General features: G+C 41.6%; 1 protein-coding gene across 1 annotated transcript; it reads left to right on the forward strand.

The window, feature by feature from the left end:
• Positions 1 to 15,797: 15,797 nt before the first annotated feature.
• Positions 15,798 to 60,713, forward strand: LOC139696965 (endoplasmic reticulum aminopeptidase 1-like). Its single transcript, XM_071595876.1, has 18 exons — positions 15,798 to 16,253; positions 18,433 to 18,621; positions 23,212 to 23,394; positions 25,431 to 25,513; positions 27,017 to 27,106; positions 29,672 to 29,799; positions 32,559 to 32,739; positions 36,009 to 36,234; positions 39,121 to 39,275; positions 44,040 to 44,324; positions 46,593 to 46,751; positions 47,109 to 47,418; positions 51,109 to 51,382; positions 52,939 to 53,160; positions 54,415 to 54,557; positions 57,130 to 57,259; positions 57,486 to 57,807; positions 60,506 to 60,713. Exons 1-18 carry the CDS (start codon positions 16,154 to 16,156, stop codon positions 60,674 to 60,676), a joined length of 3,351 nt encoding a protein of 1,116 aa, XP_071451977.1. The 5' UTR covers positions 15,798 to 16,153; the 3' UTR covers positions 60,677 to 60,713.
• Positions 60,714 to 60,948: the final 235 nt, after the last annotated feature.

Consider the following 60,948-nt stretch of genomic DNA (forward strand, 5'->3'; position numbering starts at 1 on the left):
AAGGACTATGCAGCAGGAATACAGAAACTTGTCACACGTTATGACAAATGCCTTAATTTGCTTGGAGATTATGTTGAGACGTAGTTTAAAGTATCCTCTTTCAAATAAAATTTTTTATGTTTGTTAATATTTACTTTTGTGTCTTTATTTCACGAACGGGTACTACTTTCCGGATGACCCTCGTAAAAGAGAATTCGTGTTTCCTTAAACATGCTAAGAAAAAAGACAGAGTCATGAACATCTTCACGACAGCAAATGAGTATCTCAAAGTGAGGAACTTTAATACCAATGAAAATCACTTGAGCTTGTTTCCAACTGCCAATCATTCATTTCCCCGTGGATCCCTTTATCCCATCTCCTAAAACATGGTTGGCTGCAAGTGTATAGGGACTAACGCGATGGATAAATGAATTTTCATGTGGATTATAAATGAATTTCAAAATATTCTGCTCCCGGAGCCTGCAGCCGGGACTTGTCGAGTCGACCAAAGTTATCGGGTGGAGACGCCGGCGCCTCCACTGCGACCGCTGACACTGCGTCCGCGCACACTCCAGCTCGAACCCCGCCCCCACTCTCCACCCGTGCAATTCACAACCCCTCCCTCTCCATTCAAAAAAGACCTCCCTCCCCAAACAAGGACGTCCACTCCCTGCTTCCCACACTCCTCCCTCCCGGCGGCACAAACACACCACGCCCCACATAGTACGACACCGAGGCACCCTTCTACCTCTGCACCAACTTCGTCCCCGGAATGCGTGCAATGGCAATATCGCTCCGAGCCCTTTCCTCGTCCTGCAAGACACCCCTTTCGCCTCCAATCTAGTCTGCAAATGTCCCGCCTTTTCCCTCACCCCCTTCTCAACATGAATCCCACCCATGAAGTTTCCGGAGACACCTACTCCCGTTGTTGGCCGCGATGCAAACACCAATGTGTTTGCATCCTCCCGTAAACACCAGTCCCAGCAGTACCGTTTTCAATTTCATCCGTCGGAAGTGCTTTTCCATAAGCCTCGTGCACTTACCAGAGTGGTAATACTCGGTTTACATGTGTGAAACTTGAAACTTCTACTACCCCCCCCTTTCTCCCTTCGAATTAAGAACCACAGGGCGTCTTCCGTGCGTCCTTCTTTGGTCACTTCTATCGTGTCTTCCCACCATCAATAGACTTATTCATTGCACCGCATGGTCAATCCTTTCCCTGGAAAGCATTGCGTCCCAATATGATCGCGCGGTACCTCCTGCCCTCTCGCACGCTCACTTGGTCGGCCTCCGCGTGCCCATCCATCCGTCGAGCACTCCCAACTGCTGTGCTCACAATGCTCTCCGGTCTGCTTGTGGAAGCGGGAGCGCGCTCATTTTTCAACATGATTTACCAGCAAAATGCTCGTCCAGTATTTTTGACACAACGACCTTTGACCTGGTAGTTTTGTAAATTTTCGAACGCTGTCATATATTTGTCGTTTGCTCACTCCTGGCTACATCTGAGAGTCTCTGGATGTAATTGAAGACGGCGCCTGGATATAGTCTTCATCACCCAACTGAATCGAGTATGAAATTTCACGAAACAGATGTCGCCTCTCTTCATCATTCGATATCTCTTCAAAGACGAATACTGCAGACAAGTACGTTTGTATTGGGAATTTAAGCTGTTCACCAAATAGTCTAAATGTCTTTCAGTGCCTGCCCATATTGCAAAGATATCGTCTACGTAAGGGAACCAACAGTGAATGTTCTTTGTAAAAACTGAGGGACTGCTGAATAGTTTTTATTCAAAGTTGTTCATTTATAGGTCAGCAAGGAGTGGTGATAAAGGAGACCCCCCCCCAGATTTCCACTTGTCTGCAGGATTCATTGCGGAGCAAAATTATTTTCTGTTTACTTGTGAGAAAGAACATCATGGGAAAATCAATTTCCTAGATATCGCAGTGTCGAAAAAGGGACGGGATTATGAATTTGCAATTTTTCATACAAGTACCGCCACAGACCTTATCATCCCCTTAAACTTCCGCCATCTCATATCTCAAAAGTATCAAGTTTTCATTTCCTGCTAAAAATACTGCTAGACATACCTCTCTCTAAAAGTATTTTTGTTCAACAACTAAAGGCGATAAAATATATTGCAGTGAAAAATGGGTACGAAGAAGATTTAATAGAAAAAACACCGCGCAGAAACCGTTTCCTTTAATCTTTCATCTCTCTTGGAAACGCAAAGAGTGGGCAATTCGTTTCGACACGTGGAGAAAAGTTTCGCTTAGGTGATGGGCCGAATTTTCTAAAGGAGCGACTACGTTCGGTTTAAATGATATTTAAGAAAGAAAGCAGAAATTATTTCTAAACGAAATTTGACCAAATGTTTTGCACAAAGTGTCCGTGTTACCTCTCCACGGAAACGAAATCGCCCAACTATTCAACCGTGTGATGGGTATGCGATGTTTTCTTTTGGTGAATCATTACATACATGTATTGTAGTCCATGATGCTGCAGTTCTGCTTTTAAATGACTGGGGATGGTCATGAAACGTCTTGGTGACACACGAACGAAGGCATCAATGAATTGCTCATTCTATATCGGTTCAGGTGTAAACAGAAACGTAATTATTGACATTTCTTCATTAGACTACCAGCCTAAAAATATCTGACTCGCAGCTTACGTAAACGCATTACATCATGATCATGTTAAAAACACTCTGTTTCCAGTGATCCACGGATCTCTTTAGCGATAAAATGAGTAATTGATCAATATTATGACAAAGATAATTGCAAATTACTTCACAAGAATTCAGTCCTGAAGAAACTTCGCACGAGCAATAATGGATCCGTATTGTTGCTCCTTCATGACACTGATAAACCATACAGCGGAAATGATACCATACAGCAGAAACCGTATACCAGAAGTAGGGGTTCAAAATCACGCTCGATGGAGACGCAGAATGCTTGCTGGGGATTGATCGTTGACGTTTTCAACGCGAGTCGCGGCAGAGGAGCCGTTGACATCCGACCTCCTTACTTTGCGAGCTCCCGACACGGAAGATGTCGCCCAAATGAATCCCATCCCTCCGATTAGAATGCTCTTCACTTCACGGCTCGAACACCCCCACGTCTCGTCACCTGTTTATCTTTGAAATTGTCGATTTTTCAAGGTGATTACTTATCCCCGGATTTTATTTTTTTTCTCCCACACCTTCGTCTAGATTGGGCGCATCTTTTTAGGTCTGGTCGAAAGAGGCGAATGGCGAGAGGGTTGCGCTGGAGATCTTCCCGTCTTCAGAGTGAGCTTCATCAAGCAATGCAAGATCTTATGCTCATATGCTTCTGAGAGCATTTCATCATAACAGAGATTTATTACAATTTCCTTCTCAATAAAGATTTATTTCCGATTAGTTCAGATGCACTACATCGTTTAAGTTCATCGATCCTAAACGGAAATAAATCTTAATTAAATGGAAAATTGTAAGTCTTCGTCTCTGTTATTATGGCACAGTTCCAGCACACATCGCACCTGAATCTATGAATGAACATTTCATCTTCTCGAAGTCGCAGATGGATCTCCTTGAAAGAGCGCGCGTGTTTCTTTGCGAAAGGACTCCCATTCCCTCTCTCCCTCGCGCACGCCCCTCCAGAGACCGCCGCTCGTTCAAATCATCTCCGAGGGGTGGAGCGGCGCCCCTCCTTCCCGCACCGCCCACCCACTCCACCCATTTCTGGAGGGAGGAGTGGGTGCACATCTCCGTATCCTTCGCTGAAAAATTCACCACCGGCGAAGATTCGGCGCCTCGCGCGCGGAGGTGCCCGTCGGAGGGGTTGGGAGTGGGTGGGGGTGGAGGGGGGCGGAGGCGTTTGCGTGGGGAGGGGCATGTGGCTCAAGGCGTTGCCCCCCATCGCGATTCGTGGGCATCCCCCGGCTCTCTCTCCCTTTCCCACCTGGCTTCCGCCCCATCGCGGGTCCTCCACAGCCTCCCTCGTGTGCTCCAGCAACCGTCTGCCCACTCCCCTTCCTTCAATTTGCCCTTCCGTTTAATTCACGACGACCTCCTTGCTTTTAACAAAAAGTGAAATCCAATTTCCTCTCATTCGTTTCACGGTATTCAGTAAATTTGCTCTCTTTCGAGCACCTTCATTGCTCGCTTCTTCTGTATTATTCTCTTGACACGAATGCATACCTTCTTAGGTTCTTTCCAAAATTCACTTCTAAAACTGATAAAACAGCAATTTCATGAACAAGTCCTGGAATTTTTTATACATCCATCAATTACCCTCATTCCTGATTTGCTTTGTCGATGCTCATATAAAATAATATAATATCAAAGCGGTGTGAAGATTATGAAGGTTGCATGCTTCCGGGTTCAACCGCGTGTGTTGCTTTCTGATGATGGAATTTACTCCAATGTTACAGCTGGCAACTTCACTTTGATCTGAAGAAGCCAGCCGACACGTTGACGAAAATCTTGTCAGCAGAAATCAGCGTACGAAAATCTGGAAGCATGCAGTATTCACGTCAAACAGCGCTGATGAGCAATGGCAGCCATCTCTTACATATCCAGGTATATTGGCTGACTTGTCCTAACCCCATCAAGGTAATTAGATTTGAGGTCATATATGTATATATGTATATATATATATATATATATATATATATATATATATATATATATATATATATATATATATATATCCCTCCCCGGACTACAACCTTGACGTGGTGGAAGGGCTTGTGCGTTCCGATGACCCCTAGAGCTGTGCTGGCGGGAGTAATAATAATTGCTCCTGGTAGGGTCACCCATGCCAGATAGGTCGAAGGTTAGGAGCCAGACGAAAGGTAGTCCACGCAGCGTCTGTTCCTCATTGAGGCGGCTGCAATGGTGTCTGACCCCAGTGGGGCGGCCAGTAAGCGATAGTGTCACGTTAAAAACACTATTGAGGAAGGCAACGGGAAACCACCTAAATTATCATTCCCAAGATAAATATGATGGACAATTCAGAGATGAAGAGGGACCTGATGTAGAGTAAGAAATAGGATTTGGTGTTTTGCTAGGAGCCACAAAATATTTATTTAGTAGCTGTGTCCATCGAAAAACCTACCTTAACCGTTAGATTACCTAATAATAAATAATAAAAATATTACCTGTATATACACACACGGTAGTGGACGGAATTTCTCTCGCCCTCTCATTAATCGATAGACAATTTGGTAACTTTGGTGACGCAGATTTAATGTATGCGAAACTATCAACTTATAATTAAGTTCACCTGGGTCACTATAATATTAAACATTGTACTTGAAGTTTCTTTGGCGTGCGCTCTGGAGAGCGGCGCCCGAGGGAAACCGAGTATTGCCCGAAGGTCATCGGACAGCGGGAGTCACCGTGGGGCGTGTGTTTCGAGGTGCGGGGATTGGCCCCGTCCGCATGCTCTGACCTCTGCTCCGCGACACACTTCGAAGCGGCCCGCTCTCCCGATTCTAAAGGTCATTCGCGAGTGGAAGAGCGGGATGGAAGGAAGAAAGGTCATGTCGACAAAGCCTAGGGCTACGCTTTCCGGCACGACACACTGGCCGGCCCGAGGTGCCAGCATCAATTTTCCCCTGTATCCTTCCTCATTTATCACGGGAACGATGGAGATTGACGTGGTTTCCCGTTGCCTTCCTCAATAGTGTTCTCAACGTGGCAACATCCCTCAAATGACCGCCCCACTGGGGTCATACGCCTTCGCGGCCGCCTCACTGAGGAACAGACGCTGCGTGGACTACCTATCGTCCACCTCCTAACCTTCGACCTGTGACCCCAACATGAGCTATTATCATTGCTCCCGCCACCACAGTTCTAAGCGGTAAATGGAACGACAAGCCCTTCCACCACTTCAAGGTCGTACTCCTTGGGAAGAAATCTTACATGTCCTTCCAATATTACCGCGGCTCTCCGACGCCCTCGTCTCGCTATCTCTTTACCCCTCCATTTCACTCTCAGATCTCTTCCCCAAACTTATCTCACTCTGGGAATGCGGCCACAATCCCGTCGACTTAAGTACCATACCCTAGTCCAAACGCTGACCTCAACATCACCGCGAACCCTACATAAGCCTCTGTCCTCATGGCGACACAAACATGACCAGGAAACTTTAATTATATCGTGGACGGCAAACTTAATGAGATCGGGAGATCCGGGATCACGGGGACCCATTGAGAGGAAGTAGAATCGGGCGCCAGGAATCTGATGAGGGGTCAGAATGACGCAGTCTGATCGCAGGAGATGGGGGCAAGTATTTTTCCTACTCATTCTAATTAGCTTAGAATGTTGTCATTTACCCATATTGCCTTAGTTACTGTCATTCCTCTTGGTAAGAGCTTCCCTCTTATGCGTGGAGAAGTATACTATATTTCACTTAGATTTCGCTGTGCAAGTACCGGTAATTATCATGATATACATTATTTGAATTATTTTACAGTTAGAAGTTTTATCTAAAAATTAAGAATGATTTAACTTTTAATGATGCATGGCAGGTGTTTAAATGCCTCCCGCCACATCCCCAGCTGTATTTTCGGGTGCTAAGTGGGAGAAATGGAAAGTGGATGTGAAACGGTTGAATAGGCTTCTCCTTTCTTCGCCATCGTATGCGACGGCCGCGATTGCGATCTTAGTCGGGGTCGACCTCCGGGATGCAATCGAGTTGTTTGATTTTTCATCGAGTGCGAGTATTTTTGCTCATTCCGTTTCCTCGGCCAACGCCGAATGTTAATTATGCGCAACAGGCGAGGGCACGTCGGGGGCAAAGAGGGGGGGGGGCATGGTCTGAAGCAAGCACGAGGGGGGTGGGGGGACCCTCCCTCCCGCAAAGGGGGTGGGGGAGACGAGACGTGACTGACTCGCTCGTCTATCGATTAATTCAATGTGCGTGCGTGCACGGGCAGAGGGCGTCTCGGGCGAGTGGCGTCGCTCTCAAAGCGCGGACTCCGCCACGCCACTCCGCGCCCGACGCCTTTCATGCAAACACGCACGCACGTGTGGTGATGGTGATCGTTGGTGCGTCACCAACACGCTTCAGGAAAAAGGATTACTCACTTTTTAAATATTTCGGTATTCCCTGCCAACTTGATCGGTTTGAGAGGAGTTACCGAGGGAAAGCGGTCCGTTCCTATGCTTCTCTCTTCAGGGTTCCCCCTGCTACATACCCTAGCGGTGGCTTGCGGGGCGACATGTAAAATAGAAAACATAGAAATAGGAATAGTAGGGAAGGAGAAGAGAGGAAGTTGGTGGCAGGGAAGGGTTATGCGGAGAGGGGGCGTGAGCAATGGATGAACGGAGGACCACACACAGAGGGCCCGGGTTCGCATCCCGGCGGTGGCAGATATATTTCGGTGGTATCCCGATCCCTATTTGAGGTGCTTTGTGGAGGGCATTTTGAGTGAGCTGCCGTCCGTCGGTTGGGATGTTAAACTGTTTGACCCCTTGGCGCCTTTCATTAAGAATAGGCTAATGCCGACGCCGGGTTTCTTTCCACCCTTCAACCTTTCTTACCCATCCCTTATGGCGCCAATGACCTTAGCTGTCGGTCGCCTCCCCTAAATACTACTACTACCATGAACGGAATACAAGAGGTCAGCCAATGAAAAAGATGTCATCCTGCAGATCGGAAGTATGCCGAAATGTTCATTGACTGCCCGAACGGGCAAGTATAAACCGTCCCGGTGAGTGAAGTCTCGCCTTTTCCGGCCATTGTACATGAGAAACGCATGGCATTGAAAGAAAGAAACATGGCTGAAGTGGAAGTGTGAATTGCGAGAAGAAGAAACTTAAAATTAGGAATAAAATATTGAATCCTAATCTAGCAAGAAAGGAAAGCCGACAGGGAACGGATTTTTACAAACAAGTACGAATAAGAACGTCAGAAAACAGCGCTAACTGCCCACTCTGCCGGCGCACTCTGAACATAGAGCGGTACAGAACGGGGAAACGGAGGCAAGAAGTGCCATTTCCCACAATTACACCTGGGCAAGGGAAAGAGGGTGGTAGCAAGATCGTGAAGTGGATAAAACGATACCAAGATAACATAAGAGGACGGAGGAAGAGATCTGTAGGGCCGTGAAACGGCTTTTTGCTATGAAGAAAATTTAAAATTGAGAGACATAGGAAAGAATCATAGGCGAGCAGCATCTTTAGGTGGTGTATACGTGTGCTTCTCTTCGGGATCGTAATCCCAGATGGTTTGTAGCAGCGGATTTCCAGACGGTGCGAGGTGGGATTGAAATGACGCGGCTTGCGAGGGAATAAACTACGCGACGGACGGGAGTTTATGCGCCGCTCGGACGTCAGCTATTCGACTCGCTTGATGTAGCGCCCGAACAGCCTTATTTTGGATGGTCTTAAGGTGACGCCAGAGCGTTTTCCATATGGATGCAAACACGGGGCAAGCGTACAGAAACTGCGGGCGAATGATTGACCTGTAAAGTCGCATCCTGTCGGCGTGACCCAGGGGAGAAATCACTGAGGAAAGGCAGCCGAGACGGCTCCTTGCGACCAGTGTCTTCTGACGGCAAAAGGCGAGGTGTGGCTGAAAAGTGACCTGGTTGTCTAGAATGACACCAAGAAATCGGTGCGAAGAAGCCCTCGGTATAATGTGTTGGTGGAAGAAAAGGGGTGTGGTGGGGTGTGCGTTTTCGTCTAAGGGTGAAATGAAAATGAGTGTTTTTGTCAGGATTGATTCGTATTTTCCAGATTCGTGCCCATATATAAACAGAAAAACATGTGCTTCACGCAAAGGAAACGCTGACCGTGGCGTGACTCAAAAGCGCTCGTCTCGGCATAAGGCTCTTTGGAGTATACCTACACCCAACGTGATCATCCTCTCCTCTCTCCCTCTTTCGATTGGCCCTCCCCTGCACACCCTCTCTTCCACTGAAGAAGGTGGCCGTGCCAGCAACGTCTTTCAACTGCGCATGCCTGCCCTTCGGCCGTCGTCTTGTGCCATGGCGATTCTGATGGACTAGATTTACTCTCGAGAATCCCAATATATTAGCATTGAAATATGGACTAAATGAGTGTTTTGGCTTGCCGGTGAATACCCTAAATACAACATGTTAACCGACGTGGAAAAAATTTCCATAAACGTGGATATAACGGAGACTTTTAAGACCACTGAAGAGGATACGAATGTTTCTAAAAAACTACTCTTTACTGCTGCAGAGATTTTTAAGCCTTAAAATGTTTCAAGTTTATTTTATTGGTTTGTCAAATTTGAATAGCTCCAGTGTCATCGACAAAACCTTCTTCATTTGCAATGCTACGTAAATCACTTGCGGATGATCAGGAATGAAATACATATATTAGCAGCCACAAAAGGTAAAAGCGCTCTAGTGGCTACTTTTACCTTGTTGACGTTTTATCCTATCTTTGGTTTTGCAACGTGACATGGTATATTAAGCATACTCTCAGCAATGTACTATTATTCGTGCGTGCGGAATATCAGGCGAGGAGAGTTTACTTTGTGTGATACTTCGTATCTAAGCGTGTCGTTCGTGTGGGTCTCTTGGGCGTCGCCCGCGCCTCCCTGTAATCGCTCTCAATCCGTTGCCATACATACAGACATTGGAATCGATCTCAAATTTTGTGTTTTCATGCATTATCGTAAATAACTAGTGGATTTTTTTTGTTAGTTAAGCGGGTCAGTGACATCTATTTGCACGATAAAGTAGCCTTCGTTGAGCCCAGGGAAAGTTTGTTTGTTTAATTTGTAACTTTCATTGTTTTAACCTAGCCCTTTTTATAAATTAGGCATTTTTGATGGAATCAGGATGGCTTCCACTGCTTGGTCTTCTGTCGCGGTGCACGCCTGCGCCGGTGAGTGCGTGGCTCTAAGGGCCCGCGCATCGCTGCGTTGGAAGGTATCGTGGCTGAACTTCTGTCTAAGGTTCACGGGAAGGTTGCTCTTCCACAGGAGGGAGGGCCTGACTCGGTGTGGAGTTGAGAAAACTCATTGCGGCAATGCATGCATGCAGCAAGCGGCGGAGTGATCGAGAGACCGCCCGGAGTCGGATCCTTTGATGAGGGAGATGTGCCGCTCCGGAAACCGGAGGAGGATTGGAAGGTTGTCTCGCGCAGGAGTGGGGGAAACTTACGCTAAGGCGAGGGATGGGATGGGATGCGAATGCAAACCTCATCCCCACTCCCAAGAGGTATCGGGTGCTATCGGAGGATAGCCCAGCGGTATCTGCAGCCCCTTTCTCTGCCCCTGTGAGAGCACAACCCAGAAAGAACTGTCAGAGTGGGAAGGGGGGGATTCTAGTTATAGGCAGCAGTAACGTCAGACGTGAAATGGTCCCATTGCGGAAGAGGGCAGACCATGAGGTCCGTGTGAGCCTGCGACTGGCTGCATGGTGTATTACTCGTACTAGTGACGGCGTTCCCCAGGTGACAAAGGCGGTGCGGGCGCGAAGTGTTCCAGACTGCGAGTCGTGGCTCATGTTGGCGTCAACCGTGGATCTGAAGAGATTCTGAATTCCCTCAGGGAATTGAACCCGGAAGTGAAGCGGGTGGGTGGTGTGGAGGGGGGGGTTGATGTGACGCTCTCGATCGGCAGCCCTGTCCCCTTGAGGACTGATTGATGGTGGACCCCTGGTTTGAAGTCGAGTGGAAGGCATCAATCATAGGTTGCGTGCTTTCTGCAGGGATAGTGGGGCGTCCTTTGTCGACCTTCAACCGGAGATCCGATCAAGTAGGAACCCCCTGAACCGTTCTGGTGTTCACTGCACGTCTGAGGCCGCCGGGTGTGTAGCGGGTATGATATTCGAGCTCTCCAGGGCTTTTTTAGATTAAAGTGTAAGTCAGCCTGCAGGTAAATTAATGGTCCCTAAAGTCTTCTTCGCCAAATTATGTAGCTTTAAAGGAAGTGAGGTTTAGTAGTTCATTTAACAGCAATCAGAGAGCATCGGACGGAACACTTTATAAGGGATTCAATATAAAAGAAGACGATCCTCATTTAAAATTCAAAAAACTGTAATTTTAAGAGCATCATCTGTATTGGTAATAATTTGCCGAAGAAAAAAACAAAGTCGCAGAATATCATCACTTTTTTCAAAGCACAGGCGCAGATATGGTTATTGGGACAGAAAGCTGGTCATCCACTGATATTGCCGATGGTGAAATGTTCCCAAAATCCTTTTTCATTTCAGAAATGACCGAGCAAATAGAATCGGGGTTGGTGTCTTTATTGCAGTTAAAAATTCCTGCGTCAGCGGGGCTGAGGTAATGGTTTGGAAAGCGCTTGGTGCTCATTTAAAAGTCCTCAACCCAAAAGAATGTATGTATGCGAATTTTGCAGACCGCCAGACGACAAAGATATTTCGATACTAGAATTAGATCAGCAAATGAAAGGATTTTTATCCCAAGACAGTGATCGCGACGTTATAATCGGTAGAGATTTCAATGTCCCGTCTATTGACTGGAGCACATACAGTTTTAAATCGGGCGGTAAAAATGTCTGCGAATCGCTATTTAATTCTTTTACGTTGAACTCATGGCATCAACTTGTCACTTCACCATCTAGGGGAGAAAATATTCTTGATTTGTTAGCAGCGAAAAAGTCTTAACTATTGAAACTGTAGAAGGAATTAGTGTCAACAGGGCAGTAAATGTTGTTTCCGATAAATAGGGTCCGAAATAAGAAGCCTAAAAGAAAATTTACTTGTTTGATAATAGCCTAAAGTGCGTGCTACAGAATATTTGCTAGTATTAAGAAAGATAGTAATCACCGAAATACTGAGGATATGTGTAATCACTTCCTTGAGGCCCGAGATAGATTTGTAAAACGTAGTTATGGTAAACTTAGCATCGCATCCAAAATATTAGAGCAGCTGCTTGCATAATTTGGAAGGAGGTCTCTTTAGCGGTGAAGTTGACAATGTATCATTACTACCACCGTACTACGGCAGGAGAGATCATGCTAATAAAATTAGAGAGATTAAGTGTAGAACAGATACATTTGAGATGCCGTTTTTTCCACGAACGATAGGGGACCATAATAACATTGTCCGACCGCGGTAGGGTCATGTTCGGGTGAAAATTATTCTGGTGTGTATTCAACCCCTGCCACACACCCTAGCGGTGGCTTGCAGTGGGTGAACATAAATAAACAAATAAATATTCAAAAGATCCCACTGCCAAATAGCGGAGAATACTCTATCTCGGGAATTTTTAGTAAATGTGCCTTTTACAGTGGTTTATGCCTTACGAACCTGATCTCTCCAGACTAAAGACAAAGTTCCCAAAGGCGAGATGAATGGAGTGTATGAATTAAAGTGCTCGGAATGTAACACAAAGTATATAGGGCAAACAGCACGGAAATTTAAAGAAAGGACAAAAGAACACCAAGCATATGTGAAAAATAAGAACATAACATCTCTCTTTGCGAAGAACCTCATCGAGATTGACCACAAAAGTGATTTTTTGACTAAAATTCTTCATTTTGAAAATTAAAGTCAAATGCTAGACACTTTGGAGCAATTGGAAAATTTGGAATGCGTCCGTTGCAATGATGAACTTGCCAACGAAATTTTATATCCCTCCCACTCCTAGACCTACCACTCTTCCAAATCAACGATTGACACCGAAAGATGTAATTCTCATTTCCTCCCGGCTACATTGTAACCTTTTTACCCCTCCACCCTCACTCCCTCTCTGACCAACCCCCCGATCAGAAGGTATATATACACGAGGACCACCTGATGATAACGTTCAACGTCGAAACCTGGGTCGTGTTTTTAAATAAAGTGTGGCATTACACGGTAAATAATTTCATTTCAACCACTTTCCACACCGTGAATCATTCGTGATCCACTAGAAATTTCTTTTCTTTCCCATCGTTATTCATTTTTCAAATTCCATAGGTTTTCTATGTCTTTAATTTTAAAAAAACCATAAACACAGTAATCAACCCGAAGGTCGGTTTGGTAAATGATGGTAGAGTATACCCAGTACTAAGCCCTATACGGCGTGTGAAATTCACACATCAGGGTAGGGGGGCCAGTTCCTTTCCCTGTGCCGGTTATGGTTTCCCAGGAAGACCTAGTACCCGAAAAATCACATAGCTTGGGTGGAGCTGCAGGTGCCCATATATATATATGCTTTCGTAGGCGTAACACGGAAGTGCCGAATAGTACAATACACAGTAACACACAATATAGAAACACAAAAAAAAGAAGAACACTCACACGTTATTTCTTGATATTTTGACGGAAACAATCCGTCTTCATCTGAAGATATAGAAGTAATCATTACTTCTATATCTTCAGATGAAGACGGATTGTTTCCGTAGAAATATCAAGAAATAACGTGAGTGTTCTTCTTTTTTTGTGTTTCTATATTGTGTGTACTGTGTATCGTACTATAAATATATATATATATATATATATATATATATATATATATATATATATAAACATATATATATATACATATATATATATATATATACATATATATATATACATATATATATATATATAATAAAAATAAATAAATAAGCAAGGGACTAAATTGGCCTGGATTCGAATCCAGAGACGTTTGATTATACTTGTATTCCCCGTAAGAGGACACGGGTTAAGACAATTAATTTCCACACACCATATTTCATTTCATTTTGAAACATTGGAATGAGTTCAGACTTTAGATATTTTAAAATGAATCGAAAACATTGGTGTATTTAATTCTCACCGCCGTGTATCGTTTTACTGTCGAAAATCAAGAAACCGCGTACTTTTTGGCAAAATTGTCTTTTGATTGAAAAATTAGGATTTATTAGTCGAGTACTGGATGAATGTGATGAAAAGGTCAAATCGAGTCACATCTTTTGCTCTGGCTGCATTGAAATAACGTTAGAATTAGCCTGCGTATTTTTAAACGCAGCGAGTATATTCTAAATGAACGTGAAATCGACCGTCGAACGCAGATTCGATTGCCATCGACATTCCTCGACCAGAAGCGCCGGAGCAAAGCCACTTCACCTTCGCCGGGAGGATGTTAGCGGATCAGACTCGGGATTCGCAACCGCGGGGATTTGCACTGCTTAGAGATATTCGATGGGAGATGCCCTGAAATATGAACCTGCCCCTGAAAGGTTTGATCCGTGATTTCCGCTTGGATGGAAGCACTCGGTTCGAGGAGCACGAGGCCAATACGACGCGAACGTATTCAAGGCGACCTCCGAATGTTTGCTGCATTCGGCGCTAATACGTATTGCCTCGGGACGAGGGAAGTAGTGTTTGACCAACCGTGGATGTGCACATATGAACGGAACATGAGTGACTCACCATCTCTTTTTTTTTAAAGTTGCGTCGTGGGAGAGCTGATCCCGCCGTAAACACTCTTTCGTGCGCCCCCATTCCCATCGTGATCATTTTATATATTTAGTGAATTCTTCCAGTCGTAGCTCTCATTTTAAATCCGCCGTTCGCGATCGAGAACAAGCCTTCATCACCAATGGCATCAGTATCGTGGGTGATAACTGCGGATCAGAACATTGTAAAAGGACGCTCTTCTTATCGTCGGCACGGCTTCATTGCCCGCGAATTCTTAAATAAACGGTGTGTGATCGGACTGACGCCTTTGACGCGCACTTAAGCCCTCCGGCGCCGTCGCGCACCTTTAATATATTATATACATATATGTGTGTGTGTGTGAATGTAAATATACATATATGCTTTCGAGTCGAAGAGAGAGTAGTGAAGCTAGTTCAGGTGTTGGCCGCCAGATGGTGGGTCTGCGCCACGTACCGACGAAGTCGCTAAGAAAGGGAGTGGGGGGAAAGGGGATTGGGGAATGAGAGGAGAGTAGGGGTTCGTTAGGGGAGGGGTGGGAGTTTAAGGGTTTTTCGTTTTGTCGACTCTCCCTCCGCCGCTATGATACCAGTCGCTCGGGATCAACTGTTGCACCCGCAAGGGCCTGGCAGGAAGGCGGAACGTCTCCGAGCGATGAGGGCTATCCTTGAAGTGGGTGAACGCTAACGGCGGCCAGTCCTTTCGAAAAGTGGGATGGAGTGTGTTTGCCGCCGCATAATGTGATCCTCAACAATTGCATCCCTCTCGACATTGTTCATCATTTCTTCTCGTCGAAGACAGAACGGAGCGCTCGCTGAACCCCCCCTTGTGGTGTCCCCTCTTCTAGGATTGCAGAGATAAGTGAGAACCTGAGGAGAGGAGTGGGCATGAGGGATGCCGTGGACCATCTAAGGCCATGTAAACAAATCATAGCGATACGTTGGCATCTCTCACTTTGTGACCTTTTTCTTCTATTCTCTTCACTCCCACACCAGGCAAGGAACTTGATTTCTTTGGAGCGAAGGAAATTGTGTTGTCGGTCGGAGATGTTGGGGCTAGTGTGCGAGGAACGGAAGCGGTGCGTGGTGTCTTAAACTCTAAAAGCGCTCCTGTGCACTTTGAATAGTTTCTATATTCTGTCTTCATACATACCTCTCTCTTAGACTATGTGTAGCGCAAAAACGAGGCACTTCTAGCTGTTGTCACGTTAGAATATGATCCGAGAATGCGTTCCTTGAGCCCTTATCACCCCTTATGTAATGCCTGAGTTTCGAATTATTAGCTTTATGTCACTTGTTTATTTATAAACATAGTGTAGTGTAAGTAGACGTAGTGAATTTAGTGTACGCGTAGTTTGAATTAGAGAACTGCCTACCATGTTGCAAGAAATAATCGATGAAGCAATTTCGGGCATGCATTACTTAGATGAAAGTCCCGGACTTTATTGGACTTAACACTGCTGCTGACCTTTGTCACCATGGAGATGGGTTTGTACTGTCAACAAACGTGAGCCAGTGCATCTGGCAGTTCTTGCGATCGCATCCTTGGCTTGAGAATATTGTTTACCTCGCAATGATGACAAGCTTCAATCTGCACATTTGCCTTTCCTCAAAATCCCAAGCTTTCGTGAAGATGAAGCGATGTCATGAATCACTTTATCTACATTGTGCAATTTAAGCACGGCGGGATATAATTCCGAAGGGCGTATACATTTCAAGTTGAAGCCTAGTGTTTCACTTAAAATATCTACCTTCGGAACGAGTGGATACTGTGCAGCAATAACTATCCAAGAAGAGAGTCCAACGGCTGCCTCCGCCGGAAATCTTCTGGCAGCAGCCGCAGTAAGCCGACAATGCCACAAGGGGCACGACACGGGCAGGGTGCCGGTGATGCCATACGCTTGGAGCCGCTTGGAAAGTACGCACAGAATGGAATGTCTTCAGCTGGGGCAGGTACGTCCAGAAATTATCCCCATTCTTTCGCTATTAATTAATCTTCTGACGCTGTTATGCTAACCAGAGGTGACTCAAGGCCATCGAAGTGTACGTTGGTGCTCTTGACTAGTGGTTTCACAGAAGATTGGGCACGGACCACAAAGGATTGCAAATATTCTTCGACTAGTGCTTTACGAGGTCTATTAAACGTGCCAGTGGGTGGAAGACGTGCGTTAAGAGATAATTAGTCTCACCTCGCCAGAGAAGTTGCGGGAGTGATTTGATTGTATGATTATTGTGTACTGGATTTCGTTATTGTCCTTGCATATATATTTCCGTAAGATAATAACAATGTTCTACCTTTGATTCCAAGTACTCAATGCCTAATGATTCAGACATGTCAACAGTCATCATAAGCAAAACTTTTGTGTTAAAATCATTAGCACGTCCGACCTCAGCAATGTTGTAAGTCACTATGAAATTTCAGAAAAATACTCACATATCATACCAATGTGAAACAGTTGCCACTGTCCATCTAATTTGGAAATGTTGGTTTCCGAATTAAAGGACAATTCACAATCCGAAATTGTGTTAGCGGTGTTTGCCCTATGATTCTGTGCTGTTTTTAACTCTCACTCTCTGCCGTTCGTTGGCGTTGTAATCGCATATACAAAGATTGTTTCGTCTGTCAGAACGGCTGTGCATTATGAATTAAGGCTCACTTAAACCAGTTTACTACCGTTATTTTTGTAACTATATGATCTAATCCAATTTTAAGAGATTTATTGTATATCAGTACCAATTTTCAAGTTGTAAATTCCATTGCGTCCTCTATTCATCTCTGTCCTACACGAAATTCGTCCGTACCATTATCGAAGAAACTTTTCGTTAATGTAGTCTCATTCTCCTAATTATTGTTCAAGTACAAACTCTCGAAGTGTCGGCAAGTATTAGTTTCCTAGTTCCGTTATTGGCGAACTCTCAAATTAAGTCAGTCCATAGTGCTGCGCATCGTCAGCTCTCCGTCTGGAGTTGACATTAGGCGGGAGATAGTGTGGCGTACGAACGTTGTGCGAGAGACCCCCTGGTCAAGGTGTCCGTTGTGTCCAGCGCACACGACGTCGAGGCCGTTGTCTACAGGCGGCGTGAAGTGATGAGTGACCAGGAAGTGGACGATGTTGCCTTCTTGACAGGTATCCCACACTTGTGTATCTAGCGCGTCCCCCGTCTCTCTTATTTCCCTCCAGATGTCAATGGCTCCTTATGTTTTATTTGTTTTTGCTCCAGGAAAAGTTCACCTGTCCTGTTTTAGACTAGTGAAAATGTGGGAGTTGTCCTTGCTAATTTTAAATGAATGCATTGTGATTTATTTCTTTTATTGTTATGTACTTTATAAGAAGTTTTGCAAACATTACTTGACATATTGTTTTTGTATTTATTTTGTTCTTTTTATTCGTATGATTTTTTTCAACTATACTGGTAATATAGTGTTGATGTGACATTATAATTTCAGACTAAGAGGTCTCGAAGCTGTTACTGCGAAACTTGTTCGTGTTTGCTTTCATCAAAAATCTTTTTTCCGAGGAAGCATGACAGGGGGTCTCCATATAGTTGTGTATGTTATTTTTTATTATTTTTTATGGGCAAGTGTTAGCTATTTTGTATTATTATAAGAAGAAATAGCCCACAAGTAATGTAAATGCATGTCTAAAGCAATGCCTTGATATAATATAGCAGTGTGCATGACATGAATTTCGGACTGGCTGTGAAACTAGAATTATGATGCTTAGGTAATGGGATATAATAGCTAATATAATTTATTGAGATGGCAGGCAGGGATTGGGTAGTTCTGATGTGCTTAATTATAGTAAATTCATTGTTACTGATTCATTTTAAGCCAGCTCATTTCAGATTTTCTGATTGCTTTTGGCTCTTTAGATTTTGTGAAAGATATTATTTCTGTGGTTAGAATTTGAAATTTTATTTGCATGCAACTAATAACCATTCGAAGGAACCTTGATGGGCCAAGTCAAGCACTCACCTTAGCTATTTCTATTCTAATTTTGAGAAACTTAGAAATGTCTTTTTTTTAGTTTTGCCTATATGTTAGCCTAAAATTCAGAGATTCTGTGGTTAGCCATGAATTGCTTGGGTCTGTGATGATCATTTGTTTCTGTGTGTGTTGCGGGTACAAAAGGCGAGAGTCAGTCGGGTGGCCTCCACAACAAGCGTGGCCTCTATGGCCATGGAGGGGAGGGGGCCAGCGTTGGCATTGTCGGCAGTGTGGCCGTCTGCTCGCAGAAGAGAGCCCTGGCCATCGCAGCCATCGTGTTTGCTTCGCTCTTCACCATCTCACTCATCATTGCATACGCAGGGCCCCAGAATGGTAAGTTTTCCCCATATCTTTTTCATGCTTGTGAAAACTATTGGACTTTTTGTAAATATATGATCAAATATGTTTCTGTGGTGTTCATGCATCCGTTTGCAGTACATGCTGTAAAGGATAGTGATGTTCGAAACCTGCAGGCAGATATTTTTATGAGGACGTTTCGCTCAGCTGTAGTAGCTAGATGCTTTAGGCAAGCTGTTAATGTGTGATCTAAATTAGTTTGCTTCTGTTCATCGTTCACATTTCTGTAACTGTGGTTTCCTAGACCTTTTCCGTACTTGTCTGGTTCAGTGACATCACTTAGTATTTGTTTTTGAGCGAACTTTGGACAGACTCCTCCCCACTGTCATGAATGCCATAAGATGCCCTAGGTCTAACATTTAGCATGATGCCATCAAAACCTGATGTCTTGACTCGAGTGTCATGTCCTGCTGGGTTTGTCTTTAACCTGCACCCTTTCACAATTTCATTGATATGTGCTAACCTCTAAAGATAGCCATTCTGCTGAGTATATTATCCCATTTCTCAAAAGTTATTAAAATTACCTTATGTGTTTCAATTCTTAATTAAGAAAAGTACTCACGTGAATTAGGTATTCTCATGGCATTCGTAGCAAGAGGCGTAGAAGTTTTGACTCTAGTGAAAGCATGACCAGAGTTCCTGGTCTTTTTCCATTACCACATTTCCATGCTTTCAATGTTTATCTGAGGCTTCCCTGAGTAGCCAGATTGCTAAAGTTTTTTTTTCCATTACATGCCAAAATGAATTGGATGTGATTGAGAAACACCCCATGCACAAGTTAATAATCTTTAAAGTAACGATATTGTGAAGTGTGGGTCTCATGATCCCCTGAACATGAGGCCCATCCCGCACTGAGAATCATTCCTTTTCCACGTATGCAAATGTAGGAATTCATTAACCGAGTACTGAGTGAAATAATTCCTTTTCAATGCAAATACTGCACGAGTATCACAAATTATCGTCACTCTTGGAAGGATAAACCAATTATTCAGTAGCATTGTTTTTAACTGCAATTCACCCATTTGTCTCCTAGGCCCAGTTTTACAATGATTCCTTATATTTTAAAATTAGTTAATGCTTAGATTAACAAAAGGTCCAGTCATGTCTGAATTTTGGCTTCGACCTGAGGTTAAAGGTACCATTCAGTTTCATTAGGCATTATGACACTGTTTCTTAATGCTATTATTTTTGTAACGGGGCCTGATGAATTCATATTTTCTCCCAATTATCCTCCCAGCTCATTTTTTATACTATCTCAATCACTCTCAATGTCCTCTCATACATAAGCTAGCTACCGTCGCAACCCTTTGAATGCTTACTTTCATGCAAACCATATTCTCTATGGGACCCTATCCAATATATTTCCTTAAAAGTTTAATCCTCATTCGGAACCAAAGTTATGCCTGTCTGCTGTTTGCATTTTCACCAACTCCTGGCCACATATCCCAGTTATTGCAATCATGGTAAAAAACAAATGTATGTTCTGGTTATATGCCTTCATATATTTAATTGTAATGTTTATGAACCTCACTCGTTTTTTTAGTTTTAGCTAATTACGATTGTTTGGTTATCTGTTTTAATTTCACATGAAAAGTCTCACCTATGTATTCTAATTGTTTTTATGTGGAAATTCAAGTGAAATATTCCGGAAGGAATCAAAATTCAAATCAAAAAAGACGAACACATTTTCTTGGGAAGGTGAAAATAATTTTTTCCCTGAATATCTTTATGCCTGGTTTATGCAATTTGGTGCTATTTACAATACAAAGCATTTCCATAAACATTTTTTGGTCTGGAAATTCGGTCCTCCTTGGCACTTGCAAAATCCGCCTTGGTACCGGCTGCTCAGGTAACCCACTCAACCAACCCATCAGTTCCGCCTCCCCTTGTTTCAGAACGCAAATACTCATGTCCTAAGCCCATTCCACACCACTAAGAATGGCTCGAGGCTCATCTACTGACTGAACAAGGCTTCAAAATTGAGTCTCTCATGCTCGGTGACATTTAAATTTTGGCCATGTTTGCTCTTGGCTGGTATGCCCTCCTTCAAATGCATCTTAGGATGGTAAAGGATCCATAAAACCTCTAAAAAAGGTCACTTTTGCATGTTAAGAGAAATTTTATAAACGATTTCCAACCAAGCAACTTGAAAATCATGAAAAATTTTAAAATAATTTAGACGCCAAAAAACCCTGTACTAAATACTTAAATGCTTGGGGGACAGAAGGTATTTAAATATAGTACCCGGTATTTAAGTAAATGATATTCATTTAGAATTTTATCAAAGCAAAATATATTGCGCAATGATGGGGACACTGGCCCTTGGACACGACCCTGACCTAAGAATATTATTTTAAGCTTAATAACTGACGAAGACGAAAATCACAAGCCAGTGGTCAGAGCAGAGTGGCGCAAAGAAGGAAAGAGAAGAACACTGAAGTGAAAGAATGCGGAGCGCTGCAAGATTCAAACTGCAAAGTACTGCACACATACAAGATTGGCCCAATGTGAACATTAAAGAACAAAGCTAAAAATAATATTCTTAGGTCAGGGTCGTGTCCAAGGGCCAGTGTCCCCATCATTGCGCAATATATTTTGCTTTGATAAAATTCTAAATGAATATCATTTACTTAAATACCGGGTACTATATTTAAATACCTTCTGTCCCCCAAGCATTTAAGTATTTAGTACAGGGTTTTTTGGCATCTAAATTATTTTAAAATTTTTCATGATTTTCAAGTTGCTTGGTTGGAAATCGTTAATAAAATTTCTCTTAACATGTGAAAGTGACCTTTATTAGAGGTTTTATGAATCATTTACCATCCTAAGATGCATTTGAAGGAGGGCATACCTCCAGGTGACTGGAACTATGATATCTTTGTGGATTTGTCCATAAATAGTGAAGGCTCAGTTATTGATTGCATTGAGCTTGCATGGCCAGCAATATTGAATAAATGAAAAGACTCCAATAGCCGTGAACAGTTTTTTCGGAATAAAATCTTCCTCCTAATTTTAATATCCAAACAAAGGTTCCGTTTTTGCAAAGAGGAAGTGAATTGATGAAGTTAGGAAAAATATCGTTTTGTTTGCAATTGTTTTGCAGTTTTTGTAAATGTGTTCTTGGCTATGGCTTTAAGGTTCTTCAAAGAAATGTACATGCCAATGCAGAGAAGAAGTCCTTGGGTGGAAGTTGGATGCCACGTACATTAAACTAGGTTGTCTCTAGTTTCAGAGCAAGGGACAGAAATCCCATTTCCCTTTAGCAATGTATTAAGGTAGTCAAGTAAATATTATTGATGCTCAGGCTTCTTTTGTTCTGTATTCCACTAACCCATCTAACGGAGATTGGCTCAAAGTCTGCGTTTGGAAGGATTTCACGCTTGAATCACATGCCCAAAGTCCATTGAATTGGGATCTTCTGAGAGATTAATACGTTCCTCTTGTACCATCTTTCATTTCAGCTTAGTGCCTCTAATACTGACCTTTGTGTTGATAACTGGGTGGCTTTTCACTCTCTCTCCTCTTACAGCATCTGCCCTTTTCTTCTATCAAAAAGTGATGGTGTGACCCTTTGTGTAAATACCTTCTCTTATTTAAATGTATGTATATTGATGCAACAATTTCAGAGTGTAAAACTCATTCGCCTTGACTGGGATTCGAACCCAGATCCCTCAATATCCGGTCGAGTGCTTTAGCCACTTAAGCTACCGAGGCGTCCTCTTAAACTCGGAAATTTGAATCCCAGTCAAGGCGAATGATTTTTACACTCTGAAATTGTTGCATTGAAATGCACATTAGCGGATGACTCCGTTAAAAGTTACTGTTGCGGCATCTCCCGCAGTTTTCTTTGGAGTATGTATATTGCTTTATCGTCATCATTTAATGACCTATCTTCAGTTTATTAATTTTGCTCCGAGTGGTTTTCAGTGAAATTTTGTTTAAGTGGCGAGATTAGAGATATTTTTCTGTCAGAAATAGATAAGTTCAACAGCATCTGCTGCTAAGCAAGCTAGGAGCTGCCTGCAGTTACATTTGACGTGTGATTAAACATGAACCGTGTTATGGTAGGGTGCCATTCAATCATGAGATGAACCTTGATTTGTTACTAGTTGGTTGAAATGGCCATGGGACTTGAGTATTCAAGTTGCATAGCGAGGGGAAGTGGATGAAGTGGGTTGCCCGTGAGGAAGGTCCTGTGATGGCTTTGAGTTTGAAACCTGGAGGAAATATCCAAATTGATTTTTTTCGACTCAATCCTTGGTATTATAAATGGCTCCAAATTGCCACCAGGCCTGAGTTCATTTTGAAAGAAATTGTTTTTTATCGTACGGTAACAAATTTGGAACCTTTTACATTAGTAATTCAGTAGTAAGAGTACTTCAATGTAGTCCTATTATGTCACTTTGAAATTCATTCAAGACATTGATGTGTATATTAAAGAAAGTGACCCTATGTGAATTTTTCTTTTTAACACTTGCGCTTGCATTCTCCATGATGTCATATGTTGAAGTGTTTTAAGCATGTTCCTCCTCCCACTCCTCCACTTGTGCCTCTCTCTCCCTTCAGAGTGCCCTTGCATGGTGAATGAGGCCAATGGCTCCCTCCAGGGCGCTGGGCCTTCAACGACCACTCCTACCACCCCGACGGGCGAGCCATGTCCGTGGTCCAACCTGAGGCTGCCGCACACCCTCCACCCCATCCGCTACAATATAACCATTCACCCCAACCTCACCACGCTGCATGTCAAAGGTGAGTGAGTCCCTGCTCTCCCTCAGGGACACCCGGGGAACTAAGTTTATCAGTTAAAATCAGGCTGGGAAAATTCAATCCTAAATATGGAGATGCCTTTGGCCAGGAGTCAATTGACTGGGAGGAAATAACCCCTGGAGAGTAAAAGTGAAGTAGCCTTCACTCTGTACTGCTGGAATGACTGTTAAATTGTTGAGGTCCATGTACACCATGCAATTTCTCATACAAAATACTTAATTGGTGGCATTATGCAGCACAGCCAAGGCTAGTTTGTAATGCGAATGTGTTTGATGTTATTTATTCGTACTAATTAGGCAGTGTATTTTCAAATGATCTGAAGTGCAAATGTGCTGAACAAAATTCTCCATTTGTTTCCAATTCTTTTTCTTCATCAATCTTTTTTGTTTTTTGTTCTAATTGCTGCTCATGTGGATTTACAAGTTTACCAATTTCTGATCATAAGACAAGAATATATTCTTAATTTTTAGGGCTTTTAACTGTTTTCATTTACCTTGAAGACTTGGGGGAAGTACGTTCAGATTTTGTTGACATTCAGTCGGGAGTTGTGCATTCACATCTTAAGAGAATCCTGTTCTCATCTTAATGTGCTTAACCATCGAGAGTATGAGGATACAGCGTAAATGTGGGAATTGACGATTGTAAGCTCTCTCTCTATGTAAATCAGTTGCCTATTAATGATAAAAATGTTAATTAGTTGCTATAAGGCATGTTTGTTACAAGTATGGAACGTATCTCATTGTCTGTTCGTATTCCCTGCAGACGTCACAGAGTGGATATTACATAGTCAGCTGATTTCTCAAAATAAAGTATAAGTTAAGGAGTCAGGAACAGTAACGAGTATTTTCGTAGATTTATGAAGGAAATCATTTGCCTTGAGAAAGGGACGTGAATTCTTCAATTGTATAGCATTGATGATACAAAGGAATTGGTATAGTTTAGACTTAATTGATAAAAAATGTTCTATTTCCCTTAATTTTCTTGGTAGTGCTTTCAAGAATGTCACACCAGCACATCCAGAGATTTTAGCAAACATGGATGGGTTGTGGGCAGTTATTCTGAAGTCCTTACAACCTCTTGTGCTATACCCATGTGCATCAGCATTGGTTTTCAGAGTGAAAAAGGATTTGATTTGTTGGACAAAGATTATAGTATGGAATAGATACAAAAAGGGAAGAGTTAGAATGTTGAATCGGTTAAAGTAAGGTCTATAACTGTTTGCCCTTGGAAATCTTCTTAGAGCACATTTTTGTAGTGAGTAGTAAAGAGGCGCATGAAATGATACTAGTACACAGCAATGCCTTATTTCAGTGTACTGGGAATAAATGCATGATAGACTGAGAGAGCGGTGGCATTGTCAACCAGGGTCACAATTTTTCGTAGTTGGTAATATTTGGTGGCAGCTCTAGGGCGTAGTTGATCAACATGAACTTCCCAGGATAGAGACTTGTGAATATGTATCCCTGAAAATTTTGCTAGAATCATTAATAGCGCCACTGAGGGCATACTATAAGTCCATTAAAAAGGAACCCAATAAGTTGATGACAATGACTAAAAGAAACTGAAACATACATGGCTTAAAGTCCTCCAACAATCTCAGTAAATCTGCCTGGAACCTCATTATAAAGACTACTGAGTTCTCAGAATTTCACATGTCAAGTATAGATGCTATCTCTCTGAATAATTCTTATTACCAACCAAATTGATATTTCCATATGAATATTAGTGCTAAAGAGTGGAAATTTGAAACGGCATAGTAATGGTTACATATTTTTGTGGCTAGATTCTTATTTAATTAAAGTTACTTAATTAGTGGACTCTTTATTCAAATTGGTTAAACTGGGTGATTTGACTGCTTTCATAAATTTTTGTATGCTCTGCATACTAATATGGCATTTGGCAAAATGCAATGTTATTTCTCAAGGCCAAAGTAATAGAAAATGTTATCATGGAATGTGATTTTTTTTTAATTTTGATTAAATATGTACGTGACTATATTTTTTTCTTTTCATTTCCAGGTCAAGTTACAATTGAATTCGCTGTAGATGAGGATACAAATTTCATAGTCTTCCATGCCAAGAATTTGACAATAACTGACAAGGTGAGGTTCATAAGTGGGTGAACATTGAGAAACATGTGATATTGGAGCCAAGTTGCAAATGTCTGATATAATATTAAAATATAATTAGGAAAGCAACGATAATAAGGAATTAAATATTATCCTTTACTTAAAACCCTCATAAATAAATTGAACAGATTTTTCCGTTAGTTATATTACGCTCATCTCAAATACTAATTGCTATGGGGGAATGCAATTCCCACATTATGACAGGTGGTTATTATTCAGTGATGGATCTTGGAGCCAGTTCCTTCCTCAATGCTATGAAAAATGCATGAGAATGCTCTGGAAATTGCATGCACACTCATCTTCAGTTAAAACTTCTAATGCCTTGGGTGCTGTTATTTTCAAGTTCTAGTGATCAACTGTTTTGCGTTGGATTTTTTTAGTCACGCAGGCATTATTTGCAAGGAATTGAAGGTGGAAACCTCTTGCCTCGTGGTCTAGTGTTAACTCATGGTGCCTGAGTTAATTTAATTTCCAATCTAGAAGTGGATGCCTGATTCTGAGTCAGCCCGGAGGAAAGTTGTCCTTCAGCCCTGAGTGTGAGCGTTACTCTTTCACTCATTTCTGACTCCAAAATGTATATGAACTGTCGCAACTATAAACAGTGTGATTTTGACTATACTGGCCTGTCTCTCAACTCCAAAATTCATCTTTAATTTTTAGTAATGATGTATTTCTATTGACCAATTAAATCTATCAATTTTGAAATTAATTTTTATCATGCATAAGTACAATTGTTTTAGTAATACTTTTTTTTAGTTAAGAATGCCTCAGCAGAAAATATATTTATATATATATATATATAGAAATATATATATATACATAGAAATATATATATACATATATATATGTATATATGTATGTATATATATATATATATATATATATATATATATATATATATATATATATATATATATATATATGTGTGTGTGTGTATGTATATATATACATAGAAATATATATATATACATATGTATATAATGGGCTGACACAATATAACACAAATAGAATAGAATAGCAACATTTAAAAGGACACTCACACAGATAATTGTTCGAGCTTCTATTTGTGTTATATTGTGTCAGCCCATTATTGTGCTGCTCGTGTGAGTTTTTCCGTACAATCGTATATATATATATACCCACACACACACACTCCATAATAGCAATGATATTTTAATTTATACTAGGGGCTCGCTCTTATCCTCCTGCATTAAGAACCACAATCTTTTCTGTTTCATCAAAAGTATTTCAAACTCGTTTTCGTTTTTTTACAATTTTCAAGGAAATGTAATTCCTGGCCAGGTTATGGTGACCCTCTGTAGTTCCTATTTTTATGGTAGGCTGATGCCGTTGCCGGGTTTCTCCCTACCCTTCCTCTGTTCCCATCCCCCCCTAATGGTGCAAATGGCCTCGGCTGCCGGTCGCCTCCTTTGATAACTGCTACTAATACAAGGAGTAATGTTGGGATTGTTGCAGTGGATGAAGGATGGCCACGGCCACGAGATGAACATCACCCGCTTCCTGGAGTGCCCCTCTCTGCAGCAGGTGTACGTGGAGGTGGAGGAGGCGGAGGGGGCCCATTTGGCAGACGAGGAGCAGCAGGGGGGTGAGGCCGGGGGGGGCAAGGGGGCCAACGGAGGCACCGAGGGAACCACCACGGGTGGCACCAAGAAGAAGACCAATTCGAAGAAGCGGAGGAAGGGGTCAAAGGTGAGGAGGTGCTAATGAATGAGGAAATCTATTGGAGTGGTGATGGGAACTGTGCCTTTACGAGGAGCTACCTACCTTTGAGTTTGAAAGAGGAATTGCCTTTCTTTAATTGCAAATCATCAAGCACTGCTGAAACCCTTGAATCCCATTTATTTATTCTTCCCTGTTCTTACTCCTCCATGATATCTGCAGGTTAATGTAGCTTGGAAGTGTTTGTCGTGCAAATAGACCACTCCTAGGTCTTTGTGGAGAATTTTCTGAGAAATTATTCTGTGTGCAATAAAATCTTGATTTTACGCAACAGTTCGGAACCTTATTTTGTAAAATCAATTAATTAATGGTTTCTGGCGTAACTTTATGGAACCGATTCATTATAAATAAATGAAAGGACTAACTTTGTAGTTCCGCACGAAAACGATTTATTCACACGACCTGGGTTTCGAAGTAAAACTAAAGATGAAGAAGAACCTGATGATGAAGTTTTACTTCGAAACCCGGGTCGTGTGAATAAATCGTTTTCGTGTGGAACTACAAAGTTAGTCCTTTCATTTATTTATTGTAAAATCAAGATTTCATTTGTGCTGGATGAGTCCTAGCTTTCAAATGAATTGTATGCCTTCCTGAAAATTCACCGCCCAAAAATGATGGAGCAGTGCCCAAAGGAAAATAGTATTTCATAATGCAATGGGGCATGGTGGTCCAACTAAGTGTGGGGTGCGGGTGACATTGCATGAGGACGGCCTCAGCTTCAGCCAAGCTATGTATTTTTTTGGGTTCCAAACCAGGCCATCTATCCTGATGTGTGATTTTCATATGCTCTGTGGGGCATATGTGTGTATAGTATTAGGCTAGCTCCGCCTTCATCTCTCAAACCAACCTTGGAGTTGATTTCTGTGGTTCTGATATTCAGAACATGTTCATTTAGTAAATTAAAAACCTACCTTTCGCAAATTTCAAAAAACCTGGTTTCTACCTTTTGATATGACCAAATGCCAATATTCTTATTACTGGTATTCTTCCAGTTAAGGTGAGTTTTGGATGGACTGGGACTGCACAATCTTACACATTCCCTTGCCTCTCCTCACGAAACAACCCATCCAGACGTATTCTAACTGGGGGTAAGAATGCCTCCATGATGTCTAGTATAAGCAGTGCTGACTTTGGGAAATTCGGTCTCATGAGCTCCCTCTCTCTGTCATTGTGTTGTCCTTTTTCCATTGGGTAATCTTGCTTTATCTTCCTACTCAGTTTTAGCATGTCGTTACATTTTCATCTGTGTTGACAAGATCACCGGAAGAACTCTTAATGAAGTAAGAATATTTGCTATGAATTCTTGCCCTCAGTCCCTCATTTCTTTCCAATCTCTTATCTTCCCTCTTGCTTCACCTTCAGACTCCGTTTCATCAAGTATTGCCTTAACAAAACAGTCCCAGATAACTGTATGAAGGCTGTAAAATTCTCCTGAGAATACAAAACTTAAAATTTTCTGACGAATGTGTTCATATGAAGACTGGACACCAGACCTTAAGGGTTAGCATTTGAGATTATCTTCCCTCTTTCACATTTGAATAAGCTGACCTTGTTGAGCAATGTATTCATTGTGAGCATCTACTTACCATGTAGAGAGTATATTAGAAAAAATGCATTGAAAAACGTGATAACTTCTAAGATTAATCTATGGTCAAATGCCCAATTGATTTCTTAATGCAAAGAATTCAGAAAAGACTGACTTAAGGAAACTTTTTTGATTTTTTTATTTGTATCACAAATTCCAACTATCTTGAACTTACAAAGTATTATTTTCTGTGGTATTTAGTGGAATTGCCAGCCGCATCTGTCATAGCTTTGCTATGAATTCAAAACTTTTTTGTTGCTCACCTGACAACATATCACAACCATTTGATAAAATTTTGAAGATATTTTGAAATTGGAACATCTATAATAACTTGGTTTCATGGACTCTTAAACTTTCATTCCAAATTAACATCAATGACTGACTTTATGTATTATTAAAGTGGAGTATACATATGTCCAATTTCACCCCACCAGATTTAACCGTCCTCAGCCCTTTCTCCCCCATCCCTCCTCCCCCTTTTATCCTTTCCCTTCGAGCCACACCAAGATTACCACTCCCATCCCCTATCCTGTTCATTGCCGGTGACCCTTAGTAAACGTACAGTTAACCATGGTGGCATAATTCATAGGATTTAACTTAAAGCAGATGTGGTGCATCTTTTCCAAAACAATGTGAGATGATGAGGGGGTAATTTTTTTGGCAAGGCACGATTTTGAGTGCCATAGCTGAAGAAAACTTCCTAATTTCATTTCTTGTAATTTTTTCAACTCCAGAATCATACTGAGGAAAGTTCAAAGAAAGCACTGTCTACTCCTTCACCAGCAACAACATTGTCCAGTGATAAGAAATCCCGTCAGCCTTTAAGGAGGACAGGGGGGGTGTACGTGCTGATCCTGAGATATACATATCGCCTGTCGAGAGAATTAGAGGGCTTCTACCTGAGCAGCTACGTGGATGACAGCGGGGAGAAAAGGTAAAAGAGGCCCTCTTTCCACTCGGCCATCTCGAATCACCCTGTTGACCCATGCTTTATCGGACACCGCCTGAGGCATGCTTCTCCAGGTTGTCCACCAATCAGGACAAATGGCTAAAGCTGAATTTTCAACGATCAGGAAATATTTGGCCAAGAACTGGGGTTTTATGATCGAGGGGGAATAATGTTTTATCGCCTATGTGGTTTTAGTTTGATTGGTTTAAATAATGTATCATTTTTTCAGGAGTAGAGTAATGTTGATTCCGTGGTCTGTTGTTACATTTATACTTGTAGATAGGGGTGTAAATACATAATGCAACAGGGTTATTAAGTCATTGTAGGAAAAGAAATACTTGCATGCATTGGAACTATGTGAACTTTATATAGTGTGATGCGGAAGCAAACAATTGTAGCGATTTGGGCAGTAATTGGGGGCAGTGGTCGTGGATCCAAAGCCCACTCAAAATCTCACTATCAATGATTGTGGTCCATACAGTTGATACATTGAAATATTTAAATGAAAATCAATTGTTTACAACTTAATAACTACTACGGTATGAATCAGTGTTTGGTAGGCAATGCATCCAAATGAAGAGTGGGCTCTTGTGTAACATGTGACGACGAAAAAATAACTGTTGGCTTTCATTCACCAAAGGATGAATTGATTATAATTACAAAATAATGATAATAATAATGGCAAATTTGTCACAATGGTCTTGATATTATGGATCCACCCTTGGAGTTAGTGAAATCAGAAAAAATCATTCCATGTAATTCCATGGAACACCTCAGGATAAACCAGTCTATGGATGCCAAATTGGCGCTGGCATTAATTATGCCTCAATACCTACCCCATCCCATGTGTTGGCTGATAAATACTTTTCAAATAAATTGTACTTTGTATATCACGTGATTAGGGGTGGCTATATTGAATAATATTTCCTTAAACTGCAAAGGATTTTCTAAATTGGCTGTAAGAAACTCAATTTCTCCTTCCCGCTTGATTAGAGCCCCAAAAATGAATTCAAAATCCTTGTTTACCAGAGATTACTCTTATTTTCAAATTACATGGTATCATACTCATTCATTATTTGGGATTAAAATAATGTTTTACTGTAGTAGTAGTTTTTATGGGAGGAGACTGACGGCTGAGGTCAATAGTGCCATGGGGGATGGGCAGGAAAGGATGAGGGGTGGAGAGAAACCCATCATTGGCATTGGCCTACTCTTGATGAAAGACACCAAGGGGTCCGCAGCTTAACTTCCCATCTGACAGACCTACTCACTCAAAGTGCCCTCCTCAAAGAACCTCAAGTAGGGATCAAGATGCCACTAATATCTATCTGTTGCCGCTGGGATTCAAACCTGGGCCCATTGGGTGGGAGCCCAGTATGTTAGCCACTGCACCATCTGGATCCCCATGTTTAACAATGAAATAGGAAGAAGTTGGGTTGCTTTTGATTTGGCCATTGATCTTTAACAGGCACACAAAAGGGCAGAGTGGACAAATATAATGGAAAAATAGCAGAATATAGGAGTGGATTGTGGAAATGATAAAAGAGTTTTTGAAATCTCCATGGGACTCGGATACATAGCTTAAATGGAGTAGTGGAATGAGAATTGGGATATGCAGTGACGGGCCAGGGGAGAAAGAAATGGTTGATGCTATCCAGTATTTAAAACTTGTATGCTGATGAAATGCTGAAGGTTTCCAAAGTAATCAGTCCTCCGTATTTGTGAAGGTAATGCGAAATATTCAAGCAAAGTCGTAGAGATGGCACACCCATTGCATGTCTAAATGTATTTTCAGTTTGTGGAGGAGCTTGTACAAGTGCCAGGTTGATCAGTGAATTACTCTGAAATACATCACAACTGAATCTTTAATAAATTACAGATTCAGGGGTGACGTGGTGGACTGTTCCGTAATAACAGAGACGACAACTCAAATGCAATTTTCCACTTATTAAAGATTTGTGCCGCATGCATGCTGCCAACCTCATTTTTTGTGATTCTCCCATCTTCTCTCGTCAACAAGGGACGTTCCATTGCTCTGCATTTTTAAAAAGCTGAATTAATAAATGTGGGGTGGGTGCCGCTGAATCTGTCACTTAGATGTTCAAATTTCGTAAAGCTCTCTACTGATGTAGTAGTACTTGCACCGTTACATTGGGAAGTTGAACTGTGATAAATGTTGAACTTGATTCATGAGAATTTCATTCTATGATATTATTTTGTGTATATGATGAGTAAAACCTTTTGTTATTCCTCATAAACTGTCAGTAAATAATTTTGGTACTTCTACGTGTGAGTGTTCAAAAATAAATTAGCATTTTGACTTTTTGTCAGGCTGTATGCCTATGACATCGTGTGTGTCATTGAAGTTGCTCCTACTGAAATTGCTTGGCGTTGTCCCTTCGTGATCTTTCCTGCTGGTCAGGGCCAAAGAGGCTTCCCTCCCTCAGAAAGGTGTTAGAGTGTGCGTGCCATCGCCCCGTGACTTGGTTCAAAGATGGGTGGGAAGCAAGCCGGTCCAAGGGCCAGTCTGATTCCCACGTGAGCTCCTCTTGTGCTGAGTCAAAGATAGGACTTCATTGATTTCAATAAGCATTTTCCAGTGCTATTTGAATTCAATAAAATAATTAAGTTCAAGGTCTGGTGTAGAAATTTTATCCCAAGCCGTTAATAATTCCTAGTTATTTATAATATGATTGTATATACTATCAACGGAGCCATTTTGTTCATTTTTTCTCCTTGTTCAGGTATTTGGCCACAACGCATTTTGAGCCCACCTATGCGAGGTCAGCCTTTCCATGCCTGGATGAGCCGCATCTGAAAGCCAAGTTCAAGCTGTCTGTGTTTCGGGACCGCTTCCACATTGCCTTGGCCAACATGCCTGTGGAGGCCACTGAAGATGCTGGATATTACATGGGGACTGGATTGGTAAGTTTGGCCCCTTTGCAATTAATTAAAAGGCAATTGACCCCACCTAGTTTTTAGAGTGTGCTGACAAGACGAAAGGGAAACGTAGTCATTTGATGCTGAATGGCATATGTCCATAGATGACTTCCCTAACTTTCTGCTATACTTTACGAGTCCCAAAAGCAGAGGAAAAAGTGCAAATACATTTCATATTCCAAGCAAGATAAGCTTAAGGAAATATAAAGAAACAGGTTAAAGGTGCCAGAGTCATAAATGCACCCTCATAGGATTAAGTCTTCTGAAATAAAATGCATTATGCAGTAATTTTGAAGCAATGTTTTTAATGGGGAAAAATGTTTGATGACCTTATATTCGTTAGATGTTTTATTTTTACTAATAAGGGGCATGGTAGTCCAGGGGTAGGAAAGTGGGCCGATGACTGGAGGGCTCGGGTTAAATTCCTGGGCACCCCATGTTCACCCGAGCTGTGTGATTTTTTTGGGTACCAGAACTTCCTGGGGAACTATAGACAGTACAGGGAAAGGATCTGCCCCCCCCCTACCCTGATGTGTGAATTTCACATGCCATATAGGGCTTAGCACTGGGTGAACTCTATCATCACCTACTAAACCGACCCTCGGGTTGATTACTGTGTTTATGGTTTTTACGCATAATTTTTTTAGTTTATATGTATGATTTTTATGCCTTCTCTTTCCATGGCCAACATTAACTGACACAGTATCTTTTCTGGATAAATTTCTCTGTTACTGTGTTAAAATAAATAATTGAATTTTCTTATGGTGTGTCTATCATCTTAAAAATCACATAGAAATGTAATGGGATCTTGAGCATCTAAATTGTGATGACTCATGAAACTGGAGGGCCAGCTAAGAGACCTGGATGGATTATAAATCAGTTTATATTCATAGTAAAACAATAGCAAGAATTAATATCAAATTTGTTTAAGTTTGACATTTACGAGGCCTGTCCAAAAAGTGTCGTGAATTTTGAATTACCGGAGGTTATGTATATTTGATTTGTTTGGTGGCGTTATGTTGGTACTTATGTCTCTCCCTTATGCCGAAACGTTTGGCCATTTCGAATGTTCGGTTAGTTTTTGACAGCTGTTTTGCTGGGACGTGTTTTGGCTTGTATTCAATTTTTGCCTGTTCCAAAAAATGGATCAAAGAATCTGTATCAAATTTTGTGTGAAAAATGAAATTAAGTGCGCGGACGCATTCCGAATGTTGACTGTGGCATATGAAGCGGCTACCTTGGACCGAAGCAACGTTTATCAAAATGTACAAAATGTTTATCAGAAGTACAAAATGTTCTCAGAGGGCCGAGAAGATGTGAACGACGGAGAGCATGCCGAATGTCACGTCAACGACAGACGAAAACATTGATGAAGTGAAGAAAATGGCCTTGGCCAATTGTCGAATCACCATTAGAGGAGTTGGTGAAGAGCTAAACATATCGATTGGCTCGTGCCTTTCCATTGTTGCATCGAAGGAGGAACAAGATCACAAAAAACGATTTTTGAAGTGATTCGAGGATTGGAAAAAACCTTGGCACAAGTGTATAATATGTAATGGGGATTACTTAAAAGGGAACAAAATAGATATTCATGAATAAATAAATAATTTTTGGATAAACACAAAAGTCGTGATACTTTTTGAGCGGACCTTGTACATATCCTGGACTCGTACATATCCTGGACTCTAATTACATCTTGTGACCACTTGCATAAAAAAATAGAAATTATATTTTCTGTGAAAGATGCCAGTTGTTTGTTTATTCTGCAAAATATTCTCATTCCCATTGATGAAACAAAAAGTCCTTTGAAAGTCCCGTGACTTAAACTTTTCCCCTTAAAACAGTGCTATTAAATTTTTCATTCACATTTGTTAAGGGCATTATTATATCTAATTAAGGAATGTTTCTATCTACTCTTTCCAGTTTTTGTTGATTTTTTTAAATGTCTGATAATGTCAGGTGTTTAATGAGTCTTGGAGAGGTGAAAAAATGTCACAAGCTGCATTTGATTTTTATTCTGAAAAAATTCTGTGGACTAGAGGAGAGCAAAATAATTTGTAAAATTTGAGCAGAAGAAAAAAAGAAGGATTGTATGCCTTGGCCTTGAGCGGACTTTTCTTCCTCCTTTCCAAATAAATTTCCCATTGTATGTCTGATGTATGCATTTATTTTCTAGTAGAAATTCTTAGCGAATTGTGACTTATAGTAAGATGTAGTCACTGAATGAGTATAGCAATATTGCAGTTGTTTTGGTCTGCATCAAAAATTAATAATTGATTGATTGATTGATTGATGTTAACTGGTTCCTAAAAGACATGTTTGAGACATGCATGAAACGCGTCACATTGCTTGCAAATATTCCAGAGACAGGTACGAATACAATTGGAGTTGGAATGCAAATGGTTGTCACTAATAAAAAAGAAAACAGTAAACAGAAGCAGTAACAGCATACGTGAGGATAAAATTATTTATCGACATAGAGAGGGAGAGACATAGATTCATCCAGAGTATAGAATTGATGTTTGCTCAGGAACTGATAAAAGTTAGATTTAAATGACAACAGATTTTCAATTTCCCTTAGTTTTCTAAGCAATTCTCTCGAAAATTCGACACCAGCATAGCAAGGGATCTTAGCAAACGTAGCAATGCGTTTTGGGCAGTTATCCTCAAGTCATCACAGCCTCTCGTCCTGTGCCCATGTGGATCAACATTGGTTATCAAATTGAACATGGATTTGATTTGCTCTGCACAGTGATAATAGCATAGAATATATACATAAAAGGGTTACTTACAATTTGAAATTATTTAAAGTAAGGTCTGTGTGTTTTAAAAATAATGTCTTTGAATGAAGTGTGTTGGCATTTTGAACGTATTACAGTCCTTCCAATTCATTCCTTTTCTGGCCCTTGTGTGATTTCCCAATATGGAAAGAGTTTCTGTGTATTGCGCTTTTTGCTTAATTCATATTATTATGATATAGTTATTGTTTTTCCATAAATGACAACTAGTCTGTTTGTAGTGCATCAACTTTTTTTGTACATTTGCATATTAGCCTTACATCATGCTCTGATTTGACTCATATTGCCATCCTGTTATTTTTTGCTGTTGACCCTATTACGTCCCTCTGCATTATTAGTTAGCCCAAGTGTGCTGTATTTTTAAGACTGTCTCAGGCCATTGCGGAATGGAAATGTGAGGAACTCCTAGGAGGAGTTGGTATGGTGCTGTGATTCACAATGAGATCCTTCCCACAGTTGAGAGACGACTTCCAGGAGAGCCTGAAGATGTCGACGTACCTGGTGGCATGGGTGGTGTGTGACTACAAGTCCATCTCGAAGCAGACAGCGAGGGGGATCTCGGTGTCCGTGTACGCACCGCAGCACCATCTCCACCGTGCCGACTTTGCGCTCTCCCTTGCCTCCAACCTCACTGCGTACTTCGAAGAGTTCTTTGGATTGCCGTACCCACTGCCAAAGCAAGGTATCCTCAAAATGCCTCCTTCGCTGAAGATTTCACTCGACTCATTTCAACCTGCATTTGTTTCATCTAAGTGGCTGGCTGGTTATGTCTTTCCTGTTGACTCCTTGTTTTTCAGAAGGAACAAATCATTATTTCAATGTTTATTTTCATATGGAATGTTTCTTTATCTTTTTACTTGTGTAATTGAAATGGGCGTATTCATTAAGTCACGAAAGGGAAGCTTGTAAGTGTGAAGCTTGTTTTAAAATCCCAACATTCTAAAATCTGTTTCATTTTGGAAAAGGAATGGGTGGGACTGGTGAATTTCTTGGACCTAATAATTTCAATTAAAGACCATGAGGATAGTTTTGACATTTACCGAAACCGCTTTAATAACCATCGAGATCTGATAATCCCAGTTGCTTCTTATCTCCCCTTAATGCGCAAGCTAGTGTCATCCTCGTCAGTCCTCCACAGGTTCTTCAGTTTGCCCTCTTTTGTGCCTCCAGTGACAAAATATGTTAAACAGGAATGATTAAATTACCTTATGTGGGGAAGGTGTCTTCTAAAATGTGTAGCTAAAATAGCCAGGAGGTTCCCAAAAGACAGGTGGAGGGTATCCTTTGGTCACCCAAGTACGGGGGTATATTAAGCACACTTCAATGTAAAAAGAATACAAAATGAACCCTGTCCTCCGCAAGTATCATATCAGACTGACTGGGGGAATTTAAGGATGAGATTTAAAATGAGAGGTCTTTGGGACCAAGGGATGTTCCCTCTCACTCAGCTAAACTCCTGCTCGAGGCATTTCCCCAATTTGTAGGCAGCTTTGTAGTGGAGATAGTCTACATTGAAAAGAAGGTGATTTGTGAGTATGTTTTGGAACATTTGTACATCGTTATGCCTAATGAGCAATGTATTCCCACTCCTCCGACACCAGTGCCCTGAGCATTCTTACCTTCCCATTGGAGTGACACCATTCCAGCAGCTCCAGACATTTCTCCTCCCCTTCACACACCCTTTCTTCCCCAACAATTTCCTCTCCAGCCATTTCGTGGTACATGTACCGGTGCGTGATAAGGGTGCATTGTTATCTTGTCAGCTCCAAGGTTGTGCTGGTTTTGTGGTCAAGTCAGTGGGTGGAAGTCTACTGTTTTTGGATCCACGCTCATGGTCATTAATCAATCCTCTTATCTTTCTACTGAATACTTATAGCTGTGGTAGCTTACAACATACAGATAGCATAAAACATGTAATTGTAAAGGTTAATTTGTGTAGTACATTAGTTTACAGAGGAAATAGAAAATTGACTAGCTTCAGGCATGATGTGGTGGATGTCGAACATAATGAATTACTGATCGTAGCACTTTTCCACTTGATAAAATTTACTTTACAACCGGGTTACATCATCATAAGGTCTGATGATGATGTAATGTATTGAAACCCGGTCGTATAATAAATTTTATCAAGTGGAAAAGTGCTACGATCAGTAATTCAGAGAAAATGGCATTGAGATTTTACTGCCCATACATGGAATCCTTGGAAATTGATGATAAAGTTATGTTTGCATTCATATACATACTGACTATATTGTAAATTGCAATACTTCTAAAAACCCAGGTAATTTGAAGCCCAATCTCATAGGTGTTTTGAAGTACCTGAGCCTTGGTACTTTGAAGCCCAATTTCATTGGTGTTTAGAAGTACAAAATAAGTAATTATTTCTGTTTGGTGTATTTTATTGAGTGAGTGTTATGTTTTGAAATTCGCGATGACTTTCAGGTTAGTAAATTATCTGTTTCACATTTGAGTTGTTATATTGGTGAGAAAATTGTTAGCATTTCATAAGCAATCTCTTTGCTTTGGTAGAATTACTAGTAGTTTACTTACTGGTACAACCTGCTAATTACGTTCTTCGTGGTGATAATGAATTTGAGAACTTCAGTGCACCTATTTGGTCAATGTATAGGCTCGTTGGGCAGAGTGCCAGCTGTGTAGGAGTTGGGTGATATGAGATCACTTTTGTTTAGCATAAGAAGTCAAGATGTTCTCATGTCAAGTGATTGGGGCTCATGAGTGGCGCATCTCCCCTGGGACCCCTCCTCTCCCATTCAATCCAGTCCCACTCCCCATTCTTGCTCCCTTTGCGGTCCTGCTCCCCTCATCTCTTTGCATACCGCCCCATCATACTGACGACTCCCACAGTCCTGAGACCAAGGTCCCTGGAGCAATGCTAACAGTTGGAATACAGTGCTATGAATTGGTCACTTTTTCATAGAAATGGTGATTTTTCGTCCAATGTTTCCTGAAATATCAGATCAGCCAATGCTAAGCATTATCAGTAGCATATGCATTAACCAGCTATATTTCACCTCACATGTGCACCAAGCAAGGATAAGTATTGATAGAGATGGTTTCTTTTTGCTTTCAAAAGAGGTTTGATGGGTTCATTAATAGTAATTTGTGAATCTAAGGGTTTTGAGGAATTATGTTTAATTTCAACTGCTAGAAGGAGAGAGGAGTTTTTGTCACTTGTTTTGTACCATGGTGTGTAGGGGAGACCCTGGTATATTATTACCAATTTTTCCACTTCTAAAATCGGAATCAACAACGCTTATACAGGATGGGGCAACATGACTTCCTTTTTCAAAGGGGTTTTGATGTTGCCATACTCTGCACAATATCAGCATTTCCTGAAAATTCAACATTGGAGAACTATGCAGGCTAATCGTACTATATTTTCGCATGACCCTAATATGACTTCGTTTAGCACACTTTCAGAATTGAATGTGATTGTGTCGTTTTAGAGTTTACTGAAATTCAGAGATCTGATGTCGGGAGTTGTCAAAAGAAAGAAGCCTGTTTTATTTGTGGCCGATTAAAAAAAACCTAATGTCTTCCTCCCCAGATCTGATAGCCATCCCGGATTTCAGTGCAGGTGCCATGGAGAACTGGGGTTTGATAACATATCGTGAGACGTCAATCCTTTATGACCCCAACGAGACTTCATCCGCTGCGCACCAGTGGGTGGCAATAGTTGTGGCGCATGAATTGGCACACCAGGTGAGTTGGTTGGCGTCACTCGGGGTGAGCATCAAATCCATACAATCTTGAACTCTCACTGATAAGGGTTTTCCCTGAAATTTCCACTTGCCTCCGACAAATGCTGTCAACTCGACAAGTTAAATGCTAATTGTGCCAATAGTCGGTGGAATCCTCTTGCAATGAGCATAATTTGTGCAGCAATATTACTCATTAAGTGAAATACTCTTTTTATGAAACAATTTTTCACTTACAACTGAAGGAATTCATGCCAAAAAATAAATTATGTACAAGGTTTATTCAACGAAAATTATGTGCACATTGTTTAGGATAGTGTTCATCTCTTCTTCCGTGGTGGAATGAAGTAATGGGGCCAGGTATGCAAACGTGATTTGTTAAAAAAAAGAATTGAAATAATTTATTATGCATGATAGGTACCTAATTCCTAGTAGTAGTAGTATTTAGGGTGGGCGACCGACAGTTGAGGTCATTTGCACCATTGGGGATGGACAGGAAAGGATGAAGGGTGGAGAGAAACCCGGCGTCGGCATTAGCCTACTCTTTACGAAAGGTGCCAAGGGGTCAACAGCTTAATGTCCCATCCGACGGACGGCGTACTCACTCAAAGAGCCCTCCACAAAGCACCTCAAGTAGGGATCGAGATACCTCTGAAAAATATTCAACACCGCCGGGATTTGAACACGGGCCCTCTGGGTGGGAAGCCAGTACGTTAGCCCCCACACCATTTCGATCCCCACCTAATTCCTTTTTACTAGAAAAGTGTCTAGAGACATTTGCTTTTTTGATGCTTCTAAATTTTGTAAAAATGTGACTCAGCATTACCATTAAATAAATTTCTTGAGTGCATTGCCACTGCCTTATCAGGGCGATGCTTCGTGTGTATGGTATGATACAGCAGTTTCCTATGACCTCCACATTACATTTAGCGTAATCTTCTGGAATTTGCCCTCCATTGAAGTACAATTGATGCAAGCTGAGGTTTAATTTTCACATTGCCAATTGCATTGGCAGAAAATACCAGCATGAGATGACCTTTCATTGGCTTGTGTTGGGGCAATGAATTCTCTTCTACTGTTACATGTACATAGGTACGCTTTGGCATCTTCTTTGCGATGAGAACCATCCGATCACAATTAAATACCTGTTGCAGCAGGTAAACCCTCAGACTTGGCGAGCTTCTTGAAGTGACAGATGAAGTTCTCTGCTACCGTTGAGTCAGAGCTTGGCTGCTTCACTATGCCTCACAATGCCGTGGATTCCAGTTCTTCTCTTTACTTCTTGAACCACGCAAGGCTCCTTAAATTCCTCTTTGGTTGTTTATGATCCTGACATCTTCTCGACAAGGTTGGCAAATATCACTTTCTCCTTCTCGCAAATGATATTCTCGTTCAAGTGGCTCATTGCAATTGCTTTTCGTTTATCCATATGAGAAGCAACTTTCAAACATTGTTGAGAATATGTGCCCGTTGCATAGATATTCTTGTCAAGCCTATCTCCTTAGTCTTATCCTTGTTCCTGGAAAAAAGGCAAATTGTTGTTGGTGTCAACTGATCGTTGATGTGCTTTCTGGATCAGCCACACTCACATCTTCGTTAGAGATTCTCAACAATGTTACTTTCCATTTTACTGTATTTTTTATTCTCTTATCGATTTCTTCTGGCAGATTTTTCTTATGGGGCATTTTTAAAACGGCACGAAATGTGATAAAATTTTGCAAATCGCCAACGGCATGTCTGAATCTAAGTTTGGAAAAATGTGTGATCACTAGTGACTCTGAAATGCTGGTGGAACCAGTGCTCGAGGCAAACTGAAGTCGTTGGCATGCAATCATTCCAGGAGTTCCCCATCACTCATTTTACGAAAAGTCACTCATTGAGCGAGTCATTTTTGACCAAAATATTTTTCCTGGTTATACAAATTACTTGCTATGAGAGGTCCCCATTAAGAAAGGTTCCAATTTACTTAGACTTTATAATAAAATTGGTATCACTAATGACATATTCCAAAGAAACTGCGGGAGATGCCGCGAGAGTAACTTTTAACGGAGTCATCCGCTAATGTGCGTTGCAGTGCAAATATTTCGGAGTGTCAAAATCATTTGCCTTGACTGCAGTCAAGACAAATGACTTTTACACTCTGAAATTGTGCACTAATGACGTATTTCAATATCATATGTATAACAGCATGGTGGGGCAGCATAACTTCCTTTTTTGAAAGCATTTTGCTTTCAAAGAAAGGAAGTTATGTTGCTGTACCCTGTATCATATTAGTCATGTGAATTGAGTTTTTGAATGTTAATGAAATTGGTTTCTTCAAACTGAAATTATTTTTTCATGGATTATATCAGTATGTTACACTGCCATGCGACTAAAAATGATCGTAAAATAGCTCTCCTCAACCTCTGGAATTTAGTCCGCCGTGCAATGTAAGCATCCTCTATAAACATGCATTCAACGCAATGGCTGCGTGCTTACGTTTTTGCCCACAGAAAACACTCTGAAGCAATATTGCATGGTGTGTTCAAGTGCGCAGGTGATCAGGCAAGGAGATTATGCTGAGGAATGACAGAAGTTTTATCTTCCTGGAAGTCATCAGTTGAAGTGGGCCCATTCTGCCTCTTGCGCTGCAACTTGATTCTCTTTTATTATCACTCGCAAATTCAAACCCTCTGTTGATGCAACTAGCACTATCCTTTAAACCTCCTCAGAGAAGTGAAATAATGACGGCAGCTTCTATACTTTTCCGTATAGATAGTACTATTGTCTCCTCTTTTGAGGTAAAACACATTTTTTTCCGTTGGTGGTTTAATAATGACCTAACTCATTATATCTTTTTTATAATGGCTTTGTAAAAGTACAAGATTATCACAAAATAAACACACAACTTACGCATAATATTAGAAATTAAATCAAATGTTATTGGTAAAAATTAAAATTAAAGCCAATAGTAATTTTACAAAAAATAAGTTCCTTAGCACTGCGCTGTTAGGCTAGACAGTCATGCTTCCATTGTCCTTAATGTCCATTTGTGTTTCGGGCAGAGTTATTTTGCCCTGGAAGTGTAGACCATAAGCCGTAGCCATACGAAGCGATGCATCCTGTTTGAATGCGCAAGTCAGCCGGAGCAAGAGTGGGAGGCAGAGAAGAGGAATCAAATGCAATCCCACCTGGGTTTACGCCACGACAAATGATAGTGAGAATCTGATGAAAGAGTGCACTCACCAGATGAAGAATGGAGCGCATTTTCCAGAGCGGTGCTCCGTGAAGGGCCTCAGGTCTGGGGTTTCATCCCTGGGGGAGGTGAATTTTCATTGTTGTGGTGAGGAGCAACTTGCGTGAAGGGCCTGATGCCATTTGGTCATCCCCCAATGCCACTGACGGACTGCACTTGTACTCGGTGGCATTCAGGCAAATATCCCAATGCCTGAGCAAACAATCCTCGAGTCCTGTGATGCCTCGCTTGTTCCCCTTTGCTTGTATCTTGTCCCACACCAGTTGGATGTGTTGGACGGTGTGGTCATTGAAGATGGACGTGAATCTCTTGTGTGCAGTGTCAATGCAGGTTGAAGGGTGGTGGACCTTCGAAGGAGATCTCCCTCTCTCTGAGTGAGAATCATCCTTCGGTCAGCCAAGGGGTTCTTGACCCGTGAGAAAGGACATGAAGGTTCTGGTGTGGGGCTTGTGGGTGGAAGTGAATTCATTCCACCAGAAGTTATCAAGGTATCTCATTTCCGGAGCCGAGGGATATTACTTACCAGATTGCTTTTACGCATAACTTTGCATTGCCTTAAAAGGGGTCTACCTACCTCTGTGGCCTCGATGCTCTTTGGAGGGGCTCATTTTTAATTGTTTTATTTAATCATGGTTTGTATAAAAAAGATCAGGAAAATTTTCAGAAAAGTAGATATATTTCAGATGGTGCCACAAGGCCTAAAAATTCTTTTAAGTACTTTATTCTTGAGCATTGACACACTTTTACCAGCGGCTATTCCACGACTCGAAGGTTCCCTGGAAGGTGGATTCCAGAAGGTCTTTCAGGGTACTTGTACAAGCTTCTTTGACGGCACTGAGGGGCCGTCAAAGAGGGAGGGGAGGGGAGGTGGTTGTGTCCTATGAAGGAGAGTTTCACTTTTGGCAATGTGAAGTGGTCTGCTTGTGCCAAGTCGGGACTATAAGGAGGTTGAGGAATTGTCGGGATGCCATTGCAGAAGCTTCTTTGACGGCACTGAGGGGCCGTCAAAGAGGGAGGGGAGGGGAGGTGGTTGTGTCCTATGAAGGAGAGTTTCACTTTTGGCAATGTGAAGTGGTCTGCTTGTGCCAAGTCGGGACTATAAGGAGGTTGAGGAATTGTCGGGATGCCATTGCAGAAGGTCTTTGCAGCAGACACTCGACTCTCCGCGTTTGGTCGTTCGTCTGGACCTTTGGGACCTTTGAGTTTAGCAAAGATCTAAACATCGCCAAATTTTCGGCGATAATGGTGTGTGCACTGTCAACTTGTCAACACCAATATGATCTGTGATCATGTGCACACTCAACTGGTGGTCTGAATGCAGCACCTCACGCCCACGTGAGGAAAAATTGTTACGGATACTTTTCATGTAAACCTCTCATATGCATATGTTGGCTCAATGCCCAAGAATTTCATATGTTTATGTAGTGATTTCTTAATAATTCTAGTGGCAGAAATTAAAGGTGCATGTTGTTGTGAAATGAATACAATGTTGTTGTTGTTGTTGTTATTATTACTGTACCATTGCTCCAACAGTGGTTTGGGAACCTTGTGACAATGCGGTGGTGGAATGACCTCTGGCTCAATGAGGGGTTTGCAAGCTTTGCTGAGAGTGTGGGAGTGTCGTGGGCGTGTCCCGACTGGGGCGTGGCCGACCAGTTTGTGGTGGACAAGACGCAGCCTGCCCTGCGCCTGGATGCGCTCCCATCATCACACCCGATATCTGTCGGCGGCAGTGGCAAGGAAGATGGCGATGGGGAGGATGGTGTCAAGGACCCTGCGCAAATTGAAGCCATCTTTGACACCATCTCATACAGCAAGGTCAGTGGCTGGAGCATTTAGCGTCTCGAGGCCTGGCCTCCATGGTCGAGACAGTTGCGGCGAACATCTTAATCTATCTTGTTTCTCTCTCGGCTGAGATCGCAGGCCTGTGCCATGTTTTTGGCTTAAGTTCATAACTTCACTAAATCACATGTAGTGAGTCATGTACATGGTTGCATCAATATATTTGTATGATTACATAAAACATGTTTATAAATATATTATATAAAAATATATATATATATTTTGCCATCACTTTCCCTCCCAATAAGATCAATGTAATATTCCAGAGCCATTGTCTAGTGACTTAATCATGGTAAGAAGAACATTCAGAAAATATTCAAATTGTTTGAAACGTGTGACAAGCATATAAACTAGTCTTGGAAAGAAAATGGTAAGATTTCTTAGTTAATACCATGGATAAAATAATGATGATTAAAACTGCCATAAGTTAAGTTTGAGGGACTTTCAGGTCATATTGAATCAGCTGGGACCGACAAAATGTTATGTTTGCTCATTCTAATAGTTACATAATTCTTATCTCAATCGGTTGACTCAATCCAAAGGCATTCCAATCCTTCGAACAAAACTGGATGTATGATGTCTGGACATGGATTAGAACCCAGTCCCTGCTTTGAGGGAGTGTACATCTCCCCAGTCCATATGGTTTCTGCTCCTACCTCTGCTATTAAAAACGACAGAGGGCAGTTGGTGAGCAATAATTTGGTTAGAACCAGGAAAAGATTTCTTACGAGGGGATGTGTATACTCCTTGTTAAAGTACCTCTTGATTTCTGGGCAATTGATTTGCCAACTTAGCATTTTTTTCATAAGTAAATCTCTGTGTAAATACTTAAAGAATGCATGTATAGTTCCTGCCTTGCTGTTCTGACGCTCTATCAGGAGAGAGTTTGGAGTGGCAGACACAACACAGTTCTTCGGTGAAGTCCATGCATAGATAAAATTTTACAAATGAATGAGTATTATTTAGCATTTTATTTGCCTTTTACCCTTAGTGTCAATTCAGCCAAGCTGTGGGTGGTATTCTCTAACCCCCCTGTCTTACTCCTCTGGTTTCAACCAACTTCAGTGCACTGACAGTACACACTGTGTTGTCCCTTAACTAGTCATTGCAGTGTCTCACTTCATTTTTTTTTATTGTAGTCCTTGACATTTTGTATTTATGTTTGGCACGATTGCCATTTCAAAGGATACGCAGACAGTACTGAAGATAATCAAAATTGTTGTCCCTTTGCTCCAAATGCCCCATTACCTCCACAATTAGATCTACTGATCCAATGAATCCCCCAGAGCTCCCTGATGGAGGCCGCAGGTTTTCCAATATGGATATCCTCAGATGTCATGACGAAGTTTTTTGTAAAACAATAATATTCATTACACATCAAGTTCTGGCCTTATCTCCATGGCAAACAGAGAAAGGATAACAAAGGTGTAGAACATGGAGAACAGAAATGGGTGCCTAAAGTGTGATCAAAGGAAAATTGGAGGCGCTTCGTAAGGTAAATAATGGGGAATTATAAAAGGTTGAAAAACCATTTCAGTATTGTCCATTGAGTCCACCACTGAGTGAAAGGAGAACTGCAGTGGGGGTGTTTGAAATGCTGTGAATGGCTAGTGCATAGGTTTCAAAATGTTAATTGATAATTAAATATTAAACAACTATTCCTCTTCTCCAATACTGCTAGTCAAGGCAACTATATCAGCTGGAACAAGGTTAAGCCACCACTCTAGCAGTTGTTTTTTGGCCTGAAGTATTCATCCGATTCGTCCCACTTATGGTTCTCTGTGATGTTTCATTGCAAAGGAAAATCACATAGCTTCAATTTCAGGGTGAGTTTGTCCGGTGGTAACCACCTGATTAGAACCTAGGGCCCTTCTAGATTAGCTGAACCTACTCCCTGGGCAGCCAGGCCACAAGTAAGTGGGAAACACTGACATCTGTGAAAAAATGCCTTGCATGATTTTTTCAATGAAATTTCATTTCAAGAAAATGAATGGGAAATATCTGTATTATGATATTTCTGACATCTCAATAAGTAGCCTGAAATAAAAGTTGGAATCATTGGCCCAATCCCCTGCTTGGTTCCTTTGTTTTGAGAAGAGATATCCCACCCCACCCCTGGCCCCACCTCTTCAGCTGGTGGGTGGCCAGGGCAGACCCTCCCGTGGTTGTCGGCCCCTCCCTCCCCTTTGTGCACCCCGTGCATCAAGTGAATAGCACCTTTCTCCCATTCTCCCCCCCTGAAAGGGTGCGGCCATCCTGCGCATGATGGAGGATTTTGTGGGTGAAGAGACGTTGCGCTCGGGGCTGAGCCACTACCTCCAGATGCATGCATTTGGCAACGCAGACACTGATGACCTCTGGAGCTCTCTCTCCCTCAGTGCCAACAACACCATCAATGTGAAGGTGAGGTCATTTTTTGAGGCCAATTAATTGGTGCTTCTCCGTGAGGGCATGAAAAAATAATAATTTAAGATAAATATAATAGAAGTAATAGTGATAATAAAATGAAATAAGGATGATTTGATTTGGAAATGTGGGTTTTAACCAATCCCTTGTATCCCAGAATACCCTCTGATTTGACCCATAATGTTGCTTTATCTTGGTAGGGCATGCATCTGGTAGTATTCATGAGATGCAAATAATAGGCTGATATTAATCTTAACTTTTTTAATAAATGCTAACAATTGAATGAGTTCCCTAAATGGAGTATTTAGGACAGCAAGGGTGTCATTCATTCGCTCGCCATCTTTTCTTTTGCAGGCCATAATGGACACGTGGACCAGGCAGATGGGCTATCCCCTCGTCACGATCACACGAGAGGGCCCACGGAAATTCCGCGCCACCCAGAAGCGCTTCCTGCTCTCTCCCAACTCACCCAACACCCCCTCCTACCCCTTCACTTCGTCCTCGGCTAATTTCTCGACTGCCGCCATGGGGACGGTGCTCACGACGCCCACGCCCCACGAAGCCCTCCCCTCTCCCTTTGGCTACAAGTGGTACATCCCGCTCACCTTCCACACGGATCTCGACCCTGGTGCGCCCAACCTCGTCTGGATGAACATGACTGGAGGTGCGTAGCTCCCAAGGGGCCTTCCTTGCACGCCAATTTTTTATCAGGGTTTAATTGGGTTGATTTTATATTCAATTTCATTTTACTTGTGGGCTCAAACGGTCTTGGGTGATTTACTATAATCTTCTATTCAAAATTTAATGAGTCGATGATTTTGTTTTATGTGATGCAGCTTTTTAGATGTGTGTAGTGAGCTCCATAACATTTGCACAAAAAGAAAAAAGTTACGGAGGAAATTGGAGGAAAAAGGAAATGCATGTATGGAAATATGTCTTGAATGATATGTATCTCCCATCGAAAAAAAATCACATCATCCCTAATTATTTATGAATCTACTAATCTCCTTTAATTTTATTTATGATTGTTTTATTTGTTGGTTTGTTCTGTGTTTATACGCAAAATTGGATTCACGGATTGGGACTGAGTGTGGGTCGGTTATTGGTGATTAGAAGTTCTCGATCTTGAATGAGGTGGCGGGCGCACACTTTGCCGTTGTGGAAGGAGAGGAGGCAGTGCATTTGCAGCTCAACTGTGCGGTTCTCCTCAGATGTGAATGCACTGTTTATGTTCACCCAATAGCTACAGGAAGTGTGCTGAATATGCGCTGTATAGATTAAAGGTGGCCCCTAATATTAGAATGTTTTGACTTAATGGCCTTTCCTTTTAGTTGCTAACGCCACCACCAGAGTGAAAGCAAAATGTATTTTGGCCTCCCACCAGTTTTAGCGGGAAGGGATTACATTCGGAGGGAGGCAGTCTCAGATGAAATGGTGAGCAATGGCTCAGCAAGCACCAAATGGCACCAGAAACAACATAAATGAACTGCATATTTTCATCAATTTTTCTTCAGTTGAGTGTTTTGGAAAATGAGTTGTAAACATGGTGCGGTTCATAAAAACTTCTTTCTTGAAAAATTATTTATGTTTGAAATAATTTGATTTCATGGTGACTGATTTTTATGGTTCTCAGCAGTTATCACATTTCCTGGGTCTTAACATGATGTTTCTCCAAAATGTGCTCCAAATTGAGCCTGCAGCCTCTTATGGGTGCATGGTGTAACTTCGGCCTGTTAGGGCAAGCCCAAAAATATATACTGTCAAGCATTTTTCACCTCGTCAGGCATAGAAAGTGGTTGCCTTGATTTCAAATGTCAATAATATCACTGTTTTGAGTCAGCAGTAAGCAGCAGAGTTTTAATATTTTGCTGAAAGCACTTCCCAAGAAAAATGCCTAAATAAATCTTAAATTTATATAGTATAGCAAGTTGACAGTTTCATCTCGCACGCAGTGCTGCTGTGAAACTAAATATGCATTGGAGTAACAGGGATGTCTGCTTATACAGGCATACATCGTATCATTCCCGATAAACTCTTGGAGTCTACAAGCACTCACCGTTGAGTAGTATGAGTGGCTTGTCAAGGCGTGGGAATTGGTTGCTTGAACAAAAATTTCAATGTTATCAAAATAATAACGGAGACTAAGCATTGCATGAAAAGAGATGATGGTACGAGAGGAGAGGGAGCAGAGGTGGATTTAGTAAAATGCAGATGAGTAAAGAAACTCATTTATGTGCTCCTAAATTCCAACTTGAGTTGGTACCTGTGTAAACCTTTCTTTTTAATCATGGGAAGAATGAAACAACTGTCAATTTGTGGTGTTCATGATAAAAAAAGTCCTGGGGGAAAGTTGAAAGTGAGACTATTATTATTTATTTTTGAAAATGTGAAGTTAGCAACGTGCTACATGGCAAGTGAAGATGACTCTTGTGTGTGAGACATTCGACTACCCCTGGGACAACTGCAGAAAGGGTTAAGCAGTGGCAGTGTTGATGAATTTCTGGGATTCTATGATGGATAAACTTTGATAGGCATGAAGCTGCTAATTTTTAAATGTAATTTTGCAATTTTCTTCCTATGTCATGTTGACATCAAAATATTTTCATCCTCTTCCGGTCGACCCCCATATTTTTCATAAATTGAGACCTGAAAAATCAGGGTGCCACTTATTGGCGAGGAAATACGGTGTGTAAAATCAGGATTATTATGGAATCCTTGTACTATTTTAATTCTCAATAGAATACTAATCGTGGTTGATTGACTCATGTTAATAGTAAGCTATAAAGTTTTCAACTGAATTATGTGTCTTTGCTTCTTTTTTGTGGATCCAACTGCTGTTATTGCGTCATTCATTTCGTTGCCTCCTTTTCCTCTATGCATCCATCCAAAACCTACCATAACCGGTAGAATACCAATCATAGTCCTTGAAATATTGGTCTCAGATTCCTTCTTCCTCTCCGCCAAAGTCCTATGCATTCCACTTTGAGTCTGCCAGTGATTTAGTTTAGAAGTGTAGCAGTGCCACTTGGCTGACCAAATCTGAAGGCTGTGGCCTGTCATCTTTGTGGTGAAACCCACTCAACGGCAATTCCATTGAGACTTATCAGGTGTCCTACCTTCTTTCCTAGAATCTTAAACCACTTCAGTGCCTTGTCACTTCAGAGTTATAACACCTTATGGCTCACTCTGTCGTGTACATAGTATGTCCATTTAATGCCCTCCAGTGTTTATTCATTCCCTCAGTTTATATCTTATTTATCATTGGTTATTTTTGTCATCATGACATAATTTTCTTCACTCGTTTACAATTTCAAATATAATACTATTTCAAGTAATTATATTAAAAATTTGGATTTTCTAAATACTATATTTACCTGACTTTTATTATGATCTGGATTGGTTTCCATTAATAAACTCTTGCTGGAATTACCTCAAATTTACATTTCTCTAGTCAATGTTAGCATAAAATCTTGCTGCATGTGGATTTTTACCAAAACTTTTATCATTGCTTTCGGTAGTTTCCCTTTTGGGTGCACATGTCACAGGTGTTCCACCCCTGCCATAGGTATTGTGTTGCTATCCACCTGCCGTTTCCTTATGCACATTAATGCATTTATTTAGCGCTAATTGAGGTGCAAAATATGATCTCCAGTGCACTGTCGACCTGGCATAAACAAACGTATGTGTCACTACCCAATCTATTTCACATAATCTTCCGTGCTAGTACATTTTACTCTGTCTAATGAATTTCCAAGTTGATGCGTAAAATAAAATGGTAATTAATAATGATAATTGAATATTTGCTCAGATATTAAGGCATGGAGGACACAAAATATAGAATGCATCAAAAATGCTCTTTTCATTCTAACATTCCATGGTCATCACATTCTCATTCTGGAATTCTTCAAACATAAAGTAAACAAGTCATGCAGGGAAGTGGTAATTGGCTTTTATTTTATTTCAACTTTTCCATCCATGCTAGCAGCTTTTTAATCTTTCAAATGCCTCGGGGCTTGCACCCCCTCATTTACTTAAAGGTATAACCTTCCCGCATTCCCCTTTTCCCATGGTCATGGCCCCCTCTGTATATGCCTACTTTACACCATTATTATACAAATCCTCAAAATATGACCACTATTATTCTCCTTTGGATCCATCCATGAGTGCACTCCTCGTTCTGACCTTTTCATTTGTTGCCAAGTGGTTTCTTGATTATTGCATTCTTGATGTTAAATGATTAAAAGTTTTGTACCCCACACAAAGTGTAAGAGATGAGTTGCATTTTGCATATTATGATGTTGCTGGACTCTTCTCCCTTTCTCCTCTCCCTCCATCTCTCTGCTTGGGGTGATAGTGTCAATTAAAGTGCCAGTGCCGGGGATGCCGGAGGAGGAGGAGGAGGAAGGCGAACCCCCGCAGGAGGGGACAACCGCCAACCCCCAGAAACCGGTGGACAAGCATGAGGTCAAGTGGCTCAAAGGCAACGTGGACCAGCAGGGATTCTACCGAGTGATGTATGAGCCACAGGAGCTGTGGGATGCCCTGGTCACTGCTATTCTCAAGGACCACGCTGCATTTGCTCCTGCCGACAGAGCCTCAGTCCTCGACGATGCCTTCACGCTCTGCAGGTGAGTGCTCAGGTTGGGGGGTGACAGTGGGGAGGGAGTGTCACAATTGTCTCACGATGGACCCATAACAAGATGTGCCTTGTGTTTTTATTGGTGAAAGTTGAAATTTCCTCTTCATCATGCAAAGCACAAACCTTGGTTTTAACCTTCATAATTATACAACCTAGCATACTCCACTTTCCAGATGATGCCATACATAAATTTATCTATATATTATAAGTATAGAAGATTGGATCTTTATATTTTTGCATCAAAGATGCTTTTCACCATGAGCACCGACAAGAGACTTAACCTACAAATTTGCCCAGGTTTTGCACGTGCTTATTCACCCTCTATACTTCCTGTGCTTTTGCTGAACTCTCTGAGATGATTGAATGGCTTAGTAAATGTTTTCATATAAAATGGGGCCCGCTAGCAAGGGAGATATGTAGATATCATCTTCAAACCACTTGAGAAAGCATCGAGGGAGAGTTTGAGGCACTAGTCACTAACCCTAATCCTCCCCTAACTCCCCTGAAACTTCTTACCCTGCAAATCTTGTATAGTTTAATATAACCTGTCAAGGTTCCAATATTGCTTCCAGGAATTACCGTTGCATAGATTTGCTTGTTGGGTCAAAGTGATCATCGTTGCATTTTGGCCGCGATATATATTTGGAAAAACTCTCTAAATAATTTCAACCATGAGGACAGCTACATCCTGGCTTCGACGTGGTAAAGAGGGTCATTCAATTTGACTACCTAGAAACAGCCAGTCAGGGCCGTCATGGTCAGTCAGCATCTTCTATGTGTAGTGGCCAAATTGCAAGGAAGATCACTTCGACCCGAAGACACCTCCAGGACTGGGGGCAAAACTGTTGTCCAACAAGCCAACCTACGCGACAGACAGCATTGGAACCTTCATCAGAAATACATCACGGAAGCCTTAAGATTAATATAACGTACGTTTTTAGTTGCACAAGTGTTTAATTTTGTGTGATTGAGGTGTTGAATAGAAGTTTCAACACATGTTTTTCTACTTCTTTTCTTGATTATGACCATAAGATTGCACTTACAGTTGGATAAGGATCTCCCACAAATTGTTTTTAAACGAGGTACTCTACAGATTTTATTGTTTTGCAACGTTGATGTAATCTCTATGTATCATTTAAATGCTAGTAATTATCCATTACAGTAAATTTTTTGGTTTATTAATTGGAACAGCAAAGAATCCTAGTAACATCGTTTGATAATAAGGTGAAACAGGCAGAGCCAACATCAAATCCAGTGCATATATTTGTGGTACCCCTGCCAAGGGATGTATTTTATCTTTTTCTCAAACTGTTGACCTTATGTGGTGAAGAACGCAATTTGGGGAAAGTGCCATCATCTGAGGAAGTGTAATTCATTGCCCTTTTATGAAGTAATGTAATAACAATTAATCCTGAGCGTGACCAATGTCTGATTGTGGCTGGCATTTTCGAGGCAAGGCTGGCATGAATGGTGGTGCCATTGTGTGTGTCGCTGGCCCTGGGCCCCCTCTTAACGGCCGCTTGCTTTCTTTCTCTTGGGCGGCAGGGCAGGGCTGGTGAGTGCCACGCTGCCCCTGCGGCTCTCCTTGTACCTGATGAAGGAGCGTGATCTCGTTCCATGGTCAACTGCCCTGGAGCACCTTCAGGGGTGGAGCCGGCGTCTCTCGGCAGCCGCCCCGTACCGACTCTTCTGCCGCTTTGTGCGCTCTCTGCTGGCTCCCTCTGCGCAAGCCCTCGGCTGGGATGACAAGGGACTGCACATCACAAGGTTCTCTTTCTCACTTGGAGGCCAAACCTTTGCATGGAATCGGATGGCCGTTCTTTTTTATCTTCATTCTTTTTCAATTCATCGAGAGCCCATCAAAAATGGGATTTTTTGATCTCATGAATTTTTATTGCAAGGCTTTTGAAGGTTTCATTTAATTGATGACATTACCAAAACTGTAGTAATGAGCCCAAAGGTTGGGTTAATAGGCATGGGTGGAGCTCACCCAATCCTAAGCCCTCTTACAGTTTGCAAAATGTACGCACTCAGGGAAGGGGTGCCAATTTGTTATTTTGTTGTGCCACCTAATAAATGGTTTCTTAGGAAGATCTGGTAACCAAAAAAGTCATTCAGCTTGGATCAAGCTGAGGTTACCCAGAGTCATCACCGGGAATTGAACCCAGCCCCTCCAGTCAGTAGCCCAGCACTCTACCCAACTGCCCCTACCCGACTACCACTTCCCCAATTTTATGATATAAAATCTGCTATGGCCGCAAAAACTAATCTGGACGTAAATACTGCCGAAGTAGTCTTTCCAATGAATGTGGGGAGATGCATATGCATCATTTATGCGATCGTTTGCTTTACATAACAGAAATGACTTGGTGTCGTTCATGCATCTAAAATTTAAATCTAATGCTGCCCCTCAATTCCCACTGTCAGTAACTTCTGTAGTGCTCCAAATTTGGTGAAAACTGCTGTTCTGTTTAACTGGAGTTAAATTATTTCGTATCTTTAGGAAATACCTATGAATAATGCCCGTCTCCCTATTATCATGTATTTGAATTTGACTTCATTGTGAGTGGCTGGTAATGTTGAAAGATGTGCAATAATTAGTGATTAGTTTCATGTGAAATGGAAAGAGGGAAGTAATGCAATGGAGAGGCACTTACTGACTGACTCATGCCAAAGGGAAGCAGAACCATGGCGAGGAGGTATCCGTGGTGCCAAGCTGAAAATGGAGTCAAGAGGCGGGGAGAAGAGAGCCGTCGAATCAAATCTCAAATTGAATCGGCAGTCTTCATTGAAATCCAAATCAAACACTTAGTAATGCCCTCTTTGAGTGAATGTTCAGCTATTGGACAGTGTTATTATAAACTCGATGTTTATTTTATTATTTATTTAAATGTCATCGTCAGTTGAAGTGACTTTCTGAAAAACAAGAGAGTGTGGTTCTAACTTGAAACAATTCGAAAATTAAACAGTACGATAGCGTAATATTAGAAAATACATTTCATTTGCTTTTCAACCCTGCAGATTGGTCCGCTCCGAGGTGTTGACCTCGGCAGTGCTGGCCGGAGTGGAGACTGCCGTGGAGGAAGCCAAGCAGAGGTTTAAAACTTGGATGGTTCGAGGCCAAAGGGTGCCGCCAAACCTCAGGGAAGCCGTTTATGCCGCCGGTGAGAGCTCTTATCCGTTCGCATGCCGTGAGGTGGAATAATTATGTAGATACGGGTGGATTTGCTCGGTTTCTACATATCTGATTTGTTAATGTGAGCTTTTGTCTACCTTGGGGATGCTGCATCCCTGAGCAATAATTGCATGTTAACTCTTGTCTAAATGAATCGGAGGTAAATCTTTTTTTTAGGACGTGCGAGTTGGGAGAATTTAGGGAAAGAGGAGAAGGTTGAAAGGAAGAAAGATTGGAGATGGTGTGAATCGATATACAAAAGCTTTCAGGGACTATCCAGAACCCTGTAGAACTTGATAGTCAACCTGTTGCAAACTCTTTTGGGTATCAGATTTTTCTATTTTCTGTGCTGATCTCTCAATGTTTTCATTCCATATCATTGAAACACGTTCAAGTATAGTCATATATTGCGATGCATTCATGGTTGGAACATGAAGAGGGCTATTCCATAACCGTGGCTGAATATTTCCCATCTGTTGAATCTTTCCAGCTTTGAGTTGGCTCCAGCAATTCCATACTGTGGATTAGAGTCTTGAAGGAGAATGGGCAAAATAAGTTGAATGGTTCAGAAGACAAAATTTTATTAATGGTGATAGTTATTCGATGAATTCCAAGGTGTATCAAAGAAAGGATTGAAACGCACACAGCATCCAAATCTTCTTTGATTTGCGTAGTTACTTTTCAAAAACAAATATTTAATAACAGCTCAAACTCAATTTTTCCATTTTCACAAAAAGCCTTGCCATGACTAATTCAAGCAATTGTCGAACAACAACAGAGTGTCCAAAATGACTGAAATTTTGGTGAGCACTTCTCAATACTCGTCAGCGCATGTGCAAACACGTTCCCTAACTTTAGCTGAAGAGTGCTGCCATCTTCATGTTGGGGTCAGAAACTTAAACGGCCCTCGTAAGAGTGAATCTTCATGCAGGTGATATCACTGAAGCAATGTGGGGCTGTTTAATCTGAGTGTGTGTGGCTAGATGATGTTAAATGTTTCCTAAACGTTAAAAACTTGTTCAGTTTTAAACCTACAATATAATTATTTAAAAGAATTGGATTCGCGGGAGTAGGGAATCACTTTTTTTTGTTTGAATCATTATTTTTATGTTTTTAGCAGCAATGCTGTGTAGAACATGATCCGAATTCAGTTCCTTTGTGCTGACATGCGCATCATTATGCCAACGCCAAGATATTAATCCACTTATCTAATGAGCCAGCATATCAATAGGTGGCAGGGAAGTGCTTTCCCTTATCTTTTGCCCCAGCAGGGATAGGTTTTCTCCAGAAAGAACAAAAACATCACAGGATACCATCCTTTGACACTTAATACCTTTCGCATATCCCTCTTTCACTCATTCACTTTGACAAAGATAAGTCTACCGTTCACTCTATTGTAAATTATTAAAAATACATGCATTTAGGTACAAAGCTTTCTCCCCTTATTCGATGGGGTACCCAAAAATTACCAGGATTGTGCTGTGGACGATAGAGCTAACGCGGTATTCATTTCCACCACTAGGCGAGCATAGTGGGAATCGTTCTGAGTTCCGCGTGGGCATTGTTGTTGTTTGTAAGAAGGTTGTGCTCAATCACAGCAAATTGTTTTGTAATTTGCAGTTTTGCTTGCTCCTTGCTTTGCTCCATGCTGGCAAAGAGCACACCGCTGTGAAATTTTGCTTCCTGCATGGGAAAAACGCTGCAGAAACTGTTGTGGTTTACAAGTGGATATTGCGATGGTAAAAACTCAAGTGTACCAATGGTTTTCTCATTTCAAGGAAGGTTAAAAGTTAATTTTTGATAAACTTCATTCAGGACGTCCATCGACGGCAATCAAGCCAGTGGAAAACTTCATTGTCGCCTCGTCCGGGAAAAGCTCGTCAAGTGAAATCAAACCTCAAGATGATGCTCATTTGTTTTTCTATGTGAGAGGGAGGGAGTGCTTTCTGAATTGGTGCCCCTGGATCATCCTGTCGATTCATGCTTTCTATCTTGAGGCTTTAAAAAGATGGAGTGGGAGTGTGCGGCCAAAGAGGCCAGATTAGCAGGAGACCACCATGGCAATGCACTGGCTCATGCAGCCATTTCAGTGCACCAGTTCTTAGCCAAAAACACCATGACTTCCTTGCCCCACACCCCTTACTCACATGACCACGCTCCGTGCAGTATATATTCTTGTTTCGTTGAATGAAGAGGGACATGAAAGGACAATGTTTTGGTGACGTGGGAACGGTAAAGAAAAATATGAGGCAGGAACTGTCGGGCATCAAAACAAATGAATTGGAAAAATATTTCCAGGAATGGAAACATTTTTACAACTCGTGTATTAAAAATATTAAGTGTAATGAAGAGTACTTTGAAGGTCATGAGGTTGTTTTGTAAAAAATTTAAATCCATATTTAAAAAATAATAATGTTGGCTATTTTTGGGTATACCTCCCTTCGTATACCTAAAAACTTAAATTATTATCCGTTGTGAGCATTGAATTACATATTTATTAATTAATATTTCCTCTCTTCATCGAATAATGTACATCTAATTGTTATTGACTCTCCGTCAAGGAATCAAATATGGAGGGTACAAGGAGTGGGTCTTCTGCTGGAATCGCTACAACACCACGACTGTCCCGTCGGAGCAGAAGCTGCTGCTTCGAGCAATGGGAATGGCTTCGGACCCCTGGATCCTTCAGAGGTGAGTCTGCCTAACAAACTATGCCTGAATACACGTATTTTTAAGGGTTTCTCTACAAGTATATGTTGGGCATGTTTCGTTATTTATTTTGCACCAAACAGCAACACTGAATGGGTTCTTGGGTTGCACCAGACACAATTGCCATGCTTTTGCGTGGTTATTGAGCGCAAAGAGTCTCTCACCACTCTCTCTCGCTCTCTCTCTTCCCATTGTGTTCACGGAGCAGGTATTTACTGGCCACGCTGGATCGTGACCGGGTGAAGCCACAGGACGTGAAGGGTGCCCTGGGTGTGGTGGCCGCGTCCAGTCCCGAGGGGCAGTTCCTCGCCTGGCGCCACCTGAGGGCGCACTGGAATCAGCTGCGTGACCTCTTTGGTGGCGAGGATGGCTCGGGGGATGGTGGCACGCCCCTGGCTGCCACCCCTGTGCCTCGGCAGCAGGCGATGCTGCCCACGTCCTCACACCCGCCACCTGCCGCTCCGTTCGCCCTTGGTGGCCTGGTCTCCACCGTGGTCTCCAACTTTGCTTCCGAGTACGACTACCGGGAGGTAAGTGAGACCCTTGGCACCAACTGCAGTTGTGTCATTCCCAATGTGATGCTTTATTAACTGTCGGTGTGGTGGTGCCAGCTGCTTTCGGACATCGTGGTGGGAGGTTAGGAAATCTCTGTTGCATGCGCTGAAATCACAAATTTTCAAAATCCTAAAATTTAGGTAATATTTTTTTCATGACATATTTTATATTATAAATTTTTCATTTTAAGCCCTCTGTTTGCGTTATAAGAATTTTTATTTTCCTGCTATTTACAACAATTTCATCTGGTCCCATAAAATTTCTGCAATTGCTGCGAGCAAGTTCTTGGCAAACTGCAGAAAATCTAAAACAGAGTGCATCCATGGTATCAATAGGCGGAAGAAATTCAAACTGTTAATAATTTCAGACTGTTTTGTAAAATGATCAGAGAATATCAATAGTTCCTATTAGCAAATAAGAATGAAATGAATTAGCCATCTTCATTACTTCTCATGTTTACATTATCTTCTTCCAGTATTCAGAACTTGATGCAGTACATTAATAATTATTAGGCCCACAGGTATCTGTAAAGTATATTTTCATGAAGTTATTCCTTTGATATTTATCATATTTCTTGACCTCTTGCTACGTGATGAAGTCATAACTTATTACTTTAAGGTCTGTTAAGGAAGGAGAAAATAATTTACTTTTACATATGTGAGGTTCAGTGTGCTTTTGTTATTTTCATTCATTGCGTATAAATGAGTGTGTATGTAGTTAAAGAGATGACCGTGCTCTTTCACAGTTTGTCTGGTTATTATTATAACCTTTACTCCAGTAATAAAGCTTGTAAAAGTAAAAGTTCTCCTTTTCCCACAATTTTCATTTTCCCAAAATTTAAACTCTTTTTCTGGGGTCCTTGGAAAAGTGTAAATGAAAGTTTCTCCTGTATTTTCCGAGGAACTTGCATGGGGATGGCCACTTTCACCATTGCCTAAATACAAGAATCATTGCAAAGGTATTTAAAGTCCATGCCAACCAACATTAAGAAGTATTCAGCAAATTTTGCCTCTAATTTGCATACATCGTGTGAATCTACATGCAGTTTTACATATGAATGTACTACCTTGATCAAAAAGTTCCCGGAATAACCACCGTGTGGCGCTCCCATTGTTCCGATTTGAGTTCTGTTTTTTTTGTTAAATTGGTACATCTGTTGTTGATATTCCCTTTAAATCTTAGTGTCATAACTTGACATTTGCAAAAGTTACGTAGCCAAGAGTACATCTATCTCTGTGTGTGTTGGCGATTTTTTGCAATTTCAGAAATGGATTTAAATTTGCAACAACGAACTTGTATTAAATTTTGCGTAAAAAACGGATTTAGTGGCGCACGGACGTTGGAAATGTTGGAAAAGTGTTTCGGCAACGATTCTCTAAAAAAAACGGTCGTTTACCAGTGGCACGAGCGGTTCAGAAGTGGTCGTGAGTCAATCGAAGATGATGAACGCAGTGGCAGACCATCGACATCGAAAGTCGGTGAAAAAATTGATAAAGTAAAAGAAATGTTGGTCAATAACCGCAAATTAACCATCAGAGAAATAGCGGAGGACTTGAACATTGCCTATGGATCCGCCCAAGACATTGTGGTTAATGATTTGGGTTTCCGTCGTGTAGCAGCAAAGTTGGTGCCAAAAGACCTCAATTTCATGCAAAAAAGAGACCGTGTTGACGTCGCAAAAGACATGATTTGCGAGGCTGAATCCGATCCCACATTCATCAAAAGGATCATTACTGGAGACGAGACGTGGGTTTATGAGTACGACACGCAATCCAGACATCAGGCAAGTGAATGGCGTTCACCAAATGAGCCGAGACCAAAAAAACCACGTCGTTTTCAGTCAAAAAAGAAGGCAATGCTGACGGTTTTCATGGATTACAACGGTGTAGTGCATCATGAATTTTTGCCAGAAGGCCAGACAGTAAACAAAGAGTATTATTTGGGCGTTATGAGACGTTTGCATGAAGCAATTCGCCGAAAGAGACCAGAAATGTGGGCAGAAAACTCGTGGATTTTGCACCATGATAACCCACCGTCGCACAGTGCTATCATTATTCGTAATTTTTTGACGAAAAATGCAACAAATACCATCCAACAGCCACCGAATTCACCTGATTTGGCTCCCTGTGACTTCTTTCTGTTCAATCGAGTTAAAAAACCATTACGGGGAACGCGTTTTAGCAGCCGAGAGGAAGTAATGGAAAAATCGCAGGAAGCACTGATGGACATACCGAAAACCGAATATAAAAAATGTTTCGAGGATTGGATCAAGCGCTGGCATAAGTGTGTTGCAGTCGATGGGGATTACTTTGAAGGGGACAATATAGATTTAGATGAATAAACTTGTATTTTTAATTTTCTGAATAAATTCCGGGAAATTTTTGATCAAGGTAGTATATAAATAGGTAGTGAATGGTTTCCAATGTTCGCTAATATTAATGAGCTTTAACAAGTTGCACCAAGTGTTTAAAAGTGATTGATAACATGGAGGAAATCAGAACAGAAAATCTTATTGCAGGGTAATTCACGTTTACTCATGTGGTAAAGCTTTTTCTACTCAAAGATAGATAACTAAATGTGGAAACTGGAAGGAGGCTTTGGGCCGATCTGGGCCAGAGGGGAGCGTATTCATGCGAGACGTGTAATACCATGGCATCCCTTCTTATCGCCAAGGTGAGCCTGTTCTTTGAGGGCATGGACCTGGGCGGAGGGCGTCGCTCGGTGGAGCAGTCCCTGGAGACGATCCGCCTCAATGCGCAGTGGGTGGCGCGGAGCGAGGAGGAGATTCTTGCATGGCTGGAGAACCACTTTGACAAGGCGGACCACTTGATCCGGGGAAGGTAATCTGCATAGAGAGAGGACCTCCCCCCCCCCCCCCCACACCCACTCACACACACATACTCCCACCATTTGAGGGTCTTTTTTATACACCTACATACCTATGAACATGAACAGCAGAAATACATTGAATATATCAACAATGTGGATCAGGAGGAATTGTCAAAACAAGAACACCAATAGAAATACCAAGAAGAAAGTGTTAATATACAAAAAGAGAGGATTGAGACGATTTTAAAAACTATCCTTTTTGACCTCTGTTTGTGTGTGTGGTGTGT

Source organism: Hetaerina americana, unplaced genomic scaffold (genome assembly GCF_022747635.1).
Source record: "Hetaerina americana unplaced genomic scaffold, ioHetAmer1.1.p SCAF_7, whole genome shotgun sequence".
In the NCBI taxonomy this organism is placed as follows: domain Eukaryota; kingdom Metazoa; phylum Arthropoda; class Insecta; order Odonata; family Calopterygidae; genus Hetaerina; species Hetaerina americana.

What these genes read in the sequence shown, in the direction of transcription:
- LOC139696965 (XM_071595876.1), top strand. Translation starts at nt 16,154, where the DNA reads ATGCCACAAGGGGCACGACACGGGCAGGGTGCCGGTGATGCCATACGC. An exon ending in ATTACATGGGGACTGGATTG is followed by an intron (nt 32,740 to 36,008) that starts GTAAGTTTGGCC and finishes TCCTTCCCACAG; the next exon opens with TTGAGAGACGACTTCCAGGA. An exon ending in GATGCCTTCACGCTCTGCAG is followed by an intron (nt 51,383 to 52,938) that starts GTGAGTGCTCAG and finishes CTTGGGCGGCAG; the next exon opens with GGCAGGGCTGGTGAGTGCCA.